Source organism: Haliotis cracherodii, unplaced genomic scaffold (genome assembly GCF_022045235.1).
Source record: "Haliotis cracherodii isolate W230 unplaced genomic scaffold, xgHalCrac1.p SCAF_13, whole genome shotgun sequence".
Lineage (NCBI taxonomy): Eukaryota > Metazoa > Mollusca > Gastropoda > Lepetellida > Haliotidae > Haliotis > Haliotis cracherodii.
This window is the reverse complement of record NW_027266268.1, coordinates 19,684,748-19,738,829: the sequence shown is the minus strand read 5'-3', so window position 1 is coordinate 19,738,829 and position 54,082 is coordinate 19,684,748. Positions and strand designations below refer to the sequence as shown.

Here is a 54,082-nt window from a genome sequence, read left to right as displayed (position 1 = left end):
ACGTAACATCACATCAGGTAACAGCAACAAACGTAACATCACATCAGCTAGCAGCAACAAACGTAACATCACATCAGCTAGCAGCAACAAACCTAACATCACATCAGATGGCAGGAACAAACGTAACATCACATCATATGGCAGCAACAAACGTAACATCACATCGGCTAGCAGCAACAAACGTAACATCACATCAGGTAACAGCAACAAACGTAACATCACATCAGCTAGCAGCAACAAACGTAACATCACATAAGATGGCAGCAACAAACGTAATATCAGATACAAAAACAAGCATAGCATGACACCAGGCAACAACAAACATAGCATGGCATAAGATGTTATATGCGGTTGGTAAGAACATCCCCATGGACTCTGCCCATAACGTCTGAACGGTATTGTTATGCCGCCTGTCTCTTGGTGTGGTAAAGCACAGCCAGTGATACTATCATTGAAGCTTTCAGTCGAGAGAAACGCCCATTTACTACCAAAATCTTTTTCGTTTCATTTTCGCCTTTGTTTCGCAGAACCCAAGCGGAAGGCGATTAGCATGTACTCATGTACACTAGATTTCTGTTTCTGAATACCATTTTTCTGAATGCACACATAGAACACTTATTTTTCTGAATGCATGTAGACTACACTTATTTTTCTGAATAATATATATATATATACTGAACACCAAAAGTTCCTGTGATATTGAATAAGATTTATTGCAAAGTTATGTTATTTTTACCAAATCTGAAAAAAAATCGGTTTCCAACAGATAAAGGACTCTTGTAAGTGTTCAAATGGTTTAATTTGCCATACTGACTTCAGAAATTGCGCGATTTCAATAAAAAACAACCTATGAACATGCCAACATGTCCATTTACAAATCAATAGCTTGTGTGTCCACCTCTGGTTGCGATGCAAGCAACACATCTTCGTCTTATGGAATAGACCAGGCGTTCCACAAAGTCCTGTGGGATATTTGTCCATATCTGCTGGAGCATGTTTCGAAGTTCCTGGAGTGTCTGTGGAACACGTGGTTGACGTCGAAGGCCCCGATCCATCTCATCCCACTATGTGCTCGATTGGTGAGAAATCAGGGGAGCGAGCCGGCAAGGGGATGACATTCACGTCGTTTTGTTGAAGAGAATGCTGAACAATTCGAGCAATATGAGGCCGGGCGTTGTCATGTTGAAAGGTAATGCCTGGCCCATGACGACGCAAAAACGGTAGAACAACAGGGCAGATGATCTCGTCGTGGTAGCGCTGTCCATTGAGATTTCCCTCTATCACTATCAAACGGGTCCTCTGTCTTGCTGTAATCCCACTCCATACCATAACGCTGCTGCCCCCGAAGCGATCTTTTTCCATGACATAATGATTGACGTAACGTTCACCTCGACGTCGGTACACTCGAATCCGTCCATCGTTGTGGCTGAGGTGAAAACGAGACTCGTCAGTGAATGGAACTTGTCCCCACTGCATGGCCGTCCCGGGTGGACGCTGTCTGCCCCACTGTAGACGTGTTTGACGGTGGTTTCATGTCAAAATGGGACATCTGGCGGGTCTTCTGGCGACAATCCCTGCACATCTGAGGCGACGACGTACGGTTTATGAAGATATTCGTCGAAGGCCAGGGATGCTTCTTACAGTCACTGTTGCTGGCTGGAATCGATTTCGTAGGTGTGTTGTTCGAATCCAGTTGTCGTGTCGGTTAGTGGTTACGCATGGCCTGCCACTCCGAGGATGGTCTCTGACTGCATTCGTCTGTTCCCAACGTTGCCATAAACACCAAATAGTGTTTCTGCGGTCGTTAAATTGTCTTTCAACATCACGTTGACTCGATCCTGCTTCAAGCATACCAATGGCTCGCAGACGTTCATTTTCGGACAGGCGTGGCATTTCGTAATGTTGAATAATTGCGTACTTTTGTTGTTTTTTCTGGGTGGTTGTTGTCAGCACGATGCTTAACAATGCATATGGAATCTCGTTAACGCACATGTTTTTATACCCATTCTTGGGTAGTGAAATGCATGGGACTTGCATATAAGTCACCTTTTGCATGGAATGCTTGCTTTTCTGTAGCAGTTGCGTTTTTGTGACTTGATTCCATACATGTACTACAATATTGAAAACCAAACTTTACTGGTTTGAAAAATACACTAAAATATTGGTGTCACGGGAACTTTTGTTTTTGAGTATATATATTACACAGTCAAACAACCCGAGTACTTACAGAAAGCCTCCATATAGCTGGAATACTGCTGAGTGGGGCGTTAAACAACAACAACAACACGAAGAAGAAGAAAAAGTCAAACCTTATAATAATTAATTTCGACAACGAAAACATATGTTATCTTCAAATAGTCTAATAAATCAACATTATATCTATCAATAATTGTTGAATTGTTTAATTTATGCACATATCTTGACACGCCCACAAAGTCAGTAGCTAATCAACGGAGAGTAGAAATCAAACAAAGTTCATACGACCTGTCAATCAAGGCAAGATTCGATAAGAAGAGCAACAGTCAGACTGTAACCAACCAGAACAAATATGTCCGGGAGAAGGCGTCTGTTTCAAATGTCATGGTCAGTTACTGTTAGACTCCCTGAGAACGGGACGGCAGAGTTGGAAAAGTGCAAGTGTGAAATGAAACCCTAAAACATATAATTTGTGGGAACCAAGCGAGCGGAAAAGACTGCACGTTTCAGTCGTTTGCAGTTGCAGGCCTTTGTCCTCGAAGGTTGGTTTGGTTGGTTGGTTGGTTGGTTTGTTGTTAACGCCGCACTAAGCAATATTCCAGCTATATGACGGTGGTCTGTAAATAATCGAGTCTGGACCAGACAATCCAGTGAATGACATCATGAACATCGATCCACGCAATTGGGATCGATGACATGCATCAACTAAGTCTGCGAGCCTGACCACCCGATCCCGATAGTCGCCTTTTACGACAAGCATCAGCTAATGAAAATGGAGGAATTGCAATGAACAAAAACTAGGTCCTGTACACATATATTTAGAAAAGGAGAAGTCGGGTATACGTATATTAAGAAATATAAACCTTGTATGCATGTATTCAGAAAGGTAAGACTAGTTCACATGTAATCAGAAAAATAAGTCTGCTATACATGTATTTAGAAAGCAATAAATCTGGTATGAAGGTGTTCAGAAAAATAAGTCTGGTATACATGTATTTAGAAAAGTAAGTCCAGTTCATATGGAATCAGAAAAAAGAGTCTGGTATACACGTATTTATAAAATAGGAAGTCGGGTATACATATATTCAGAAATATAAGCCTTGTGTGCATGTATTCAGAAAGGTAAGACTAGTTCACATGTTATCAGAAAAATAAGTCTGGTATATGTGAATTTAGTAAAAGTAAGACTAGTTCACATGTAATCATAAAAATAAGTCTAGTATAAAGGTGTTCAGAAAAATAATTCTGGTATACATTTATATAGAAAATAAGAAGTCGGGTATACATATATACAGAAATATAAGCCTTGTATGCATGTATTCAGAAAGGTAAGACGAGTTCACGTGTAATCAGAAAAATAAGTCTGGTATATGTGAATTTAGAAAAAGTAAGACTAGTTCACATGTAATCAGAAAAATAAGTCTGGCATACATGTTTTTGGAAAAGTAAATCCAGTTCACATGTAATCAGAAAAATAAGTCTCTTACATATGAATTTAGAAAAGTAAGACTAGATCACATGTAATCATAAAAATATGTCTGGTATACATGTATTTAGAAAGCAATAGGTCTGGTATAAATTTGTTCAGAAAAATAAGTCTGGCATATATGTATTTAGAAACAAATAAGTCTGGTATAAAGGTGTTCAGAAAAATAAGTCTGGAATACATGTATTTAGAAAGCAATAAGTCTAGTATAAAGGTGTTCAGAAATATAAGCCCCGTATGCATGTATTCAGAAACGTAAGACTTGTTTACATGTAATCAGAAAAATAAGTCTGGTATATATGAATTTAGAAATGTAGGACTAGTTCACATATTTTTCGAAAAATAAGTCTGGTATATATGGATTTAGAAAAGTAAGACTAGTTCACATGTAATCAGACACATTAGTCTGGTGTACATGTATTTAGAAAAGTAGATCTAGTTCACATATAATCAGAAAAATAAGTCTCTTACATGTGAATTTAGAAAAGTGAGACTAGTTCTCATGTAATCATAAAAATATGTCTGGTATACATGTATTTAGAAAGCAATAGGTCTGGTATAAATTTGTTCAGAAAAATAAGTCTGGCATATATGTATTTAGAAACAAATAAGTCTGGTATAAAGGTGTTCAGAAAAATAAGTCTGGAATACATGTATTTAGAAAGCAATAAGTCTAGTATAAAGGTGTTCAGAAATATAAGCCCCGTATGCATGTATTCAGAAACGTAAGACTTGTTTACATGTAATCAGAAAAATAAGTCTGGTATATATGAATTTAGAAATGTAGGACTAGTTCACATATTTTTCGAAAAATAAGTCTGGTATATATGGATTTAGAAAAGTAAGACTAGTTCACATGTAATCAGACACATTAGTCTGGTGTACATGTATTTAGAAAAGTAGATCTAGTTCACATATAATCAGAAAAATAAGTCTCTTACATGTGAATTTAGAAAAGTGAGACTAGTTCTCATGTAATCATAAAAATATGTCTGGTATACATGTATTTAGAAAGCAATAGGTCTGGTATAAAGGTGTTCAAAAAATAAGTCTGGCATATATGTATTTAGAAACAAATAAGTCAGGTTTTACTGAAAGAATATTCCATTAATATACATACGGAAGATATAGGTTTCATCTGGGAATTTCATGATATATTTTATAGCTTGAGACAAACAATATATAACCAAACGTGGGATCTCAGATTAGAAAGTAAATGGACACCTTGTGTGTTAGATATAGAGCTGAGTTAATAGCGCTTGAAATAACTTCAAACATATGGCAGAAAGGTAGGTTTCAAATATTAAATTACGTGCGGTTAAGTCAACAGTTAACGTTGCTCTACATTGAAAACACGTCATTATATCTACATTCTACCATCCAACGGAAACTCTTTGATGACAGCGGACATACTGAGTGAAGCGACGTTGGTCAAACGTCACACAGCTCATTGTGACTCAAAACATATGACGCCACACTCTGAGATGTGAAAAAGCCAAAGTCAGCGAAGGCCAAAGTGCATGAACGCCGGAAATTGAGACGACTTTCAAACAATGTTTGGCCTTCACACTGTGAAGGTTCATACTCAAATGAACTTACAAAAAGTGAAAGTGAATTCTTATCATTTTTTATATCACTATTTTATACCTATGTAACGCTAGCACTATACGTGTGACTTCATGTTTACACTGACAGCCATACAACAACAAGCTGTATCACGGAATAAAATAGTTCCCAAAATAGAGAGGTGACATGCGCGTATGTTTGCTCAACTTGCTTTACAGGAACATCTGTTGTTGTTTACAAGATATGTATTCAAATAATATCATCATTGGGTATGATAGGTGTCTTAAGAACTACCACAGTAGGCAAGGCACAATGACAGCGCGTCGTAATACATTTACATCAAGTACCAGACGTCAAAATGGTCGACACGATAAACGTGATGGAAGAGGTTTCCGAAGTTGTCAATGAACAAGTGTCAGGTACATGTGTTACATCACTGATCAATTGGCAAATCATTGAAAGCTGATTAAAAAGATGGGGGAGATAAATACTAAGATAAATATCTTAGATTGCTCCGGACAGTACCGGTAGATCTTTACACATATCGAGTCGATGCTACGATATTGGATGTGCATTTCTACATCTTGTTCACTTGGATGGGTCGTATCGCTGATATTCGTGGACGATCATGCTGTCTAACTCTCTGACGTTTCTTTATGTATGAGAAAACGCTGAGTTCAAGATGAAAGGGTTTGAATGATCAGATTTAATGCTTTCGTATGTATTCCTGCAAGGGAATTGTCAGGGGTTTTCCCAGGAATATCGAAGTAGTCCGTCAGTGTTTTCGTCAGTTCAAGAATAGTCTCCTGGAAAACGTATGAACGTCGAAGTATATGGTTCATATGATTATGGACGTCAGTTTTGCGTCTATGTGACCGACCTCAATGAAAAAGCCGTATATCGTGTAAACCTCATATAAAAAAAAATATCTTGCATTAATGCATTAAATATTGTCGTCATCGCAACTCTGAATTTTGCAACCTAAATTTCAAAATGTATACCGACAATGATTCAGTATATTTCTATATAAAACTACCACCCGATCCCGTTAGTCGCCTTTTACGGCAAGCATGGGTTGTTGAAGATCTATTCTACCCCGGATCTCCACTGGTCTTGTATGACTGGACCAACTCTGAAGCTGTCAATATGGGCCGTTAGTCTTCATATTTACTGAACAAAGATCCATACAGAAATTTCCAATCATATCCTTACCTAAATACTTAGTAATGCCACAACAAAATGATTAACTGCTGGTATTGTAAATTGAATGTCATGATGAGATTAGTGAATGTCAGTAAAGAAATAGTAAGAATGGGAGCAACATACTGGGTCTTGACACACGAGATAAACACCACGGTGAACGCTTCCTGAGGACACTTGTGGCGAATGACAACCTTCACATTCATACAGAATTAATATGAGTGGCAAAAAAAGTGGACAAAAAATATTTTGTATGTACTTTAAAATTGAAATCACTGTTGTTAGATATGATTATGTCTGCATGGTCTTCACGGGGCTGCCTGGTAGTGTATTTGGTTGAAATGCTTCATGTTAGCATGGTGAGTATTCTACTTCATACTTACAAAATGTTCAGGGTGTACTATACATTCTTCTTGGTTAGACTCAGAACTTTTCAGCCATCTCTCGTAGCTTTCAGCTGTCAAAATCTACACCTTCCATTTGTCACGATTCTATGTATGAGTGTGGTTGCGAGTTAAATTTAGTTTGAAACCCGTTACTACATGTTCAATTGTCGATCAGAATTGACAAATTTTCACGTCGGCGATATATATTCAGAAAATTACGATTGGTAATCCAGCTGCTGCTGACGCGCCATTTTCAAAATGTTCTGTCGAATCGTACTCAACCCAGTGAATAGGTTTGACGTGAAAAGTCTATTCATATTTCTGCAATTTGATATTGTACTGTGCGAAATTGACAAATAGCATACACGTTTCTAAATTTTTTAACACACTTTAGCTGTTTTTATTTGGGTGGCGCGATACAACAAAATGAATAAGATAACAAAAGCTGGAAAATAACAAGGGATGGAAACTAACAAGGGAAGTCAACAGATGATTGGCGCTGATAGGTGATTAGAAATAGACAATGGATGCCATCACTTTACAGTAATTAGCACTGAAGGTATGGAAGCCAGCACTTAAGTTATTATTGATAGGTAATAGGCAATGGACAATGGGCAAACGGGAGCGCTAATTACTGGAAAGAGTTAGTTTCCAGCTTTTGTTATTTTATTTATTTTGTTGTCCTCACATGTATATATATATATATATATATATATATATATATATATATATATATATATATATATATATATATATATATATATATATATATATATATATATATATATATATTGAAACACATAAGGAAGAGAATTAATGGATGTCAACTTTTTTACTATGAGGAACATACACGTTTCGGGGTTCATGCTTACTCCTTCATCATGTGAATGAATGCCATGAGGCAGAGAGCATATAGCTTTTTTTTATTAATTAGTTGTCCTCGCATGTATATATTTAAATGTACATGTGAGGACAACAAAATTAATAAAAAAACAAAAACAAAAGCCATATGCTCTCTGCCTCATGGCATTCATTCACATGATGAAGAAGTAAGCATGAACCCCGAAACGTTGTGTTCCTCATAGTAAAGAAGTTGACATTCACCAATTCTCTTCCTTATGTGTTTCAATATATATATCATATTAAGGTTTGAGTAGATGAGCGAGTGAGTGAGTGAGTGAGCGTGGCGTCTACATCGCTTTTAACAATATCCAAGCACCACAAATATTTGGAACGACACAAAAGAGCTTTAAAAATTGTACACAGCATGAATCGAACACGTTTTTGTCGTGACGAGCGAATGCTTTAACCTCTAGGCTGCCCTGTGTAGAATCAGGTACAATTATAAAGTAGGCCACACAAAGTTCGCCCTCGTTTGAGAATGTAGGAATCCTGTTCACCCGCTCCATGATGTATCAACTTAGGACAAAGGACAATATGACAGGAATAACCTTGTCGTCTCATATCCACGAGCAGTTTCTAAATAGAACATGGCGGTGGCATGTACAAGAGAGATTGCGAAACGCTGCCTTGGGTGGCTGGGCCTAAATCTGGAAACTAGGATTTTGTACTGGCCATCATTTTCCATAGGTAGGACAAACTCGTGTCTCATCTATTAATTACCATAAATACTAGGTTGGGTGTGCTTCATGGGGCTTGTGCAACAGGCTGGTCAAGTGTTGCAGTGTGTATTCCTGTCTTCATAGGAGTGACAAAGGGCATAATTGACAGATGACAATAGAACTATTTGGGCATGCCCAAGGGACCCATATGTGCGGTCTGAAGATTACCTCTTTGGTGAAACCCCCGAGCACGAGTATACAACAGTTATCTCATTAGTGACCAACTATGAGGTAATATTGATTCTAGTTTCAGAGACTGTTAATACAAGAAACATTAAAAGTAAGATAACCTTATACCGATTCCATCTACATCAGCACCATCTTATACATTCAACGGTTCGCCCCGATGATGTTTCAAGGTTTGCCAGCACCATACCCGTGCTCGTAGGTTTTACATGGTGGGATCCATGTGGTCGCAAAGTCATTTCTTACCCATGTCTTCATTGAACCAATTTATTTTCACACGTATTACCTTTTACAAACTGTTGCTGGAATGGGTGATGGTGAAATTGACATAATCATATCTAACAACAGTGATTTCAATTTTAAAGTACATACAAAATATTTTTGTCTACTTTTTTTTGCCACTCATATTAATTCTGTGTGAATGTGAAGGTTGTCATTCGCCGCAAGTGTCCTCAGGAAGCGTTCACCGTGGTGTTTATCTCGTGTGTCAAGACCCAGTATGTTGCTCCCATTCTTACTATTTCCTTACTGACATTCACTAATCTCATCATGACATTCAATTACAATACCAGCAGTTAATCATTTTGTTGTGGCATTACTAAGTATTAAGGTAAGGATATGATTGGAAATTTCTGTATGGATCTTTGTTCAGTAAATATGAAGACTAACGGCCCATATTGACAGCTTCAGTGCTGGTCCAGTCATACAAGACCAGTGGAGATCCGGGGTAGGATAGATCTTCAACAACCCATGCTTGCCGTAAAAGGCGACTAACGGGATCGGGTGGTAGTTTTATATAGAAATATACTGAATCATTGTCGGTATACATTTTGAAATTTAGGTTGCAAAATTCAGAGTTGCGATGACGACAATATTTAATGCATTAATGCAAGATATTTTTTTATATGAGGTTTACACGAAATACGGCTTTTTCATTGAGGTCGGTCACATGGACGCAAAACTGACGTCCATAATCATATGAACCATATACTTCGACGTTCATACGTTTTCCAGGAGACTATTTTTGAACTGACGAAAACACTGACGGACTACTTCGATATTCCTAGGGAAATTGACAGCTTCAGTGCTGGTCCAGTCATACAAGACCAGTGGAGATCCGGGGTAGGATAGATCTTCAACAACCCATGCTTGCCGTAAAAGGCGACTAACGGGATCGGGTGGTAGTTTTATATAGAAATATACTGAATCATTGTCGGTATACATTTTGAAATTTAGGTTGCAAAATTCAGAGTTGCGATGACGACAATATTTAATGCATTAATGCAAGATATTTTTATATATGAGGTTTACACGAAATACGGCTTTTTCATTGAGGTCGGTCACATGGACGCAAAACTGACGTCCATAATCATATGAACCATATACTTCGACGTTCATACGTTTTCCAGGAGACTATTTTTGAACTGACGAAAACACTGACGGACTACTTCCTGGGGAAATTGACAGCTTCAGTGCTGGTCCAGTCATACAAGACCAGTGGAGATCCGGGATGGGTTAGATCTTCAACAACCCATGCTTGCCGTAAAAGGCGACTAACGGGATCGGGTGGTAGTTTTATATAGAAATATACTGAATCATTGTCGGTATACATTTTGAAATTTAGGTTGCAAAATTCAGAGTTGCGATGACGACAATATTTAATGCATTAATGCAAGATATTTTTTTATATGAGGTTTACACGATATACGGCTTTTTCATTGAGGTCGGTCACATGGACGCAAAACTGACGTCCATAATCATGCTTGTCGTAAGAGGCGGCTAACGGGATCGGGTGGTCAGACTCGCTGACTTAGTTGATACATGACATCGTTTCCCAATCGCGTGGATGGATGCTCATGATGTCAATCACTGGATTGTCTGGTCCAGACTCGATTATTTACAGACCACCGTCATATAGCTGGTATATTGCTGGGTGTGGCATGAAACAACAAACAAACAAACAAACAAACAAACAAACAAACAAACAAATCCAATCACACAAGAAATGCGTCGTACATGTATTCTGATCTCGAAAACTATTTGCGTTCTATTTGTTTGACACTACAATGTATGTTCATTGTTCCTGCCATGATATATTGCCATGAACTTATGAGTAAAGAGATAAATAAGATTTAATTCGGTATGTATTAAGAACGAAAATAGCTATATTTATGGCACGCCAATATAAAATGATACTCGTTATCAACTAGATACAAGATTGCTTTTAAATCATGGGAGGAACAAGCAAAAGGTTTTGACTTTAGACGTGCTGGTTAAAGAAAGCATGCCAGTCTTATATGGCAGTACTATGTATTGTTAAACAATGTTGAAATGTCTCACATTGGTTTTGCTGAGATTTAACAGATGTTCATAGAATTATGTTTGAAGAATGGTTAGTTGTCAAAGTGGAGTACTCATTATCTTGTAAAGACTGCTGATGATCTATCTAGCAAAGACTGCTGACTCTCTTGTAGACACTACTGATGCTCTCATTATCTTGTAGACACTACTGACGCCCTCATTATCTTGTAGACACTACTAATGACCTCACTATCTTGTAGGCACTACTGATGACCTCATTATCTTGTAGAGCCTGCTGATGATCTCACTATCTAGCAGGGACTGCTGATGACCTCAATATTTAGCAGAGACTGTTGATGACTTCATTATCTAGCAGAGACAGCTGATGACCCCACTATCTGGTAGATGCTACTGATGACCTCACTATCTAGCAAAGACTGCTGATGACTTCACTATCGTGTAGAGACTGCTGATGACCTCACTATGTTGTAGACACTACTGATGCCCTCATTATCTTGTAGAGACTACTAATGACCTCACTATGTTGTAAAGACTGCTGATGACCTCATTATCTTGTAGATACTACTGATGACCTAACTATCTTGTAGATACTACTGATGACCTCACTATCTTGTAGAGATCCCTCATGACCTCACTATTTAGAAGAGACTGCTGATGGCCTCACTATCTTTTAGAGACCGCTGATAACCTCGATATCTGGAAGATGCTTCCGATGACCTCACTATGCTGTTAAGACTGCTGATAACCTCACTTTCTAGCAGAGAATGCTGATAACCCCGCTATCTTATAAAGACTGCTGATGACCACACTATCTAGCAGAGACTGCTGTTGACCTCACTATCCAGCAGAGACTGCTGATAACCTCACTACGTAGCAGAGACTACTGATGACCTAACTATCCAGCAGAGACTACTGATAACCTCACTACGTAGCAGAGACTACTGATGACCTCACTATCCAGCAGAGACTGCTGATAACCTCACTACGTAGCAGAGACTACTGATGACCTAACTATCCAGCAGAGACTACTGATAACCTCACTACGTAGCAGAGACTACTGATGACCTCACTATCCAGCAGAGACTGCTGATAACCTCACTACGTAGCAGAGACTACTGATGACCTAACTATCCAGCAGAGACTGCTGATAACCTCACTACGCAGCAGAGACTACTGATGACCTCACTATCTTCTAGAATATTGATGACCTCACTATCTTGTAAAGACTGCAGAGACTTGTGGTGGTCTCACTATCTAGCAGAGACTGCTGATGGCCTCACTATCTAGCAAACTTGTGATGGTCTCACTATCTAGCAGAGACTACTGATGACCTCACTATCTTCTAGAGACTACTGATGACCTCACTATCTAGCAGAGACTTGTGATGGTCTCACTATCTAGAAGAGATGCTGATGACCTCACTATCTTCTAGAGACTTGTGATGATCTCACTATCTAGCAGAGACTGCTGATGGCCTCACTATCTAGCAGAGACTTGTGATGGTCTCACTATCTAGCAGAGACTGCTGATGACCTCACTATCTTCTAGAGACTTATGATGGTCTCACTATCTAGCAGAGACTGCTGATGACCTCACTATCTTCTAGAGACTTGTGATGATCTCACTATCTAGCAGAGACTGCCGATGGCCTCACTATCTAGCAGAGACTACTGATGGCCTCACTATCTAGCAGAGACTACTGATGGCCTCACTATCTTCTAGAGACTTGTGATGACCTCACTATCTTCTAGAATATTGATGACCTCACTATCTTGTAAAGACTGCAGAGACTTGTGGTGGTCTCACTATCTAGCAGAGACTGCTGATGGCCTCACTATCTAGCAAACTTGTGATGGTCTGACTATCTAGCAGAGACTACTGATGACCTCACTATCTTCTAGAGACTACTGATGACCTCACTATCTAGCAGAGACTTGTGATGGTCTCACTATCTAGAAGAGATGCTGATGACCTCACTATCTTCTAGAGACTTGTGATGATCTCACTATCTAGCAGAGACTGCTGATGGCCTCACTATCTAGCAGAGACTTGTGATGGTCTCACTATCTAGCAGAGACTGCTGATGACCTCACTATCTTCTAGAGACTTATGATGGTCTCACTATCTAGCAGAGACTGCTGATGACCTCACTATCTTCTAGAGACTTGTGATGATCTCACTATCTAGCAGAGACTGCCGATGGCCTCACTATCTAGCAGAGACTACTGATGGCCTCACTATCTAGCAGAGACTACTGATGGCCTCACTATCTTCTAGAGACTTGTGATGATCTCACTATCTAGCAGAGACTTGTGATGGTCTCACTATCCAGCAGAGACTGCTGATAACCTCACTATCTAGCAGAGACTACTGATGACCTCACTATCCAGCAGAGACTGCTGATAACCTCACTACGTAGCAGACTACTGATGACGTCACTATCCAGCAGAGACTGCTGATAACCTCACTACGTAGCAGAGACTACTGATGACCTCACTATCCTCTAGAATATTGATGACCTCACTATCTTGTAAAGACTGCAGAGACTTGTGGTGGTCTCACTATCTAGCAGAGACTGCTGATGACCTCACTATCTAGCAGAGACTTGTGATGGTCTCACTATTTAGCAGAGACTGCTAATAACCTCACTATCTTCTAGAGACTTGTGATGATCTCACTATCTAGCAGAGACTACTGATGACCTCACTATCTTCTAGAGACTTGTGATGATCTCACTATCTAGCAGAGACTGCTGATGGCCTCACTATCTAGCAGAGACTGCTGATGACCTCACTATCTAGCAGAGACTACTAATAACCTCACTATCTAGCAGAGACTTGTGATGGTCTCACTATTTAGCAGAGACTGCTGATGACCTCACTATCTTCTAGAGACTTGTGATGATCTCACTATCTAGCAGAGACTACTGATGACCTCACTATCTTCTAGAGACTTGTGATGATCTCACTATCTAGCAGAGACTGCTGATGGCCTCACTATCTAGCAGAGACTGCTGATGACCTCACTATCTTCTAGAGACTTGTGATGGTCTCACTATCTAGCAGAGACTGCTGATGACCTCACTATCTTCTAGAGACTTGTGATGATCTCACTATCTAGCACAGACTGCTGATGGCCTCACTATCTAGCAGAGACTTGTGATGGCCTCACTATCTAGCAGAGACTACTGATGGCCTCACTATCTTCTAGAGACTTGTGATGGCCTCACTATCTTCTAGAGCCTTGTGATGGTCTCACCAACTAGCAGAGACTGCTAATGACCTCACTATCTTCTAGAGACTTGTGATGGTCTCACTATCTAGCAGAGACTGCTGATGGCCCCACTATCTAGCAGAGACTGCTGATGGCCTCACTATCGTCTAGAGACTTGTGATGGTCTCACTATCTAGCAGAGACTGCTGGTGGCCTCACTATCTAGCAGAGACTGCTGATGACTTTCCTATCTTGTAGAGACTATTTGTGCCCTCATTATCTTGTAGAGACTGCTGATGACCTCACTATCTTGTTGATACTACTGATGACCTCACTATCGTGTAGAGACTTATCATCATCTCACTATCTAGGTGAGACTACTTATTACCTCACTATATTGTAGAGACTGCTGATGACCTCACTATCTTGTAGAGACTGCTGATGACCTCATTCTGTGATAGAGACTGCTGTTGACCTCACTATTTAGCAGATACTGTTGGTGACTTCATTATCTAGCACACACCCTACACAGACCATCCACGCCAGAGATAAATGTTCCCCCAGGCCAGATCGCCCTGCTTGCTGTCGGAATTCCCCATAGACACCCAAAACAGACGGGCCACGCCAGAGGAAACTGTTCTCTTAGGTCAGATCGTTTGCTGACATAATTACCCTTAGACACCCAAAACACACCAACCGTCCCAGGGAAAGCTGTTCCCCCAGACCAGATCGCCCTGCTTGCTGACAGAATTCCCCTTAGACACCCTACACAGACCATCCACACCAGAGATAAATGTTCCCCCAGGCCAGATCTCCCTGCTTGCTGACGGAATTCCCCATAGACACCCAAAACAGACGGGCCACGCCAGAGGAAACTGTTCTCTTAGGTCAGATCGTTTGCTGACATAATTACCCTTAGACACCCAAAACACACCAACCGTCCCAGGGAAAGCTGTTCCCCCAGACCAGATCGCCCTGCTTGCTGACAGAATTCCCCTTAGACACCCTACACAGACCATCCACACCAGAGATAAATGTTCCCCCAGGCCAGATCTCCCTGCTTGCTGACGGAATTCCCCATAGACACCCAAAACAGACGGGCCACGCCAGAGGAAACTGTTCTCTTAGGTCAGATCGTTTGCTGACAATTACCCTTAGACACCAAACACACCAACCGTCCCAGGGAAAACTGCCCCCCCCCCCAAGACCAGATCGCCCTGCTTGCTGAATTCCCCTTAGACACCCAACACAGACGGGCCGCGCCAGAGAATACAGTTACCCCCAAATCAGAATTCCCCTTAGACACCCAACACATACGGGCCACCCCAGAGAAAACTGTTCCCCCAGACCAGAGCCCCCTTCTGACAGGATTCCCCTTAGACACCCAAAACAGACCGACCACACCAGAGTAAACAGTTCCCTCAGCTCAGAGCCCCCTTCTGACAGAATTTCCCTGGGACACCCAAACACAGACGGGCCATGCCAGAGAAAACTGTTGCCCCAGACCAGAGCCCCCTTCTGACAGAATTCCCCTTAGACACCCAACACAGACCGACCACGCCAGAGTTAACAGTTCCCCCAGGCCAGATCTCCCTGCTTTCTGACAGAATTCCCCTTAGAAACCCAACACAGACGGGCCACCCCAGAGAAAACTGTTCCCCTAGACCAGAGCCCCCTTCTGACAGAATTCCCCTTAGATACCCAACACAGACGGGCCACCCCTGAGAAAACTGTTCCCCCAGATCAGAGCCCCCTTCTGACAGAATTCCCCTTAGACACCCAACACAGACGGGCCACCTCAGAGAAAACTGTTACCCCAGACCAGAGCCCCCTTCTGACAGAATTCCCCTTAGATACCCAACACAGACGGGCCACCCCAGAGAAAACTGTTGCCCCAGACCAGAGCCCCCTTCTGACAGAATTCCCCTTAGACACCCAACACAAACCGACCACGCCAGAGAAAACTGTTCCCCCAGACCAGAGCCCCCTTCTGACAGAATTCCCCTTAGACACCCAACACAGACGGGCCACCCCAGAGAAAACTGTTCCCCTAGACCAGAGCCCCCTTCTTACAGAATTCCCCTTAGACACCCAACATAGACGGGCCACGCCAGAGAAAACTGTTCCCCCAGACCAGAGCCCCCTTCTGACAGAATTCCCCTTAGACACCCAACACAGACGGGCCACGCCAGAGAAAACTGTTCCCCCAGACCAGAGCCCCCTTCTGACAGGATTCCATTCTTAGCTTGCCCCTTCTGGTCGGGTTAGTGCTATATTTATGATGACTTTATCTGACATCTTGATCCAGTTTCCATCGGATTAAACACGAAGCACAAATCAGAGCGCTCTGCTTGCTGACATAATTACCCTTAGACACCCAAAACAGACCAACCATCCCAGAGAAAACTGTTCCGGATTAAACACTAAGCTGTTAAATGGAGACTGGTTAATCTACAAAATACAATAGAATGGGTAGATGTGGTATCACTTTTATTCAGACTGACTCCCACAAATGTGTGGTTCAATGCTCACTCTGTCGATCCAGGCTGATAACGCTGAACCCGAACTGTTCGTCTCGCTGCATCGGTAACCTCGCGGGGGAACTTGATATGGTGATCCTCGACCCCATTGTTAAACGCATGTGTACCTGCCAACGCTGTACAATAAACCAGTTTCGCAAAGGCACGTGGGCGTAAAAACCAGTCCGTCAAAATGACAGACCATAGTCATCTGTGTTTGTTGGTTTGTTGTTTAACACCGCATTCAGCAATATTCCAGCTATATGACGGTGGTCTGTAAATAATCGAGTCTGGACCAGACAATCCAGTGGTTGACATCATGAGCATCGATCCACGCAATTGGGATGCGATGACATGCATCAACCAAGTCAGCGAGCCTGACCACCCGATCCCGATAGCCGCCTCTTACGACAAGCATAGTCACCCTTTACGGCAAGTATGGGTTGCTGAGGAACTACCCTGGTTCTACATGTGTCCAATAGTCATAATATAACATCACTAGTTAAGTGCGGCAGCAAGAACCTACGTTTATGCACATTCGCTATTGCAGAGATCACTGCAATGACCAACAGGTATTAATTAATATTGATTTTTGTGTGTGTATTCGTTCTTTCTGAAATATGCATGTTCAATGTTGCTATATGACGTTCGAGCAAATTCAGATTGCACTGTTCTCGTTTATATCAAACACTTGTGTTTCATGTTATCAGCTCTGTCCTGATCAAGTCTTAATGTGTTTGGAGATAATTTTGAATTTTGATGTATGTTATCCTGGTCTTAATATTTCGCCTCGTCGCCTCTTCATATTTGAATTTGTTGACTTATCTATATATATGGGTACTAAAAAGCACATGTGCCTCACGAACGGTTAGTGATACGGGTGGCCGAGTCGTGGAAGGCACCGCTGTTCAGAGTGAGTGAGTGAGTGAGTGAGTGAGTGAGTGAGTGAGTGAGTGAGTTACTGCAACACCAACAAGCATCGACGTTTAAAATCGCCGAAGTAAATATAAACTATGTGGTGACTTGGTGCTTCTTGTTTTATCAAAGGAGTCACCTTTGATATCTATTGAAACTAAAACACAGAACATATTGTCTGATGATTTAGTCGTGAGAGAAATTGTATGAAACTCGTTACCCGGGACGGAACCGTCTCAGTGAAATCGTCACAAAACCAGACTTTAGGACGTAGTGCTGGCTCTCCATTTTTAACCCCATTTTAACACCCTTAATGTGTGACAAATTCACTCCTATATATCTTTGTGATGATGTATATTGACATTGGTAATACACATTGTGTTGATGAAACCCATCTTGACATTTCCATCGGTCTTTGTCGAATATGATATGATCATTTCAAATTCAAGAACAATCATTGTATAGGATTGGATTTACATTTAACAACACTTAGATTCCGAAAAAAGGCAAATTCTGGAATATATTTGAATGCTATTAATGAATTTCTCTTCGAGTTACACAAACAAATATAATTTCTATTATTTATTTATTTAGGTTTATTTTATGTGAATGCGTCTAGTGCCATTTCAGCAAAGACAAAAGGTATTTCAGCAAAGACAAAAGGTCGCATTCACACATTATACAATCTCGACTTAATAAGATGATAGTATTATCTTCAGTAAGGGAGCTAACTTCTCAATAATTCAGTCCCTTATTCCAGTTATAAGTACAGACGCTGGAGCTGATTGTGCAGATTAACGCCGCACTCAGCAATATTCCAGCTATATGACGGTGGACTGTAAATAATCGAGTCTGGACCAGACAATCGAGTGATTGACAAAACGATCCACGCAGTTGGGATACGATGACATGCATCAACCAAGTCAGCGAGTCTGACCACCCTATCCTGAGCCATTTAGTCGCCTCTTACGACAAGCATAGTCGCATTTTACGGCAAGCATAGGTTGCTGCAGATCTATTCTTCCCGGAACCTCACGGGTCTACAAGCTGACTGAATAACCGTACGTAGTCAAGGCGGTTGTTCCAATCGGTGTCACTGAAACATGAACATGTGTGTATTAATATCTCATATTGTGACCGGTTGTTGGTAATCAAATCCTAATCTCAAAGTAGACACAATTGATGGATAACAACTTCTGTAATTATTGCAAAGGTGACGTTTCTATATAGATTCTTATACCGTTGTCAAGCAATGGATAACTTCTGTAATTACTGTAAAGGTGACGTTTCGATATAGACCCTTATACCGCTGTCAAGCAATGGATAACTTCTGTAATTACTGTAAAGGTGACGTTTCGGTATAGATCCTTAAACCGTTGTCAAGCAATGAATAACAACTTCTGTAATTACTGTAAAGGTGACGTTTCGATATAGACCCTTATACGGCTGTCAAGCAACGGATAACTTCTGTAATTATTGCAAAGGTGACGTTTCGGTATAGATTCTTATACCGTTGTCAAGCAATGGATAACTTCTGTAATTACTGTAAAGGTGACGTTTCGATATAGACCCTTATACCGCTGTCAAGCAATGGATAACTTCTTTAATTACTGTAAAGGTGACGTTTCGATATAGACCCTTATACCGCTGTCAAGCAATGGATAACTTCTGTAATTATTGCAAAGGTGACGTTTCGGTATAGATTCTTATACCGTTGTCAAGCAATGAATAACAACTTCTTTAATTACTGTAAAGGTGATGTTTCGGTATAGATTCTTAAACCGGTGTCAAGCAATGAATAACAACTTCTTTAATTACTGTAAAGGTGACGTTTCGGTATAGATTCTTATACCGTTGTCAAGCAATGGATAACTTCTTTAATTATTGCAAAGGTGACGTTTCGGTATAGATCTTTATACCGTTGTCAAGCAATGGATAACAACTTATTTAATTACTGTAAAGGTGACATTTCTGTATAGATCCTAATACCGGTGTCAAGCAATGGATAACAACTTCTGTTATTATTGCAAATATGACGTTTCGGTATAGATCCTTAAACCGGTGTCAAGCAATGGATAACTTCTGTAATTATTGCAAATATGACGTTTCGGTATAGATCCTTAAACCGGTGTCAAGCAATGGATAACAACTTCTTTAATTACTGTAAAGGTGACGTGGCAGATATCATTATCATTCAGTGTCGGTTATTGAAGTAGTGTGTATGTTTATTCATGTATGGGAGGCCATAGGCCCATGTACATTTCAGTTATATATAGTAACACTATTTACATTGAAAACAATACTAAGGGTACAATATTAGGTCTTTGTACGTAATAATAGAGCTTCCTTCACATACTAGCCACATTTCTGAGCATATAGTCATTTTAGCTATTTAAGAGATTGCTAAAAGTATTAATACATGTGTTGTTATAGAATCTTACAGGAATATACTTTTGTCTTAATGATGCGTAAAACGGGCAGACAAACACAAAATGGACTTCGTCCTTAATACAACCATGGTTATTAGTTAAACATGGAAACCTTTTCGTCAAAGTATACGATATATTGTACATAATTTAAACATGTGATTTAATGAATGAAAGAATTGCATAAATTGACATACAATCATGAAAACCCAAACACATACAGAATAAAAATGTTGACATGATGTTTTTATATTTGTGTTCTACATGTGCCACTGTCTTCCGGTTTCCACCTTTGAAAGCAGTTTGTTTCGTTTTAGGAGTCATGTTTCGTAGGCATGGTTCATGTCTATGTTAAATATAAATATTTGAACCAATAACACTGTCAGCATCCTTACTGTCAAAAACTATTTGCGTGTGTGTTCCATCTCATACGTTCACTTTGTGTTAAAATAAAATGAATTTAATGGATCTCTTCACGATAAAGGACATCCATTTTGGGACCTTATTACGTTGGTGTGTCATGAAAAAAATATTGTAATGTCTACTATTCGATGATGAATACTTTCACCGTAAAATTGCAAAAATAATGCTTTTTTGGAGAATGTGTAGGCGACGCAGACTATTTGAGGCATTTTCTGACAGGATTCCCGTAACAGCCAATGTGTTGGTAATGGAACTGAGGCACGTGTCGGCACATGTGGACTATTCCTTCTGCCTCCAGCGGTAAGACGTATCTGTGCAGTATGACACGATGTCTGATGCACTCCCTACTCAAAACCTTCCGTCACGTTGAGAACATCATAATACTTGTGACGCGGTAATTACTCATGTGCATTTTCCATTTATAATCGTAATCATTTGCATCAAGGTCTTTTAGTTTACGTTGGATTTATTTATTTTTTAAGTATTCTCCCTTGTGATGTAGCCGCCTCGTTGATCCTTTTACATGGAACGTAAACATCTTGTTAAAGCTTCATTTGGATGATATTAATTAATCCAAAGGCATTACTTTCATAGCCGATTTGATTGTCATAATAAATTGTTTGATAATATATATTTATTTACACTGCTTAAAACAATTAATGATTCATCTTGTGATTTTTTTTCTCAAATTGTAAAAAATGTTGAATTTTCTGTTCTTGTTAGAGTTTCGTCATTATCTGCCCCAAAACTGAAAAAAACTCCGCCCACACAATGATTGTATTTTAATATTGTAGCTTCATTATATTGATGCTTGCTTAAAGAATGCATTCGTGTGATCAACAAATAATATAATACATTGTGATATAATGTAATATATTACAACGAAACATTTCATGTAACATTTGTTTGTAATGTGACAATTTACTTGCCCGTGCATGTGTTTGTGAGACGTGCCACCGATTGGGCAGGATACGCTCACCTTTTCGCGAAAACCTGATGTTGTCATTATCTTATATTAATTCATAAACATATGCTTATGATATCGTCCGAACCGTACCATGGTCTCCGTTTTTACAGATATTTTTTTATGATCATGGAAATGTTTTTGTCGCTTTTTTAAAGGAAAGTGAGAGGCAAAAGAAGCTGTACCTCTCAGATGATTTGATCATTTTTTTTATTTTCATTTGAAAATATCTTAAGTTAACGATATTATATCCAAAACTTGAACTGTACTTGTGCTTAGTCAGCACTCAACGAAAACGCCAACATAATTTTATTTTATTTTTTAAAATATAATTTCATTTACAAGTTTAAATCGCATAATGCACAGACGATGATAGGTACCTTAGATATCTTCACTCTGAAAATCAATTAAAAAAATTCGACACAATACAAGAACATGGTAGGGATTCGTGTGGTTGCAGATTTATTTGTTACCCCATTTTTCATTACTCCTGTTTATTTTTACACAAAAAGACTCAGGCCACAGATGACTTTTTACATACTGTTGCAGGGGTGAGGGATTGTGAATTTAGACCTAATCAGTTCAATTTTAAATTACATGAAAAACAAAATCGGTATTCTTTCTTTTGTCCCTGAACTAAATATGGATTTTTTAGTAAAAACATGAACATAATTAAGAAAATGCATGATATACAGAATATTTGTCACGTCTTGTCACGTCTTGTCACGTCTTGTCACGAATCATTGCGTGACCTGAACAAGTTGACATTCACCCGCGGCCGCGCCGCTCACAAACATATCCACTTTGTCACATCACGACATGAGATAAACATGTTATCTGGCAAGATAACACTAAAAATCCTCTATTTGAATACACATGAATATGTTCATTTCCATGTATCGTCAACAACTGGTCAAGTACACTTCCCGGCGAAAGATGTGATTCACGAGTTGGTGTGCATGCACGTTGATGCTGCGACGAATTCATAAAACTGGTGTTGTGCGAAGATTAAGCATTGATTATGATTTAATACGACACATCATCATCATCAAGATCATCATCGTCATAATAATGATGATGATGATGATGATGATGATGATGATGATGATGATGATGATGATGATGATAATAATAATAATAATAATAATAATAATAATAATAATACTGAGTGAGTTGTGCTTAACGCCGCTTTTAACAGTATCACAGTTATATTGCGGCGTGTCAGCTTAATGTGGGAGGAAAGCCTGAAGTGATGCAGGTCTCAGACGTTCGGTGAAACCCACGAGCACGGGTATGGTGCTGACAAACCTAGAAACATAATCGGTGCGAATCGGGATTCGAACCCACAATCATAGGTTCCTGGTGTGTCCAAGGGACGCAACACTGCACAGCGAATCGCGGCGCCTTAGACGACTGGGCCACCCGTGTCCCCTAATACTAATACTAATACTAATACTGCTAATAATGATAAATTTGGAACATGAAGAGGGCGTCATGGAAAATGACAAAGACAAAATTCTTTAGAATAGGCCCCTCTACAGCCTCAGACGTATCCAGGCCAACAAACCTGATCTTGTCCTTTTTGATAAATCAAATGAAATCATTTATATCATTGAATTTTCTGTCCCCTTTGACAGTAATGTGATTGACAAGATTGAGGAAAAACATGGCAAATATGCAGACCTCGCTTTCGAAATATCACGCTTGCATCCCAATACAGGCTACATGTGGATTTCTGAGAGGCAGAATAAATCCCTTTTTCCCCGCTTCAAAGCAAAAAGTCGCAAGCTTTTTCCGAGTCAATGGAAGTCACATAGCAAAAGCTAACCTCAGCCTCAATTTAACAGCTGTTTCCTATCAATTTTGAATTTGTGTTAACTCATTTACAATGTCACATTTAAACAAGTCGGTAAGATAAATCCGTTGTAGCATGATCACTCGGCGTACATGGGGTTTTATGCATCCCTCGTTCACAACCTAACGCAGGCGTCCGACTCGTGGTATAAAACCTAACGCAGGCGTCCGACTCGTGGTATAAAACCTAACACAGGCGTCCAACTCGTGATATTAAACCTAACGCAGGCCTCCGACTCGTGGTATAAAACCTAACGCAGGCGTCCGACTCGTGGTATAAAACCTAACGCAGGCGTCCGACTCGTGGTATAAAACCTAACACAGGCGTCCGACTCGTGGTATAAAACCTAACGCAGGCCTCCGACTCTTGGTATAAAACCTAACGCAGGCCTCCGACCCGTGGTATAAAACCTAACGCAGGCGTTCGACTCTTGGTATAAAACCTAACGCAGGCGTTCGACTCTTGGTATAAAACCTAACGCAGGCCTCCGACTCGTGATATAAAACCTAACGCAGGCCTCCGACTCGTGGTATAAAACCTAACGCAGGCCTCCGACTCGTGATATAAAACCTAACGCAGGCGTCCGACTCGTGGTATAAAACCTAACGCAGGCCTCCGACTCGTGGTATAAAACCTAACGCAGGCGCCCGACTCTTGGTATAAAACCCAACGCAGGCCTCCGACTCTTGGTATAAAACCTAACGCAGGCCTCCGACTCGTGGTATAAAACCTAACGCAGGCCTCCGACTCGTGGTATAAAACCTAACGCAGGCCTCCGACCCGTGGTATAAAACCTAACGCAGGCCTCCGACCCGTGGTATAAAACCTAACGCAGGCCTCCGACCCGTGGTATAAAACCTAACGCAGGCCTCCGACCCGTGGTATAAAACCTAACGCAGGCGTTCGACTCTTGGTATAAAACCTAACGCAGGCGTTCGACTCTTGGTATAAAACCTAACGCAGGCCTCCGACTCGTGATATAAAACCTAACGCAGGCCTCCGACTCGTGGTATAAAACCTAACGCAGGCCTCCGACTCGTGATATAAAACCTAACGCAGGCGTCCGACTCGTGGTATAAAACCTAACGCAGGCCTCCGACTCTTGGTATAAAACCTAACGCAGGCGCCCGACTCTTGGTATAAAACCCAACGCAGGCCTCCGACTCTTGGTATAAAACCTAACGCAGGCCTCCGACTCGTGATATAAAACCTAACGCAGGCCTCCGACTCGTGGTATAAAACCTAACGCAGGCCTCCGACCCGTGGTATAAAACCTAACGCAGGCCTCCGACCCGTGGTATAAAACCTAACGCAGGCCTCCGACCCGTGGTATAAAACCTAACGCAGGCGTCCGACTCTTGGTATAAAACCTAACGCAGGCGTCCGACTCTTGGTATAAAACCTAACGCAGGCCTCCGACTCGTGATATAAAACCTAACGCAGGCCTCCGACTCGTGATATAAAACCTAACGCAGGCCTCCGACTCGTGGTATAAAAAATAACGCAGGCCTCCGACCCGTGGTATAAAACCTAACTTAGGCGTCCGACTCTTGGTATAAAACCTAACGCAGGCGTCCGACTCGTGGTATAAAACCTAACGCAGGCCTCTGACTCGTGATATAAAACCTAACGCAGGCCTCCGACTCGTGATATAATACCTAACGCAGGCCTCCGACTCGTGGTTTTAAAACCTAACGCAGGCGTCCGACTCGTGGTATAAAACCTAACGCAGGCCTCCGACCCGTGGTATAAAACCTAACGCAGGCGTCCGACTCTTGGTATAAAACCTAACGCAGGCGTCCGACTCTTGGTATAAAACCTAACGCAGGCCTCCGACTCGTGATATAAAACCTAACGCAGGCCTCCGACTCGTGATATAAAACCTAACGCAGGCCTCCGACTCGTGGTATAAAACCTAACTTAGGCGTCCGACTCTTGGTATAAAACCCAACGCAGGCCTCCGACTCTTGGTATAAAACCTAACGCAGGCCTCCGATTCGTGATATAAAACCTAACACAGGCGTCCAACTCGTGATATTAAACCTAACGCAGGCCTCCGACTCGTGGTATAAATCTTAACGCAGGCGTCCGACTCGTGGTATAAAACCTAACGCAGGCGTCCGACTCGTGGTATAAAACCTAACGCAGGCGTCCGACTCGTGGTATAAAACCTAACGCAGGCCTCCGACTCTTGGTATAAAACCTAACGCAGGCCTCCGACCCGTGGTATAAAACCTAACGCAGGCGTTCGACTCTTGGTATAAAACCTAACGCAGGCGTTCGACTCTTGGTATAAAACCTAACGCAGGCCTCCGACTCGTGATATAAAACCTAACGCAGGCCTCCGACTCGTGGTATAAAACCTAACGCAGGCCTCCGACTCGTGATATAAAACCTAACGCAGGCGTCCGACTCGTGATATAAAACCTAACGCAGGCCTCCGACTCGTGGTATAAAACCTAACGCAGGCGCCCGACTCTTGGTATAAAACCCAACGCAGGCCTCCGACTCTTGGTATAAAACCTAACGCAGGCCTCCGACTCTTGGTATAAAACCTAACGCAGGCCTCCGACTCTTGGTATAAAACCTAACGCAGGCCTCCGACCCGTGGTATAAAACCTAACGCAGGCCTCCGACCCGTGGTATAAAACCTAACGCAGGCGTCCGACTCTTGGTATAAAACCTAACGCAGGCCTCCGACTCTTGGTATAAAACCTAACGCAGGCCTCCGACCCGTGGTATAAAACCTAACGCAGGCCTCCGACCCGTGGTATAAAACCTAACGCAGGCGTCCGACTCTTGGTATAAAACCTAACGCAGGCGTCCGACTCTTGGTATAAAACCTAACGCAGGCCTCCGACTCGTGATATAAAACCCTAACGCAGGCCTCCGACTCGTGATATAAAACCTAACGCAGGCCTCCGACTCGTGGTATAAAAAATAACGCAGGCCTCCGACCCGTGGTATAAAACCTAACTTAGGCGTCCGACTCTTGGTATAAAACCTAACGCAGGCGTCCGACTCGTGGTATAAAACCTAACGCAGGCCTCTGACTCGTGATATAAAACCTAACGCAGGCCTCCGACTCGTGATATAAAACCTAACGCAGGCGTCCGACTCGTGGTTTTAAAACCTAACGCAGGCGTCCGACTCGTGGTATAAAACCTAACGCAGGCCTCCGACCCGTGGTATAAAACCTAACGCAGGCGTCCGACTCTTGGTATAAAACCTAACGCAGGCGTCTGACTCTTGGTATAAAACCTAACGCAGGCCTCCGACTCGTGATATATAACCTAACGCAGGCCTCCGACTCGTGATATAAAACCTAACGCAGGCCTCCGACTCGTGGTATAAAACCTAACTTAGGCCTCCGACTCTTGGTATAAAACCCAACGCAGGCCTCCGACTCTTGGTATAAAACCTAACGCAGGCCTCCGACTCGTGGTATAAAACCTAACGCAGGCCTCCGACTCGTGGTATAAAACCTAACGCAGGCCTCCGACTCGTGATATAAAACCTAACGCAGGCGTCCGACTCGTGGTTTTAAAACCTAACGCAGGCGTCCGACTCGTGGTATAAAACCTAACGCAGGCCTCCGACCCGTGGTATAAAACCTAACGCAGGCCTCCGACTCTTGGTATAAAACCTAACGCAGGCGTCCGACTCTTGGTATAAAACCTAACGCAGGCCTCCGACTCGTGATATAAAACCTAACGCAGGCCTCCGACTCGTGATATAAAACCTAACGCAGGCCTCCGACTCGTGGTATAAAACCTAACTTAGGCGTCCGACTCTTGGTATAAAACCCAACGCAGGCCTCCGACTCTTGGTATAAAACCTAACGCAGGCCTCCGACTCGTGGTATAAAACCTAACGCAGGCCTCCGACTCGTGGTATAAAACCTAACGCAGGCCTCCGACCCGTGGTATAAAACCTAACGCAGGCCTCCGACCCGTGGTATAAAACCTAACGCAGGCCTCCGACCCGTGGTATAAAACCTAACGCAGGCGTCCGACTCTTGGTATAAAACCTAACGCAGGCGTCCGACTCTTGGTATAAAACCTAACGCAGGCCTCCGACTCGTGATATAAAACCTAACGCAGGCCTCCGACTCGTGATATAAAACCTAACGCAGGCCTCCGACTCGTGGTATAAAAAATAACGCAGGCCTCCGACCCGTGGTATAAAACCTAACTTAGGCGTCCGACTCTTGGTATAAAACCTAACGCAGGCGTCCGACTCGTGGTATAAAACCTAACGCAGGCCTCTGACTCGTGATATAAAACCTAACGCAGGCCTCCGACTCGTGATATAAAACCTAACGCAGGCGTCCGACTCGTGGTTTTAAAACCTAACGCAGGCGTCCGACTCGTGGTATAAAACCTAACGCAGGCCTCCGACCCGTGGTATAAAACCTAACGCAGGCGTCCGACTCTTGGTATAAAACCTAACGCAGGCCTCCGACTCTTGGTATAAAACCTAACGCAGGCCTCCGACTCGTGATATAAAACTTAACGCAGGCCTCCGACTCGTGGTATAAAACCTAACGCAGGCCTCCGACCCGTGGTATAAAACCTAACTTAGGCGTCCGACTCTTGGTATAAAACCTAACGCAGGCGTCCGACTCGTGGTATAAAACCTAACGCAGGCCTCCGACTCGTGATATAAAACCTAACGCAGGCCTCCGACCCGTGGTATAAAACCTAACGCAGGACGTATAAAAAAAACCACGTACCCCGAGTGATCCTTCTACGACTTATGGTACACTAACCTAATTCTCTTTTCAACTGGATAGTAAGATTAAATCATCTAGATTTTTAAAATACCAGTATCAGAAAATGTTACTCAGCAGACATCCCCAAGCATGCCAAAACATAATTTTCGAAACAATTTATGATTATGTGTATTCACGAATCACTGTCAATGATAGCAGGAGGTATTCGTGTAACAGGACGTCTTTAACCACAAGAAATATTTGAATTTGCTCAATACATCAGCGGAGTTTATGATCCTGTCCTTACACTGATTCAAGTATGCAAAACAAGAACGTGTTAAGGATCATAGATATTTTGGGGAATATGTTCATGAACGTGTGTGCTCAGTGTTCGTTATAAAAACTATCCCTTAAAGTATTCATGATCCCTAAATTTTATTGTTCAGGATACTATGGTATTTAATGCTTATCATGCCATGGTGTATGGACTTCTGAGTTTAAATACCTATTTACATTGGTATCATAGTTCCTTGGGCTCTATGATTGTTGAAATGTACCATTCATCAAACTATCCATCACTGATTTTCAGTAATCCATTCATTATTTTCATCACTATTTTGCCTTTTACGCCCTATAGGATCTTTTTCGGCAGATGATCGGTTAACCTTTGGACTTCAGCAACCCATGCTGGTCGTAAGAGGCGACTAATGGGATCGGGTGGTCTGGCTCGCAGACTTGGTTGATGCATATCATCGTATCCCAATTGCGTGGATCGATACTCATGGTATCAATCACTGGATTGTCTGGTCCAGACTCGATTATTTACAAACCGCCGTCATATAGCTGGAATACTGCTGACTGCGCGTACACAACAAACAATCAATGTTTAGGCAGATAATCAAGACTGGTTATTTTCAGGCGCTGACGTTTTGAATACAGATCTAGGTTTGTTTTAAAGCTGCAGTCTTGGTCGAATATAGATTATAGACACACAGATACATGGCTGTGATGGCTGTGCTAAAATTTGGGTTGTCATGGAGGCGAACGCATGCTCTAAAGAAACTATAGAAGATACTTCAGAGACCTGAAGCCTTATCATGAAAATACGAGTTTGAGGGATAGCAGATTACGAGTGTATGGATCGATATTGCAAATATATACAAAAAGGTCTGAACCGTTTCCTAGGAAATTCCATCGCTGTAGATAAGAGAATCATGTATGCATGTTAGACATGATGACGTGTGTTAGACCTGTTGCTCACGCTGGACGCATATATGTCTGCTAAACGCAAGTATTCATGCTTGACTTAAGTGTGCAAGCTTGACTAATGTTTTGATGCTAGCCTCGAGTATGTATGTTAGACGTCATTAAGCATGTTGGACGCAATAGGTCTGTTTGATGTAAGTATATACGTTGCAGCAAGCATACATGCTAGATGCAATGATGCATGTCAGAGGCAAGTATGCTTGACAGAGGCAAGTATTCGTGTTAGAGGGAAGTATGCTTGACATAGGCAAGTATTCGTATCAGAGGCAAGTATGCTTGACAGAGGCAAGGATTCGTGTTAGAGGCAATTATGCATGACAGAGGCAAGTATTCGTGTTAGAGGCAAGTATTCATATCAGAGGCAAGTATTCGTGTTAGAGGCAAGTATTCATGCCAGAGGCAAGGATTCGTGTTAGAGGCAAGTATTCATGTCAGAGGCAAGTATTCGTGTTAGAGGGAATTATGCATGACAGAGGCAAGTATTCGCGTTAGAGGCAAGTATTCATGTCAGAGGCAAGTATTCGTGTTAGAGGCAAGTATGCATGACAGAGGCAAGTATTCGTGTTAGAGGCAAATGTGCATGTCAGAGGCAAGTATTCATGTCAGAGGCAAGTATTCGTGTTAGAGGCAATTATTCATGTCAGAGGCAAGTATTCGTGTTAGAGGCAAGTATTCATGTCAGAGGCAAGTATTCGTGTTAGAGGCAAATGTGCATGACAGAGGCAAGTATTCATGTCAGAGGCAAGTATTCGTGTTAGAGGCAAAAGTGCATGACAGAGGCAAGTATTCATGTCAGAGGCAAGTATTCGTGTTAGAGGCAAGTATTCGTGTTAGAGGCAAGTATTCGTGTTAGAGGCAAGTATTCATGTAACTGTCAAGTGCATGTATGCGTGTCTGAGGCCAAATATTCATGTTAGAGCCAAGTACCTTCATACATGTTAGAGGCAAGTATTCGTGTTAGAGGCAGGTATTCATGTTTGAGGCAAGTATTCGTGTTAGAGGCAGGTATTCATGTTAGAGGCAAGGTAGTAGTAGTAGTAGTAGTAGTAGTAGTAGTAGTAGTAGTAGAAGTAGTAGTAGTTAACGTTATAGGGGTGGCAAAAGTAGTACTGAAGGTGGTTGTGACAGTAAGATTAGTTGAGGCATTGGTAGTTCTGATGGTGGTAGTAGTGGTAGTAGTAGTAGTAGTAGTAGTAGTAGTAGTAGGAGTAGTAGTTGTAGTGGATATGGTGACTGTAGTAGTAGTAGTAATAGTAGTAGTAATAACAGTAGCAGTAGCATGTGTAGTAGTAGTATGGTGGTAACAGTGGTAGTAGTGGTAGTAGTAGTAGTAGTGTGATGGTGTTAATAGTAGCAGTAGGTGAAGTGGATGTGGTGACTGTAGTAGCAGTAGCAGTAGTGGTGGTAGTAGTAAGGGTACTGTTAGTAGAAGTGGTGGTAGTATAGTAGTTGTAGTAGTAGTAGTGTGGTGGTGGTAGTAGTAGCGGTAGTTGTAATGGATGTGGTGACTGTAGTAGTCGTGGTAGTAGTAGTAGTAGTAGTAGTAGTAGTAGTAGTAGTAGTAGTAGTGTGGTGGTGGTAGTGGTTGTAGTAGTAGTCGCAGTAGAAGTAGCAGAAGTGGTTGTAGTGTTGTAGTAATATTTGTCATGGTGGTGCTGGTGATGGTAGGGACAAAGGTGCTACTAGTTGTTTATGGCGGTAGTGGTGGTAGTAGTAGTAGTAGCAGTGTAATAGTAGTTAGTGTAGTAGTAGCAACAGCAGTAGGGATACAGCAGTGGTAGTTATTGCAGTGATCGTGATGGTGGTTGTAGTCGTAGAAGTTGTAGTTGTAGTAGTTGTTCTTGTAGCAGTAGCGTAGGTATTGTAGTGATCGTGGTGGTGGTTGTAGTAGCAGTACAAGTTGTAGTTGTAGTAGTTGTTCTTGTAGCAGTAGTGGTAGTTATTGTAGTGATCGTGGTGGTGGTTGTAGTAGAAGTACAAGTTGTAGTTGTAGTAGTTGTTCTTGTAGCAGTAGCGGTAGTTATTGTAGTGATCGTGGTGGTGGTTGTAGTCGTAGAAGTTGTAGTAGCAGTAAGGATACTGTAGTGGTAGTTATTGTAGTGATCGTTGTGGTGGTTGTAGTAGAAGTACAAGTTGTAGTTGTAGTAGTTGTTCTTGTAGCAGTAGTGGTAGGTATTGTAGTGATCGTGGTGGTTGTTGTAGTAGAAGTACAAGTTGTAGTTGTAGTAGTTGTTCTTGTAGCAGTAGTGGTAGGTATTGTAGTGATCGTGGTGGTGGTTGTAGTCGTAGAAGTTGTAGTAGCAGTAAGGATACTGTAGTGGTAGTTATTGTAGTGATCGTGGTGGTGGTTGTAGTAGAAGTACAAGTTGTAGTTGTAGTAGTTCTTGTAGCAGTAGCGGTAGTTATTGTAGTGATCGTGGTGGTGGTTGTAGTAGAAGTACAAGTTGTAGTTGTAGTAGTTCTTGTAGCAGTAGTGGTAGTTATTGTAGTGATCGTGGTGGTGGTTGTAGTAGAAGTACAAGTTGTAGTTGTAGTAGTTCTTGTAGCAGTAGCGGTAGTTATTGTAGTGATCGTGGTGGTGGTTGTAGTAGAAGTACAAGTTGTAGTTGTAGTAGTTCTTGTAGCAGTAGCGGTAGTTATTGTAGTGATCGTGGTGGTGGTTGTAGTAGAAGTACAAGTTGTAGTTGTAGTAGTTGTTCTTGTAGCAGTAATGGTAGTTATTGTAGTGATCGTGGTGGTTGTTGTAGTAGAAGTACAAGTTGTAGTTGTAGTAGTTGTTATTGTAGCAGTAGCGTAGTTATTTTAGTGATCGTGGTGGTGGTTGTAGTAGAAGTACAAGTTGTAGTTGTAGTAGTTCTTGTAGCAGTAGTGGTAGTTATTGTAGTGATCGTTGTGGTGGTTGTAGTAGAAGTACAAGTTGTAGTTGTAGTAGTTCTTGTAGCAGTAGCGTAGTTATTGTAGTGATCGTTGTGGTGGTTGTAGTAGAAGTACAAGTTGTAGTTGTAGTAGTTCTTGTAGCAGTAGTGGTAGTTATTGTAGTGATCGTGGTGGTGGTTATAGTAGAAGTACAAGTTGTAGTTGTAGTAGTTCTTGTAGCAGTAGTGGTAGTTATTGTAGTGACCGTGGTGGTGGTTGTAGTAGTAGTAGTACAAGTTGTGGTTGTAGTAGTTGTTGTTGTACCAGTAGTAGTAGTAGTAGTAGTAGTAGTAGTAGTAGTATGGAAGCAGTAGTGGTAGTTATTGTAGTGACCGTGGTGGTTGTTGTAGTAGAAGTACAAGTTGTAGTTGTAGTAGTTGTTCTTGTAGCAGTAGTGGTAGGTATTGTAGTGATCGTGGTGGTTGTAGTAGAAGTACAAGTTGTAGTTGTAGTAGTTGTCCTTGTAGCAGTAGCGTAGTTATTGTAGTGATCGTGGTGGTGGTTGTAGTAGAAGTACAAGTTGTAGTTGTAGTAGTTGTTCTTGTAGCAGTAGTGGTAGTTTATGTAGTGATCGTGGTGGTGGTTGTAGTAGAAGTACAAGTTGTAGTTGTAGTAGTTGCTGTTGTAGCAGTAGTATGCAAGCAGTACGGGTAGTTATTGTAGTGACCGCGGTGGTGGTTGTAGTAGTAGTACAAGTTGTAGTTGTAGTAGTTGTTAGTGTACCAGTAGTAGTAGTATGGAAGCAGTAGTGGTGTTGTAGTAGGTGTACAAGTTGTAGTAGTTGCTGTTGTAGAAGTAGTATGGAAGCAGTACTGATAGTAACTGTAGTGATCGCGGTAGAAGTTGTTACACAAGTGATAGTTGTAGACGTAGTAGATACAAGCAGTAGTCGTTGTCGTTGACGAGGGAGTATGGTCATATAAAGCCCCGTGCTAAGACACGCAGCAGCAGTGCTTGCCACCAGAACTGGTTGGGTCAAGGTATACCCCACTATATATAGGCTCTGGGAGGGAGACGTGACAGACTCCCACGCCGATGTTCTTCCTATGTCCTTCAAGGAGACAGTCAATTAGCGCCGTCTCTCGCCCCCACACAATAACAGCGAGGTATACACACGGCTTGTATGTAGGACAACTTGACAGCCGGCTCGCTGGTTACTTGATCTCACCGCTTTCTTGAACTTCGAAAATCGTGACAAGCATAATATTAAGGTTGAACGACGCGTGTGAGTTCTTTGCCCCTGTTTTTGGTTGTGAAAAAGGCAGATCTGGGCATGGCCATGTTGATCGGTTGTGGGTATCTTATCAATCGATCAGTTTCATCAATAGTATTGTCATAATTGTAACACGTCACCTTTCCCCTGTCGGGGGTTGCTGTCACCAGGATATAGCGCCATAGGTTGGCCTCAGATTACCTTTCATCACACAACCTACATTAACGTTTGAGGATAATACCCGGGTGCACCGTGTCAAGGGTAAATGTACTCCAGAAAGCATACAGTGCGCTTAGGGACGGCATACTCAACCCTGAGAAAATATGTTACCGCTAGTTAATGCATACCTGCTTGTGAAGTTCTGGGCTAATAGATCCTGCGTCGTTCAGGACACCAACTTGAGGTTAGGGCTCTGGTGTCAGGGGTTGGGTGTGAGGGATGTATTGAGAGGGGTTGGATGTCAAGGATTGGTTGTGAGGGGTTGCATGTTTGTTAGGGGTTGGGTGTGCGGGGTAGGATGTGATGGGTTGTATGTGAGGGGTCGATGTGAGGGGTTGGATGTGAGGGGGTTGCATATGAGGGGTTGGGTGTCAGGGGGTGGATGTGAGGGGTTGGATGTGAGGGGTTGAATGTGAGGGGTTGAATGTGAGGGGTTGGATGTGAGGGGTTGGATATGAGGGGTTGGGTGTCAGGGGTTGGATGTGAGGGGTTGGATGTGAGGGGTTGAATGTGAGGGGTTGGATGTGAGAGGTTGGATATGAGGGGTTTGGTGTCAGGGGTTGGATGTGAGGGGTTGAGTGTCAGGGGTCGATGTGAGGGGTTGGGTGTCAGGGGTTGGATGTGAGGGGTTGGATGTGAGGGGTTGGATGTGAGGAGTTGGATATGAGGGGGTATATGTGAGGGGATGGATGTGAGGGGTTGTATGTGAGGGGTCGATGTGAGGGGCTGTATGTGAGGGGTTGTATGTGAGGGGTTATATGTGAGGGGTTGTGTGTGAGGGGTTATATGTGAGGGGTTGTGTGTGAGGGGTTATATGTGAGGGGTTGTGTGTGAGGGGTTATATGTGAGGGGTTGGGTGTGAGGGGTTGTATGTGAGGGGTTGGATGTGAGGGGTTGGATGTGAGGGGTTATATGTGAGGGGTTGGGTGTGAGGGGTTATATGTGAGGGGTTGGGTGTGATGGGTTATATGTGAGGGGTTGGATGTGAGGAGTTCAGTGTCAGGGGTTGGATCTGAGGGGTTATATGTGAGGGGTTGTATGTGAGGGGTTGTATGTAAGGGGTTGTATGTTAGGGGTTGGGTGTGAGGGGTTATATGTGAGGGGTTGGGTGTGAGGGGTTGTATGTGAGGGGTTATATGTGAGGGGTTGGGTGTGAGGGGTTTGATGTGAGGAGTTCAGTGTCAGGGGTTGGATGTGAGGGGTTATATGTGAGGGGTTGGATGTGAGGGGTTATATGTGAGGGGTTGGATGTGAGGGGTTGGATGTGAGGAGTTCAGTGTCAGGGGTTGGATGTGAGGGGTTATATGTTAGGGGTTGGATGTGAGGGGTTATATGTGAGGGGTTGGGTGTAATGGGTTATATGTGAGGGGTTGGGTGTGACGGGTTGTATGTGAGGGGTTGGGTGTCAGGGGTTGGATGTAAGTGGTTGGATGTGACGGTTATATGTTAGGGTTCGGGTGTGATGGGTTATATGTGAGGGGTTGGATGTGAGGGGTTGTATGTGAGGAGTTCAGTGTCAAGGGTTGGATGAGGGGTTATATGTGAGGGGTTAAACCATGTTTTGGATGATTTTGCGGCGACATACAATCTCTTTGTGGCCACACCGAGTGTGTTGCATTCATGATTTCAATGCCATCGTCCATGGTTGACATCTTGTTTCAGTCCATCAACACTTTGAATACAAGCAGTTTTAAATGGGCAAAACAAAAATCAGTATTGCAAACCCACGAATATAATATTATCTATCAACCATTTCGTTTCAACGCAAATCGTTTCCTTAATCTCGTTTGCATACATATGGGCTATGAGCGAAGTCTAGTTCCTCGTGTATTAGGGGCGGTCGGGTAGCCTAGTGGTTAAAGTGTTCGCTCGTCACGCCGAAGACCCGCGTTCGATTCCCGACATGGGTACAATCATGTGTGAAGACCATTTGTGGTGTCCCCGGCCGTGATATTGCTGGAATATTGCTAAAAGCGGCGTAAAACCATACTCACTCACTCCTCGTGTATGATCTTTTACATATACTAGTGAACAAATCTAATATTATTTAACAAAAAATCTAACCTATTACCTAGGCATAAACAACACGACTTTGGAATCACAAACAGACTTTCTCATTCTCAACTTTAAATGTTTGCAGCAGGTGCTTACTTAATCTATTTTATAAATGTCAATTAAAAGTTTACTTCAGAAGAAAATCTTTGAGATTGTTTTAAAATATTAAAAGTCAACGTAAGACCATCCGCCGAAATGAATTCCATTGGTCGTAAAAAGCAAAATAGTTGTGAAAAAAATATGAATGCATCACTGAAAATCTGAGAACGAAGGGATCACTGAAAAGCACATGTTCCTATCAGCATAAACAGTTAATTGTCATCATGTATGGCATTACTGGTTTGACGTCACAAGGCAAATTACGTCATAAGTATATTACTTTGCAATATCCATAGACTTTGTGATTGGTCAGGTTATGAAAGAGGGTGATATAGAAGTTCCTATCTCGTCGCTTTTACCGATTTAACACTTTGTGTATTCAAAACGTCAATGCCAGAGAAGAATCAGTCTCGATTATTTACCGAAACAAATTCGTAGGGCGTCAAAGGCAAAAAGTACTGACGAAGATTCTATGAATGGATCACTGACTATAAGCGATGACACCAGGTGTCTTACCCTACCGATAGCACCCGTCACTCACACAATTTTCATAAAAAACGTTTTTGTTTGCTGATTAACGCCGCACCCAGCAACACATGTAAAACTAATCGAGTCTGGACCAGACAATCCGGTGATCAGCGACGGCAAATGTTACACGTACACTTCAGAGAAGCAAAAACTTTAATACTGGACATTTAATAAAGATGAACTCTTCGGACCATTTGTCTATCCTTCGGTCTGTTTTATTTGTAAATGTCGTCTCTCAAGCACGTATAATTGTTTGATTGATTGACCAGGCAATCCAGTGATTGACATCACGAGCATCGATCAACGCAGTTGGGATCGATAACTTGCATCAACCAAGTCAGCGAGCCAGACCACCCGATCCCGTCATTCGCCTCTGACGACAAGCGTAGTCGCAGGCACACATAAACTCAAACATGTTCCCAAAACGTCGCAGTGATGAAGCAATATTCATTTGTACTTTGCAAACAGACATGTTTAAAGGATGTCTAAAAATCAGTGTATTCGTTCAAATGTAATATCCTCTGTCTGTGTACACCGACGCCTCTGTGTCAGATACTGTTCCATCATGTGCTACAACGCTATTTTGCCAATCAACCCTGTCCTTGCTGCAGGCGACCAGGGGCTACCAGTCAAAGAGTTCTTGTAAACAACGCATGAGTCATGTATAACTGCGATGCCTGTGCAGCGTCAACCTATCACGTGGGCGTGGGACAATTCCCTGCTAGTATTATGTTTTACTCGTTACGAGACGTTTGTCATGTATGTTAAATGGTTGTTATCAATAACTACCGTCTGACAACACTTGTCTCTCCAGTTTGATACGGCTTTACTATTTAACCCCTATTTTATATCAATAATTCATTTATTGATGTCACAAATTCGATTTAGTGATATCTTTAATCCATTTTAAGATATTCTCAAATCCATTTTTAGATATCACAAATTCATTTAATATCTTAAATTCGATTTTGTGATATCAATAATAATTTAAAGATAAAAATTCGAATAATTTATTTGGTTATATCGTTAAGTGAACTGCTCGAGAGCGCATTAATACCGTGTCCTACTTGATGGACTCGATGTGAAGGCACAACAAGGCAACCGACTAATAGGGAGAATGCGACGAATGCCGAGAGGAGATTCACACATTGCATCCAATGTGACATACATTGTGGCGGTCGATTGTAGTTCGAAAATGCTTGAAAAAATATAATGTTTGGCTCTGTTTGAAAAAAAGTATGTTTTGAAGCGATGAGTGCTGAATAATATCTTCTCTAAAAAAACAACCCCAACATAATTGCAACATCAGTAAATATTTCAGGAAGTATTGACGCGTGTAAATGGATTACTGAGCGTTTCATTCTGTATGTTCCCTCAGGAAATATTTCGAGATTCCAACTCAATGGGTATTCAAAAAAATCTATTTTGGATTCAGTGAAGTACTTATAATGTATATATAACAGTTTAATGCCTTACGGGCTTCATGAATTGAAACTAAACCCTTGGGGCATTTGCGCCATTTTGAAAAATGACATGTTTGTTTGTTTGTTTGTTGTTTAACGCCACGTTCAGCAATATTACAGCGGTATGTAAATACTCGAGTCTGAAGCAGACCTGCCTGTCATGAGCATCGGTCCACGCAATTGGGAAACGATGACATGCATCAACCATATCAGCGAGCCAGATGACAGTTTACATCATACATTACAAACAAATAACCCACATGGTAATATCCCCATGCATTATATACTTACGTGTGAAAGACTGAGTTTTCTTAATTTGACAAAAATGATATTTTCATTGCAGTGAACATAACACTTGATATTTCACTGCGCTTGACGGAACTATTGTCTTAAAAGAGTTACCTCCCCACAAATTGTCTCCCTTTATCGTAAGTGTCTGGCCCGTACACAAACTGTTGACTTTCTTTTTACGTTAGTTCTTCATTGACGAGGCAAAATAATGACAGATAGTCATTTACAGTTAATGGCACAAGCCGAAACTCTCCCTGTCAGCATCCCCCTCTCACTGAATCTGATACTCTTTAGCCATGATCTTATCAGTTGATCCCCTGCTCTGATGAAGCAGGCATGGGCAAGCTGGTCCAAGTTTGTTTACTTTAGGACACTGATGACATGGGCCAGCTTGACCCTCTAGGATTGAAACGTAACACTCCAAGACAAAACAGTGAAACTACAGTGACCAAATCAACTCTTTGAAAAAAAGGTTTGGGGGTAATAACTAATAAAGTGTCTATTCACTGGAAACTGACATCACTTGACCAATATTTGAATTATGTTCAATGAGATAAGCATTTATATATATCGGGTTTAAGCCCAATTAGGCAATTCATTAGCCATTACTAACGATGGTTTTGGGTTAGGCTCATACTTAGGAATGTTAGTAGACTAAGGCTTAGTCTTTGAAAATATATAATTTTGATAGAAACCAATAACTCCAATAAACTGAAAAAGAGACACACTGAGATGAGAGCTTTTGGAAAATTTAGACTTGCTTCATGTTTTAGGGCTATAGCTTTACAGTAGAAGGTAGAGAGGAAACTAATAAAGTTCAGGTTCTGTGAGGCAGACTAGTGTTTTGGTAGTATTCTGTTTAACTTGCTCTTTCAGTGAAAAATTGAAAAATGGATTTATACCTGGACCAAATTTACAATATGGTCGCCACTACAAATAATGTTCAAAACTGTTTTACTTCCATGAACACACAATGCCATTTAGAAAGTAGTCAAATGTAACAAATGTTATATTTGGGATTACACTGGTAGTCTAGATCACATACTTTGTGTAGACAAGTGTAAATTGGCAGGGTTCCCATGGCCAGTTTTCGGACTTTCATTTTTGTGGAAGCCTCGGTGGCTAAGTGGATTAGATCGCTGACTTTGTATGCTGGCGATTAGGTGCCTCACTTTGGCTGTGTGGGTTCGAATCCCGGACTCAACCCCAAAAAGTACGAGAATCTGTACTTTACAAAGAAAGTGTTATCCCAAATATAACATTTGTTATGTTTGACTGCCACTTCAGATTATTAAATGGAGATGTCACATGCCTCAATAACTTCCTCAAAATCTAACGTGGACATGTAAAATGGTTCCTCAAACCTTTTTGAGAATAATATGATGGGTAAAATTTTAAACTTTATAATTAGTGCGTTTAATAAGTAGCGAACATATTGCAAAGTTGTACCCGTGCCAATGTACACTTGTCAGAGTGGTACACGAAGCTTGTGACTACCATTTGTCAAATTTTCATTTTTGTCCCAGATGGGACTCAACTCCAAAAATTACTAGGATTTGCACTTTACAGAGAGAGTTTTATTCCAAATATGACATTTGTTACGTTGTACTTATTTATGTTTGTAAATACTCTTTGCCATCAAAGTTAGAAGAAATAGGGGTGACTATGGTATTTACATGAAAGGAAAACTAAGATGAACTATTTCTATATAGTTTGTTTTAACTGAACTTCTTGCATCTACATGAATGTCACCAGAAGACCACGTGCACCACATGCACCACATGCACCGAGCAGTAACATGATGACCATTGCAATGCAGGTTTATGAACACGCTTACAGCTCTTGAATGATATTTCTTATTATCTTAAACGTTGAATCCAGTTAGTATATACTGTTTCTGCTTCATGTAAAAAAGCGGCATTTTTGTTACTTGACCAGCGTGTGTTCATTCGCTTCCAACTGCGGTTTCGATAGTTTTCAAATGTATTTTTTAAAGCTGTTTTGTATCCATATGTATTTTAGTGACCCTAAATATTTTTTGATACTTTTGTGTATATATTAAAGATTTTGCAAACTAATTTTATGGTCGCAAATACAAGGGGTGGTCAATTAGAATTTACGTTTTCAGGTTTTATAATTGAAATGAAATAATTGAATTTTCACTCCCTCACAAAGAATATAATAAATAGGATATTCTATGTGCCACGCCACACGTAACAATATCTCCTTACCTCCTCCTCCTCCTCCCCCCCCCCCCCCCCCCCCCCCCCCCCTCCGACGGTAATGAGAGTAACATGATATTTAACTTGACACGTGACAAATCTTTTTTACAGCTGGGGTAAGATTTAAACCAAGATCAAATGCAAAATATAGACCATGATTATTTATATTGACTAACATTTTTTCACATATAAAATGATTTCTTTCTAGGGTTTTCTGTGATGTGCTGAAAGGCAATCCAGCAGAAGTCACATTTTCCATTTTAGAAGGAAGTACATCTTGACAGACAGATTTGCGAATATTCCGAAAAGGGAATCCACTTTTACTGGCATTGTATTTCAAATGTCATCTATTAGCATATGTTACCCGTGAAGATACGGGATAGAAGACGTCTTCAGCGACCCATGCTTGCCGTAAAAGGCGACTATGCTTGTCGTAAGAGGCGACTAACGAGATCGGGTGGTCAGGCTCGCTGACTTGGTTGATGCATGTCATCGCATCCCGATTGCGTGGATCGTGATGTCAATCACTGGATTTGTCTGGTCCAGACTCGATTATTTACAGACCGCCGTCATATAGCTGATATATTGCTGAGTGCGGCGTAAAACAACCAACAAACATACTCACTCACTCTTACATGTAAATTATAACATAGTTAAAACAGATATCATGATTTGGCCTAGACAACTTTTCAAAAAATGACAAATTCCTACCTGTGTATTACAGGACTCTCCATTATACACAAGCGTCTGGGTTTGTTCCTTCTTTCTGTTATATCTCTTGTTACTCTAAAGTACTCTGTTATATCAACCTCATTTGCTTCATATATTGCTGGAACATTTGGTCTCTCAGCTTTCGTTTGGAATGACGATGTTGCTTTCTAAAGATGCGTTTTGCTCTTTTAAACCCAATGCATTCTGCATCCTCTTTATCATGGGATTTATGATTAGAGATCCATTCATTACGAGTCGGACGTTGTCGCATTGTACGATACAGCTTAATAAAACTATTTTTTTTCTTTAAATGAGACTGGACTTTTAAACATGGCATACATAGTTTAGCAGCAGCATGTAACGATTGTAGGATATAGTCGCGATAATGTTCAGTGTATTCACTAGGAGACGCGTACTCAGTCTCGTCAAACTGAGCACATCTAAATAGTTTTAAGTTTCATATCGGAATAGCATACAGTCTACGTCATTAGCTTTACGCCAGTTAAGATGTTCACCGCCATAGTGGCGTGGCTGGGTATCAGTACTCAACGTATGAATATTGCACAATAGCCAATATGTAATGTATAACCAACACCGTTACTAACCTGTCATACTTCTTATAGTTTTAGACCCGTGAAGATCCGGGGTAGAATAGGTCTTCAGCAACCCATGCTTTTCGTAAAAGGCGACTGTGCTTGTAGTAAGAGGCAACTAGCGGGATAGGATGGTCAGGCCCGCTGACTTGGTTGATGAATGTCATCGTATCCCAATTGCGTTGATCGATGATCATGATGTCAATGACTGGTTTGTCTGGTCCAGACTCGATTATTTACAGACCGCCGTCATAAAGCAGGAATATTGTTGAGTGCGTCGTTATACAAACAAACAAACAAAAAATCTCATTGTTTTACATTTGCTTGTGAGGGTTAAAAGGTGTACGATAGAAAGGCTTTGCAGATATTTCGCTCCGCGTTTGAATATGGTTCTGTGACGAAGTCTGCATTAAAATCCCCTAGTAAAATTGTCTACCTCCTGATAAAAAAACATCTATCATAAATCTCCAGTACATTATTAAGTTCTTCTATGTACACACTATATAATACGTTGGGTGAGGGGAAGCGAGCACCGGTTATATACGCAGGGCATTTACTATGAGGAGTTTAGCCCAAATGATATGCCTGCATGAAGGTATGCTGGTTGCTGAGGTACTCGAACATGTCCTTTTACGAATAAATATGCCCATACCAACTGCGCCTCTTTGAGAGGAGTTGTTATCCTGACATTTAACGTAGTGAAACTGCACTCCAATTCCCCGTCGTCCTGTCGGTGCCGTTTTAATTAGCCCTTGTTACCACCAGATGCCAATAAGTGTCAGCAACCCAACAGACGAGGCTTCGGACCACCTCGTTGACAGCGAGGGGAAATCCCCTTGAATCTTCGCCTTTGATTGGATGAAGCTTACTATAACCTTTCAGCTTGCAAAATCCGTCAGGGGGTGTAAATGTGTATGTACAATGTTAATGTGGTGTGTAGCAAGTAGTTGTTATTGTTATTGCAACAATGAAGTTAAGTTCATATATTGTAAACAACAACGACCCTTATTTTCCAGTCAAATTGCATATAATTCAAAAATACTATTCCTTTGTTTGTCACCTGTATTTATCATCCAAAACTGGCTCCCACAGGAGATATCGCTTGGATGAGATCAAGCGATATCTACACTGTAGATATCGCTGCAATGAAATTACATCACAATGCTTTGCAGACCATTGTGACATCACTGGTTACCATGACGTCACAATCAAATGACATCACTAATGGCTCTGCTACTGAAGCTGTTAGCAGTTCTTTTTACACTGAAGACACTGCTAATTAACATCTACAAATTGAAAAAGTTGAAAGAATGATGTTGGATGATAAATTAAATCTCACCCTCGTGTCTTTTGATATCAAATATATCAACACTCGTTGATAAAAGTGGCAAAAATCCTTGGCAAGCCTCGGAATTTTTCCACTTTTATCAACTCGTGTTGATATATTTGATATCAAAAGACACTCGGGTGAGATTCTCTATTTCATGGTATTACCGTACACCTGTGTGTTAGTCATTATTCACTTGTAGCTCAGTTGATGACTCTACTTTAGATAATTAGTGGTAGAACCAATCAGATCACCTGACAAAAATAACCTAAAATATGCCGGATATGCATAATATGCAAAATAACTCAATAACGTTCACCCCTGTCTCTGAGGGTGTCAAGGATATTTATCAGTTAGTGATTCACATTTGGCATTTCTTGTGTCTGGGGTTATTAATCTAAGATTTGGTTATTAATCCAGGTCTCATGTGGTGTTATGTAATATGCACCTGGCCGCAGGAGAGGAATGGTCATTTGAGTAGGTAAAAAAACACATAGATCATAGGATAAACCGACAATACGTTGATTGATTATTAACTGTTATCTTACACAGTGGCCTTGTCAAAATAAATGTTTATATATGTAGGTTTTACTAAAGCATATACACCTATATCTGGGCGTTAAGTGCCTATGTAACAACAACATAATTCACTAGCCGACAATATTGCTCATTATTATTCAACTCAATTGGTGTTTTTAAAGAACCATGGACATCGTGGACTTATTTGTCACGTGTGTTATCTCAGCTGACCAATGAGACATCAATGTGAAACACCTGAAACAAACTTTCGGGATCAGTTGAGAGACGACGACAGGTTATTATATCCACAAACGCTATACATATTTCAAAATAGTACATTGTTACAAACACACACGACATCCAGCAAGTTTTCTTGTAAGCTCTAACTGTATGGGGGATATAGGTCCTTTATGTGGATATTGACGGAGACATTTATCGAACAAGGTAACTGACTAATAATTTCATATATTTTTCTCAGTTGTTTACGTTTTTTGCATTTTGTTTCATTCATTTGCTGTAGCAAGAACGCGAGAGGTGTAATCGGTGATTGATCAAGTTTGTCCATACATAAAACATATCCGACAATTTATGGTTATACGTTTGAATAAACTAATGTCCAAAAGAAACGATACCAACTATTTGTAAAATATTTTTGTAACACGTGATTGATTTTATTTGAAAACATACTTAAACATATCCCACGTACCAAGCCAGATGTAATCGGTGGGAATAAACGGAAAACTTTTGACAATTTACGTAAAAAACGTGCACTTCGCAAACTCGATGTCAGGTGCCCCAGCACGGACTGCACGTGCAAATCTACTGTCTGAAACGGCTGACTTGTGAGGAACACAACACAAAAAAGTCACACCAAAGAAATGGTACGCTTAATTGCGATAGAGAGGGAGATTGGACTAACAGGGGGCGACGCACGCCGTCATTGCCAGAACGTTTGGATGCGCCCATGTAGCCGTCACAAGCTTGATGCAATGGTTACGTCACACAGGCCGGACGACAGACAGGAAGACGCGGAAGACCACGGGTGACTACGCCCATTCAAGACCGCTACATCCGGACAATTCACCTCCGAAACCGCTAACGGCAGTGACGGCAGTGACGGCACTGAGACACAGGATCAGCCGACACACCGTGTACAGGAGATTACGAGCCCCATGGTATCAGAGCGCATCGACCCTACCGAGGAGCGTTGTTAAACCTCAATATCTGACTTGCGCACGTGTTATGTTCTCCGATGAACGAGTGAATGAAGTTTTGCGCCCAGTTGTTGATCCATTCATCAAGCAACAGCCCCGTGGAATTATTTTCCATCACGACCATGCGACGCCGCATACGGCATGGTTGACGCAGAACTTCGTTAACAACGCGAACAATTAGGTTTCACCATGGCTGTCATGATCGTCAGACATGAACCCCATTGAACATTTATGGGACCACCTCATTCGCCAAATCAGAAATCGCCTAGTGGCTCCGGTCACCCGCCAGGAATTGGAACAATGCCTCCTTGCCGAATGGCAACGTATATTAACGTGACATTACGAAGAGTATTCTGATTTTTAGACACTTGCCTCGTCAAGTGTTATGACTGTGACTTTCGTTGTTGACCCCAAGCGTCTTTCTGGGCCCGTCCGTCTGCATGTTAGAGTTTGATTTAATGAATTTTTGGACACATGATGTTAAAAGATTGCTCTAATGAAATATGGTCCAATATGAATATTCTGCATGGTTATGTTTTTCTTCCATAACCTTTCAAACACTGGGTATTGTTTCTTTTGGACATTAGTGTATATACAGTAAAAGTTGCGACTAATGCAACTCGAAATAAAAACATAGTATTTTTGATATAATAATAATTTCACTGAGTAAAATCCTTTGAAGTTATATTTATTGAGTATTTTAAACCGAATCACTGGTAGATTAGTAGAAAATGTGCGTACTTCCCATTGCTATTTCTAGCTTAGTTTACAAGAAAATGCACGCGGTAATCAATATTTCTGCATATAAAGCAATACCGAGCAGGAGGTAAACCATCATATTTAGTCATAATTTATCTCAAATTACACATATTTATTGACCAAGTTCGTTTACCCGAATTCTCTGGAGGTATACTATGTAGTTTTATATTGTACGTAAGATGATGTTGACAGATAGTCATGTATGCATTAATCAACAACCAAAACACATGTCGGTTTGGCTGTAGCTCGTTATTGTATACATTTGTATGTTCCCATTCTTCGATCCTCGCATAGGAGTCGGTTCTTGCAGCGCAGCGAAAATAGCGCTAAACACAAGTCGAAACAGTCGAAATTATGGTCCATAATACGCAAAATTTGAATCAGCCAATTAAAAACCAATCCATATTCCAAGACCTCCAAAGTTGGAGTGTTGTTTCCCTCTTTACATCATACAAGCCATAAAGATTCACGTTTATCGCCTAGGCGGTAATAAAACCATAATGTCACAGCTTTTAAGTTTTGAACAAAGTCATGCGATTGAATGTCATAAAAACACGTCTATATTTCACAAGTCTGTTATTGTTCATTTTCGGTATTAGTGTTCAAGCACATCATTGTATCACACATTAGTCGGTACCCAGTCACGACAATTAACATTTCAGTCCAGAAGTAATCATCATCCAAGATGTTATCTGCACATTACGTTGAGACACTTATTCGAATGGTGTAGGTAGGATTGCGTCACCCTTCCCAGTGTTTCGCGAGTCTCACATTTGTAATCCTCTGACTGACTGACTGACTATAAAAGTCCTGTTTCCACTCTTGTTGAACTAGGCTGGTATTATGGAGTTACATTTTGGCTGGACTCTCGAGTCTATGCATAGTCCAATCAAAATCGTGCAACGAAATCGAAATCCGGTTCGTGAACTGTCATGCAGATTTCGGTCGATTGCAGGATTTCCAAAGCATGTGCACCGCCAACTCGTTGTCAACATATTTTCTAAATCTTTTCATGTTTTTAATCAAGATGCTCACGTGATCTGATGCTTTTCGCGATGTAAGACCCCTTTTATCACAATACAGATCTTGATTATCGATCAGATCGTCTTGACTTGGCGCCGCCATTTTGCTTGAAGCAAATGCATGTGACACGAGAGGTGGAATCTGATTGGTCCATAGGAGAGGCTTAGAAGGGACATAACTCGTAATAGCCACTGGTGGCGCTACGATCGAGCCGTGGGATTCAAGCCCATTTCGACAAGGCTTGAAACTGGACTTTTATATTCAGTTAACTCCCTTGCATATGGAAGATGATTTGTAATTGTTACATCACGATTCTTAGCACATTCACATATAGCATCTTTAACATCTTCAACTGGTTCTTCAGCTCTGACATCGCGTAGGACGCGGCGTTGTGTTTCTAATTCTATAGACACCAGCAAACGTCTTTTCCCACTGAATGTTGATTGTATCATTTCTTGAATTTGTATTGTTTACAGGTTCAATCTATTTCATCTGGCAGTTGTGTTGAGTGTGCTTGCATGGAAGTTGTTTGTTGTTTAGCACCGCACTCAGTAATATTCCAGCTATATTACGGCGGTGTGTAAATAATCGACTTTGGTCCAGACAATCCAGTAATTGACATCATGAGCATCGACCTACTTTATTGGGATACGATGATAAGCATCAATCAAGTCAGCTAGCCTGACCAGCATAGTCGCCTTTAACAGCAAGCATGGGTTGTTGAAGAGCTATTCTACCCCGGATCTTGACGGGTGTGGTGGACAAATACTCACTGTCAGTATAGATGACAAGGCAGATTGCTTTACCTTATTTTGAGACGCCCTGTGGGAAATCTCTAATTTGTCCACACATCTCAGGACAATACATCCACGAATCTCCATGTGCAGGTATTCATATTTATTTTATTAGCCATTTCCACACATTGTTGTTGTATGCATCAGCCATATTTACTTCTGTCACATATGACAGTATAAACCGTTTTAGAGATGACATTATTCAGTTCAGCTACTCCATCACCTTCTTATAATATTTACGAAACTGATTATTGTCAGGCGTCATCGTGTCGTAAAACCCTGCTCGTCACGGTCCAGTGATCTTAGTGCATCACAGATCCGGGGTAGAATAGGTCTTCAGCAATCCATGCTTGTCGTAAAAGGCGACTATGCTTGTCGTAAGAGGCGAATAACGGGATCGGGGAGTTAGGGTCGCTGACTTGGTTTATGCTTGTCATCGTATCTCAACTGGATTGTCTGTTCCAGACACGATTATTTACAGACCGCCGTCATATAGCTGGAATGTGAGGTGAGGTGAAATGGGGTTAAACGTCGCGTCCAAGATTATTGCACTTATATAGCGACGTGCATGTACGTGTGTGTGTTTGTGTGGCTGCTTGTACTAGTCCGGACTGATGCCGATTTATAGCTAGCTCACTGAGATACCATGTCGCAGTTTAACATGGATACCCCACTCAGACACAGTATACTGACTCCGAGCCGAGATTGAAATAACATGAGAGTATATGAGTGAAATGTGTTAAACGCCAGAGTCAGCCCTAATCTCCAAGTACATCAAGCTTGTAAATTAGCCTACTCTGGGGCAGTTTAACTTGTAAGTGAAAACATGAAAATCAATCCACGCCACCGGGTTACGATAATATTCAATCAGCCAAGCTACCGAGCCTGACCACCCTATCCAATTTAATCGCCTTGTACGAGCAGCAATGAAAAGTCCTTTCTAACACGAATTCCCACGAGTTCCCAAAATGCTTCATGTTGGAGGAATATACCAACAACTTAATTATCTCAGCGACGCAAACATAAATGGTACAAAAGATTACATGCTTCATATTAGGAATGCACACGAGTGGGTAAATAAACCAATACATTACAGTCAGTGCACGAACACATGGAAACACATCGTTACACATCCATAAAGAATTAAGGAACTCCAGTCACGGAGATGTCACACCAGATTGTTACTGCATGGCCCGTTGTCCTCTCACCTACATAGGGCCATGCATGTCAGCCTTTCTGCGTCTTGTTATCCTCCGTTTGGGAAGTTAGCCTCCCGTCTACATTTTAGTCTTCCCAGTATATGTAAGCCTCTCACCTGCATGTTAGCCTCGGTACTTTATGTTATCCTCCCATCTGGATGTCAGCCTCCCGTCTACATTTTAGCCTCCCCACTTTATGTTAGCCTCTCACCTGTATGTTAGCCTCGATACTTTATGTTATCCTCCCATCTGGATGTTAGCCTCCCGTCTACGTTTTAGCCTCCTCATTTTATGTCAGTCTCCCACCTGCATGTTAGCCTCGATACTTTATCTTACTCACCCATCTGGATGTCAACCTCCCGTCTACATTTTAGCCTCTTTACTTTATGTTAGGCACCCCATTTTATTTTAGCTTACCATCTGCATGTGTAGCCTCCACATTTTATGATTGCCACCCATCTCCATGTTAGTCTCAAGATTTCATGCACGGCTTGTTCCTGTACAAATGACAGTAACAGCTAACGGTGCCAGTTTCACACTAAGCCACGACGACCTTCATACCCACGATAGGAAACTATAAAGGCTAAAGAAGCATCTCCAAATCAATTATTCACTAAGTCAGAAATTCTAGCTCACATTTCCCTTGTGGTTTTAATTGTCATCAGGCTGGAGTGTAAGTGTTCTGAAATCGTTTATGTTACATCGAATGACATCCGAGCTGGGGAGTAAGATAAGAAGGCGGTGTGAACGCGGCCTCTTTGATTGACATTTGTTTCTTTGTTTCAGCATGTCATGATATACTTTAAAAAAATCACATTTTGTTCCATATGATGCACTACGGAAGCGTAGTAGGGCCACGGTGATATTAAGTCCTACGTAGGAGATAGTACGTCCTACGTAGGAGATAGTATGTTCTACGTAGGAGATAGTAAGTCCTTCATAGGAGATAGTACGTCCTACGTAGGAGATAGTAAGTCCTGCATAGGAGATAATACGTCCTACGTAGGAGATAGTAAGTTCTACGTAGGAGATAGTACGTCCTACTTAGGCGATACTAAGTCCTTCGTAGGAGATAGTACGTCCTACGTAGGAGATAGTAAGTTCTACGTAGGAGATAGTACGTCCTACTTAGGAGATACTAAGTCCTTCATAGGAGATACTAAGTCCTACGTAGGAGATACTAAGTCCTAAGATACTAAGTCCTACGTAGGAGATACTAAGTCCTACGTAGGAGATACTAAGTCCTACGTAGGAGATAATAAGTCCTACGTAGGAGATAGTAAGTTCTACGTAGGAGATAGTACGTCCTACTTAGCAGATACTAAGTCCTACGTAGGAGATAGTACGTCCTACTTAGGAGATACTAAGTCCTTCGTAAGAGATACTAAGTCCTACATAGGAGATAATAAGTCCTACGTAGGAGATAATAAGTCCTACGTAGGAGATACTTAGACAAAAAATAATTCCCCCGTGGCCCTACTACGCTTCCGTACTGCACAAATAAAAGCGACAAGAAGTAAGTGATATAAGAAATGTCTGCCAAAGCCGATTCCGACTATATCATTCCAAGACAATATCTTCTATAAACATTTCAGAGCAATATTAACTTTAAGCATTCCGAGATAATATCTTCTGTAAGCAGTTCAGAACAATATTATCGTCAAGCATTCGACATGGCACTGTTCACCCGGCCTCTTAAAATGACCTTTGTTTCTTTGTTTCAGCATGTCATGATATACTTTAAAAAGAAACAAATTATGTCCCATGTGCTGCATAAATAAAAGCGACAAAACCCTTTTCATTTCATGAGAAATCTCTGGCAAAAGCAAAGTCTTTTGTACGGTTGCAACTATATCATGAACATGTGTGTATGAATCACTATCAAATAGTAATGATACCAGGTGTTCGCAAAAGGTGAGCGTATCCTGCCCCACCGGTGGCACCCGTCACAAACACATGTTAAGGCACGTCAATTGTTCACCTGAAAAAACGGGAACATAAGATACATGTCAAAATAGGGAATAGCATTGGATTTCATATTTGTTATTAAAAGCATGTCATTTTTGATGCAATATATACATTAAATTATATCTTATATACTGTACATGCGGTGTGTATATTTCACGAGAACGCATCCATCCGAAATAAATAATTAAATTACCCAGAAAAGCAGAAGGAAAGCAATGTAGAAAGTGTGACACGTGTTTCCCATAGTTTCAAAAATTGTCGAAGCGATAAATCGTTACTATGCTCCATTGTTGACAGCAATGCAAGGTGACGTCATGACTTAACAATGTCGCCACACATAGACAATGACGCCACAAATAGACAATGACGCCACAAACAGACTATGAGGCCACACGTAGACAATGACGCCACAAATATACAATCGTAAGTCAACAGTACAATATGGTCTGCTTCAGTAAAATTTCTTTGTCAAGTTGATATTTCATACGTTTCTTTGCTCAAAATGACATTGGGTTTTAAACAGAGGAGCCAACTTAAAACTCGTAGTCACAGGTAATTGTCCCAGGTAAAAGAATGTTCTACGTCCTGCGTGAAAGTGTCTGTGTTTAACCCATTAATCAGACAGGCCAGGCAGTCAGCAATTCATCGTGCAATGTTGGATAGAAGCTTCTGGTTATCACAATGGGTGTGTTTCAGCAGAATTTCTGCAACTGTTCGATAATTTAAATATGGTTAGGTCATTTCAGAATCTGCCTGTCGTAGGTGATATTGTAGGCTTTATTCATAACAGAATCTGCCTGTCGTGGATGATATTGTATGCTACATTCATAACAGAATCTGCCTTTCTGGGAGACATACTATGCTTCATTCATAATAGAATCTGTCTCTCTTGGGAGACATTCCATGCTTTATTTATAATAGTATCTGCCTATCGTGGGTGGTATTGCATGCTTCATTCATAAAAGAATCTGCCTCTCTTGGGAGACATTCTATGCTTCATTCATAACAGAATATGCCTCTCTTGGGTGGTATTGTATGCTTTATTCATAACAAAATCTGCCTATCGTGGGTGGTATTGTATGCTTCATTCATAACAGAATCTGCCTCTCTTGGTAGACATTCTATGCTTCATTCATAACAGAATATGCCTCTCTTGGATGGTATTTCTGCTTCATTCATAATAGTGGGGCGGTTAAGGCTACAATTGTGCACTTTGGGTTAAAAGCACCAGACTTGGCACACTTATACATTGAACCATTCGGAACATTTTTGGATATGGATCCACCGCAGCAGAGCCCCCTGGTGGTAGAAAATCCAAGATGGCTGAACTCTCTAATGGTATCAATATATACTCAATATATCATACTTATTTGATCCATTAATACATATATCCATACTAATGCATGCGGAATGAATTGCAGCAGAGCTGTATATAATTCAAATATAGCTTGCGGCGTCCACTGGTGTTAGAAAATCCAAGATGGCCACCACCATGGCTGAAATCTCAAATGATATCAATCTATACTCAACACATCATAGTTATCTGGCCAATTTATACAAATTATCATTGTAATGTATTTAGGAGTAATCACAACAATCCTGTATATAATTCAAACCTAGTATGCAGCACCCCCTGGTGGTGATGACAGTCAAAGATGGCCGCCGACGTGGTTGAAATCTCTAATGACTTTAGTCTATACTCATTTATCATAATTATCTGGTCAATTCATTCAATTTATCACAGTATCTTTTTCAGGATCAATTGCAACAATGCTTTATGTAATTCAAATCTGGTATGCAGCGCCCCCTGGTGATGACGAATATCCAAGATGGCCTCCAATATGTTTTAGTTATTTCTACAGCAGATATAGATATCATTTGGTATCGTTGGACTAAGGATAAGTTAATAAGTTTTGATATGATGAAACATTTCTAAGTGACATTGTATCAATTAATATGTAATGTCTATGATCTTTTCTCGACATATTTTTTTATAAATTGTCGACTGAGAAATGTTCCACCTAGTTTATATAAGATCACCCCAAAACCACTCATCTGGGAATGGATTTATATCTTAAAAACAGGAATGTATGTAAAAGACATTGTTGCCATGAACCTATGACATTAACTTACTTCCTACTTAAGTAGGACCAGGAATATCAGTTCAATGTATGTGTTTACGGTTCCATAATTCACTTACAGTGAACACTTTCCTTCAAAGTATCACATAGCACTGTACTCAAAAAAGGCAGTGTGAAGTTTACAAAGGCTTGCAAGACTTACAGGTGTAGTGTTAGTTTATAACACTTCTTTGTGCCTGACCAAGTGTTGTCCATTTGGGTATCCATATTTTACTGCAAGTACTCTCCCAACTGCTGACTACAAGATTCTGTAGTGTAGGACGTTTGTGAAGCACCTGTCCCCATATATGCATTGGTGCTGTCTCAGAGCTGCCTCTTTGGGTTGAAAAGTCAATTGTCTGAGATCTTCATGAACAGAGATTTTGCCTTTCATTGACCTTCCAAATAAACCAGTGAGAACGACAAACCGCTCAAGAATCTGCATTGTGTTGTCAGAGATATCTGCTGATGATGGGAAAGCATTGGTGACTTCAGGACATACTTGACACGTATCCGAAACATATGAACCGGTGAAGGCATGAAATAGTGACAATGTCTTTGAATTCTGTGGGCCTCTAGAAGAAAACTCTCGGCTGTTTCAGTCAATCCAACTGCACCTCCATCTCTTTTCATACGGCTATTGAATTGTTCATGTGTCTGACCTTGTGCCACACAAGAGAATGTCCGTTTAGTTTTGTGTGTCACGAATCCACCGGAACAATATTCGTGTTACAGCGGTGCTCGTGCTCTACTGTAAAGGGACATATATGTGAAATGCAAGCCATTAATATAACAGCGATGCTGCAAACTTTGGGAAATCTTCTTTTAGAATTGGGTGTTCTTGTTCAAGAACAAGGGGCCAGTACTGAAACGGGCTGAGCAGCTTACTTCGGTGCACACCAGTTTCTGAAAGGATCTTCTGTGTTCGCTTCTGTTTCCTTATATCGCACATATGTCTGATGTTGGTAAGGTGGGTACACATGATGAAGGAATCAGCAGAATGAGGCGATTTCAGCAGCACAGATTGCAGTTTTCCATCTACTTCCTTCGGGACAGTATCTGAGAATCCTGAAAGCAACTATTTCTATGTGCAAATCTATCAAACATGATAAGGAAGTTCATCATATATAATTCCGGACAGTTTCACTGGATGGTTTTAGCAATTGTGTATAGTGGTTCATCCAAGGCAAGCACATGCATCTGACCCGGATTCAAATGCTCAATACCCTTTTTACCACATTAATTGAATGTTGTATCATAGCAACAGAGTGTGCACATTCCAGAACATTGGCATATGGGCAATTGGTTTTGGAGGCTATGTTTGTCTTGTTTTCCCAGTACTTCCTTCATGTGATATGACCAGTTTTACTCATGGTCAGGCATTGTGTTAACACTATCTACATCCTGGGTGAACGGTCCTTTTAATTGAGGCACATAATTACCCATCTTGCTAAAACAGGACGGGGGTACATTAGAATATACTATGGGTTGTTTTGAAATGGTTTTGCTTGTTTGTGTGTGCATTCTTCAGCCAAAAGAACAACATGTGATGTTCCTTCCTCTGTTGAACGCTGCTGCAATAGTGAAATG

The 54,082-nt window shown here is 41.2% G+C and overlaps 2 protein-coding genes across 2 annotated transcripts; both read right to left on the bottom strand.

The window, feature by feature from the left end:
* Positions 1–30,996: 30,996 nt before the first annotated feature.
* On the bottom strand, positions 30,997–33,693 carry LOC139458509 (DNA-directed RNA polymerase subunit beta''-like). Its single transcript, XM_071239944.1, has 3 exons — positions 33,640–33,693; positions 31,562–31,957; positions 30,997–31,338 (listed from the first exon to the last, which is right to left on the bottom strand). The coding sequence occupies exons 1-3, from the start codon at positions 33,691–33,693 to the stop codon at positions 30,997–30,999; spliced, it is 792 nt and encodes a 263-aa protein (XP_071096045.1).
* Positions 33,694–33,880: 187 nt separating this feature from the next.
* On the bottom strand, positions 33,881–35,259 carry LOC139458507 (uncharacterized). Its single transcript, XM_071239943.1, has 2 exons — positions 35,212–35,259; positions 33,881–34,333 (listed from the first exon to the last, which is right to left on the bottom strand). The coding sequence occupies exons 1-2, from the start codon at positions 35,257–35,259 to the stop codon at positions 33,881–33,883; spliced, it is 501 nt and encodes a 166-aa protein (XP_071096044.1).
* Positions 35,260–54,082: the final 18,823 nt, after the last annotated feature.

What these genes read in the sequence shown, in the direction of transcription:
- LOC139458509 (XM_071239944.1), bottom strand. Translation starts at nt 33,693, where the DNA reads ATGCCGTCCCTAAGCGCACTGTATGCTTTCTGGAGTACATTTACCCTT. An exon ending in GTACATTTACCCTTGACACG is followed by an intron (nt 31,958 to 33,639) that starts GTGCACCCGGGT and finishes TACTGCTACAAG; the next exon opens with AACAACTACTACAACTACAA. An exon ending in ACCACTACAGTATCCTTACT is followed by an intron (nt 31,339 to 31,561) that starts GCTACTACAACT and finishes CTACCACTACAG; the next exon opens with TATCCTTACTGCTACTACAA.
- LOC139458507 (XM_071239943.1), bottom strand. Translation starts at nt 35,259, where the DNA reads ATGTCAACCATGGACGATGGCATTGAAATCATGAATGCAACACACTCG. An exon ending in TCATGAATGCAACACACTCG is followed by an intron (nt 34,334 to 35,211) that starts GTGTGGCCACAA and finishes CCTCACATACAG; the next exon opens with CCCCTCACATCGACCCCTCA.